The sequence below is a fragment of the Cyrtonyx montezumae genome, unplaced genomic scaffold, assembly GCF_038088225.1.
Source record: "Cyrtonyx montezumae isolate F1298 unplaced genomic scaffold, pur_monq_1.0 scaffold_3, whole genome shotgun sequence".
Classification (NCBI taxonomy): domain Eukaryota; kingdom Metazoa; phylum Chordata; class Aves; order Galliformes; family Odontophoridae; genus Cyrtonyx; species Cyrtonyx montezumae.
In genome coordinates, this window is record NW_027072034.1 from 119441511 (window position 1) to 119510387 (window position 68877).

Here is a 68877-nt window from a genome sequence, read left to right on the forward strand (position 1 = left end):
TTAGAAACCAAAAAACAACACACCTGTAATTAAGCAATTGAACGTGTCTCACTTCGAGGTTAGTCTTACTAGTCTTAACTGTGACAGATAAGGAGCACTCACTTCATCACCTGTGACAGCAGACATAGCAGGTTAACATCATTGGGTAGAGGCTTTGTGACAAGAAAACATGGATGACATGTTCACTGAGATTTCCTTTTGAGAATATATATAATATTTTACAGATGAATACTGAAAATATTTTTTTAAATCGCTCTAAATCAGCAGTTACTTTAAGAGCTGCTGTAGCTGAAATTCCATTGCACTGGGAAAAAACCTAATGTTAACAAATAGTCATGGCAAAAATGAAATTCATCGTGTTATTTGATAGTTAAGAAACATTAATGGTCTTGGTATGTCATGACAAGACATCTAGTAATCTTTATAAAATGTTTCCTACAGCTATTTCTGTTACACCGGAAAAGACTGCTGCAGACATTGAAGAAGAAAGAGCAATGAAGGAAGTGTGCTATAAATCTGGTGAGTATGACATGGGTGACCCTTTTATGAACAGCACCATTGCCAGTATAGTAAAGGTGTTTGAGGTTTTTTTTTTCACTTTTTGCTGTATGTTTAGGAGAATATTATAGGGTTCAGTACCCTCAGGTTCTCCAGTCAGGAGAAATTGCTCCTCCACCTCCAGGTTTGGGAAGTGAGAAATTAGCAATGGACACCGTTGAGCAAGATTCAGGGACAGGTAGGTATTTTTATTTTTGTAGTCAGTATATACCATGTCTTCTTTAATGTGAGTGTCATGGCACTTCCTTAGAAAATTCAGATGTTATACATGAGTGCTTAAGTTTCACAATGCACAGTTGAAATGACTAATAACAGAGAAAGAAGAATATAAAGCAAGCAGGTCAAGGAAATTGCTTGGAGCTAATTACTAATTCATAGATGTGGAGGGAAGAGGATGACATTTTCATTCATTGTGGCTATATGCAGGGAGCTAACGTGTTCCTTCTGTTGCCTTTCCAGGTGAAAATAATATGAAAAGGGAGAGAGAGACTTCAGGAATGGAAGTATCAGTGAAGCAATTTAGCAGAACAGATGACAAATCCTGTGAAAATAAAGGTAATTCATATTGGCTTCCTGATACATCTACAAGCAAAACGAGCCCACTTCCCTCATCTCATCTTCATAGTAGAGCTGTTCCAGCCTTCCTGTGATCTTAGTGGCCCTCCTCTAGTCTCATTCCAAGAGCTCTGTGTTTGTCATGTACTGAGGTCCCCAGGCCTGGATGCAGTACTGCAGATGGGTCCTCACAAGAGCTGCACACATGGGGACAATCACCTCCCCCTGCCTTCCGAGAAGGAATTCTGTAATTAAATCATACCCCTGTGTATTTAAAGCTTTTAAATGTTTATCTTATTTATTTTTTGGGTGGAAGTTGCTTAATGAATTGTCTAATTGGTTTTATTATATTTTTTTCTTTTTTGTTAATTTCACTCAGAATGTAATTATAAAATGGTTCACATTTTATTGTTCAGAATGTTCTTTAAAATTGAGGATTTCCTTCATCTTTTCTTCATATTCTCTAGGAGGTGGTTATTTTGCACCACAGAGGAACAAATATTTTAATGGGAAACAAAGTGAGCCAGTATATTTTGAAAAAGCACCAACTACATCCAAATATTCAAACGAAAAATGTACTTATTTAAGGTTTGGGGATGACCTGCTGGAGAGGTGCTCTGTGAATAGGGACTTCTATCTGATAAATAATGACAGGACGAGAGGGAATGGCCACAATTTGTGCCAAGGAAGATTTAGATTAGATTTGAGGAAACATTTTTTCTCTGAATGAGTGGTCAGGCACTGGAATGGCCTGCCTAGGGAGGTGGTTCAGGCACCATCCCTAGCGCTGTTCAAGAAGAGTTTAGATAAGGTGCTAAGGGATATGATTTAGCAGTTCAGTGTGTAGGGATGGTGTTAGGAGGATGGTTGGACTAGATGATCTTGTAGGTCCTTTCCAACCTAATGTACCTATGAACATATGAAACTATAAAGGAAATTGGTTTGAGCTAATTACTAATTTATAGATGTGGAAGGAAGAGAATGACATATTCATTCATTGTGGCTATATGCAGGGAGCTAACGTGTTCCTTCTGTTGCCTTTCCAGGTGAAAATAATATGAAAAGGGAGAGAGAGACTTCAGGAATGAAAGTACCATTGAAATGTATTAACAGAGCGGATGATAAATCCTATGAAAATAAAGGTAATTAATATTGGCTTCTCATTGCTGAACACTGTGTTGTAATGAAGTCAATATGCCTGGTACAAACTCCACCCTTTAAATATAAATTAATATCTGAAATACCTAGGTTTTTTTGTTACACATTTTGTACACTCCTTTTCATACTACACCATCAATTGCAGGGATTGAAAATATCACTTATTATTCAGCATGTTTGAAGATTTTAGTAAATATAAAAAATCTTTATGGTCATTACATTGGACTTTTTCCTGCTTATTTTGGTCAGAGTAATGGCTTGTGAAGTTAAAAAAAATTAGTGGAGGAATGCCTACAGGAGGCATTACTTTCAGACCAACCTGTGTTTGTTTGCTTATCAGTATTTGCATTTTTTCCTTAAGAAATATAAAATACTGGTAAGAATAATAAGAATTTCAGTATTATTCCTTTTTCTCCCCTTTGTTTGTCAATGCAAAATAATTCATGACCATGCTAGGGATGCTTGGTCTAGCTGTCAGCAAAGTGCTGTGCATCTTCTAGCTTCAGATGGGTATGAAACAGCATACAGGTCTCTTTCATATTATCACAGAACCATAGAGTGGCTTGGGTTGAAAAGGACCTCAAAGATCATCTAGTTGGTCTCTACAGCTCCAAGTATTTTCATTCTGTGAGATTATCTAATGTTATGGGTGACTTATTCTTTGCAAATTTAGGAGTTACTTCTTTTTATGGGAAACAGATTTCTGAACAGGAATTGATGCTTTTCACCATCATTACTGAAGGTTTGTCTACCAAAGACACTTGTGTATCTTCAGCTCAAATGATTTGTTCGACCTGATTAATTAAACTGACTGACATTCAGTTGGCAGTCTCATTTTATAACAAACACAGTTATTCTTAAATCTGGTCAAGAGAGCTTATGCAGTATGCTTCACTGGTTTACACGTATGAATATATTTCAAAACAAAATAATAGAGAAAGAAGAATATAAAGCAAGCAGGTCAAGGAAATTGCTTGGAGCTAATTACTAATTCATAGATGTGGAAGGAAGAGAATGACATTTTCATTCATTGTGGCTATATGCAGGGAGCTAACGTGTTCCTTCTGTTGCCTTTCCAGGTGACAGTAATATGAAAAGAGAGAGAGAGACTTCAGGAATGAAAGTACCATTGAAATGTGTTAACAGAGAGGATGATAAATCCTATGAAAATAAAGGTAATTAATTTTGGCTTCCTGATACATCTACAAGCTAAACAAGCCCAATTCCCTCATCTCATCTTCATAGGAGAGGTGTTCCAGCCTTCCTGTGATCTTAGTGGCCCTCCTCTAGTCTCATTCCAAGAGCTCTGTGTTTGTCATGTACTGGGGTCCCCAGGCCTGGATGCAGTACTGCAGATGGGTCCTCACAAGAGCTGCACACATGGGGACAATCACCTCCCCCTGCCTGCCGAGAAGGAATTCTGTAATTAAATCATTCCCCTGCGTATTTAAAGCTTTTAAATGTTTATCTTATTATTATTTTTTTTTTGGGTGGGGGTTGCTTAATGAATTGTCTATTTGGTTTTATTATATTTTTTTCTTTTTTATTAATTTCATTCAGAATGTAATTATAAAATGGTTCACATTTTATTGTTCAGAATGTTCTTTAAAATTGAGGATTTCCTTCATCTTTTCTTCATTTTCTCTAGGACGTGATTATTTTGCACCACGGAGGAACAAATATTTTAATGAGAAACAAAGTGAGCCAGTATATTTTGAAAAGACACCAACTGCATCAAAGCATTCAAACGAAAAATGTACTTATTTAAGGTTTGGGGATGACCTGCTGGAGAGCTACTCTGTGAATAGGGACTTCTTCTCCCTGATAAATAATGACAGGACGAGAGGGAATGGCCACAAGTTGTGCCGGGGAAGATTTACATTAGATTTGAGGAAACATTTTTTCTCTGAAAGAGTGGTCAGGCACTGGAATGGCCTGCCTAGGGAGGTGGTTGAGGCACCATCCCTAGCACTGTTCAAGAACCGTTGAGATGAGGTGCTAAGGGATTTGATTTAGCAGTTCAGTGGGTAGGGATGGTGTTAGGAGGATGGTTGGACTAGATGATCTTGTAGGTCTTTTCCAAATATTTGGGTTTTTTTTTTTTTGAGGTTTGCATAGAAATACCAGAGAGAAGTTCTCAATGCAAAACCTATAAAGCTATGAACCTATGAACTTGGGGTTTCCTGATGATGACAGGCTGGCCCTGAGGCAGCAGTGTGCGCTGGTGGCCAAGAAGGCCAATAGGATCCTGGGCTGCATTAAAAAGAGCATGGCCAGCAGGTCAAGGGATCTGATCCTCCCCCTCTACTCTGCCCTGGTGAGGCCTCACCTGGACTCCTGTGTCCAGTTCTGGGCTCTTCGGTACAAAATAGACAGGGATCTCCTTGAAAGACTTCAGTGGAGGGCTACAAAGATATTAATGGGCATGGAACACCTCTCTTATGAGGAAAGGCTGAGAGACCAGGGTCTGTTCAGCCTTGAGAAAAGGAGATGCAGAGGGAATTTAATCCATGTCCATAAATACCTAAGGAGTGGGAGGCAAAAGGACGAGGCTGGACTCTGTGCGGTGCGTGGTGATAGAACAAGGGAAAATGGCCACAAACTGAAGCGCAGGAAGTTCAGCACAAATGTGTGTGGGAACTTCTTCCCAGTGCAGTGCCGGAGCAGTGGCACAGCTGCACAGAGAGGTGGTGGAGTCTCCTTCTCTGGAGACGTTGCAGACCCGCCTGGACGCCTACCTGTGCAACCTGGGCTAGGGAGCTGCTTTGGCAGGGGGCATACAGTTCTGTGATTCTTTGCTTTTCAGTGAGATTCTATTTCTTACAGTATTATTGAAGTTTTTCTGATTCCTAATGGGAAACGTTCAGAGACAGAATCAAAGTAATTGTTTGTTTCAAACTTGTTCAAAGTACTGTTGGACTGTTATTGTTAAATTTTGAGTTTGTCCTCAAGATTTTGAGACCTTGAGCTGTGCTAATGGAAATGTAGCAACTTTTTTTTCATTTTGTGAGATGATTCTTTCAAAATATTTAAAGAGGAAGATAGTGTTCCTTACCTAAGGAGACCTGTGTATGAAGTGGAAGATGAGTTTTTCAATTCATCATAGCATTTCTTGATAAGAAAATGTGTGCTTTTTGAAAGGTAAATCTGTGCAATTAAATCCTTCAGCAACAGACAGCGCTGAATGTGTGAGGAAATACCACTTCAAGGGGGTAAAGAAGAATAACTGTATTTCTGAGGAGCAAAGAAACTCACCTAATGCAGGAACAGGCAAAGGTATTTTTATAAAACAGTTGGCTTACTCATTTCTAAAAACTAAACTATTAGATGATTTAGCACTACCTTGTTCCGTTCTATGTGTCGCATATGGACAATCTCTATTTTGAGTGGACTGTCTGTACAGAACATTCTTTTAAATTTTGTCTTCTTTGAGTGATATCACAACATTACTTTATACATTTGTTTTTCCAATTTTAGGAACTCCCACTTCATACTCAAAAGTTAAACCAAATTACCAACAAAATTATCGTAGAAGGGATGATGGAACTACTTCTTCTATTGGTTCTGTGAGACAAACTGAAAGAAACATTTATTTCAACTCTCCAGAACCTAAAAGATCAGCATATGTGTCCTACCGTGGTGGCAGAGTCATACAGGAACCAATGTACAATGGATATACACTTGAGTTCCTGCTTACATGGAATTCTTAAAATGACTCTTAAAATACCTGACTGTATTCTGCTGCTTTCACGTTTGTCACTGGAAGTGAATATGTAGGTTTTTATATCTAAATATGAATACCTATTTAGGTACTTACACCTAAGTGTGGGCAAGAGGCCATTTAATCCAGCTTGATTTTCATCATTACACTACAGTAATTTCCATAGAGATGTAAACGCATTTAAACTTTGTGCTGATTCCCACTTCTGAATCTTCTTGTAGGTAATTTTCTTCTTTTGAAAGATAACGTTTGACCATTTTAATTTATCATTCTACTCTGAATATCAATAGTAATAGCAGTAGAAGTAGTCTTCCAGTATCATTTTAGTTTGCTCTCAAGAAATATTTATTGTTCCACTTTTTTTCTGGAAGGGGATGAAGGAATGACCTTTTTTTTTTTTTTTTTTGGTCTATGTCTTTGCAAATAGTATTTCACTGAAATTCTACTTAGGGTTTTTGATTGTTTTCATTATTGATGATTATTTTTTTTTCTTAAGTAAACAAACTCTTGGAGTGTATTCAAACTTCAGAACAAGTTTAAATTGGTAACAGAACTTTTGCGACATGCATTATTGTGTTCTCACATTGTCATTGCTGAATGGAGGACAAAATTCATTCTTCCTACCATTCTTTCAGGGTGATGTACCTTCCGTGTCATGAATTCAACAAGAAACTTAGAGTGGGATTTGTAATCTATTTTACTTTTTGTCTCTTTCAGATGTAATTATGTATCTTCTAGTTACATTTAACTTTATAATACAGTTTTGCAATGTTCTACTTACAGAATAGTACCATATTTTGGCTTTTATTTCCAGCCTTAATCAGTATTTTGGACAACTGTGTTTTGACACTTCAGTGACAAATAGAATGACAAATAATTCAAATAATTCTCAAATGATAAATTGCCAGTTTTATTTATCTTTGTTAAGATGGATCTCCATTTTGAGGTGCCTTCTTGTCTTCATTTACAATAAAAGTAGTATGTCTGACGGGTTATTGTTTTTAGATGAGAAAGTGTAAATGAAATCAATCTCAGCATTATTGTTTAGTCCTTGGGACTAACAGTTTTGGTTGTTTTTTTCCTTTAAATATTTGGGTTTTTTTTTTTTGAGGTTTGCATAGAAATACCAGAGAGAAGTTCTCAATGCAAAAGATATATTTTACCAAATCTCCAGTCTAAAAATGGGATAGAGCATTTCAAAGAAAATTTGTCCAGAGCGTTTTGTCCTACAAAGAGCTAACATCATTTTCAGCACCTTTTCTTTGAAGAGTACCTGAGCCGCTGGGTGTGAAATTCTTCTGGACACAAATGAAAAACATTGGACCAAAACTAAAAACTGTGTTACTTAGATGCTGCATATAAACTGAAAAACAGAATTATTGTGGAATTACTTGTTGGAATTGATCTGGAATTAAAAGAAAACAGGGATATCAGTATAATAATGCTTTTTGCATTTCTAACCAAATTGTATACAAAACGATTATTTATTAACATCGTATTGCTTTGTATCTGGTGCTTTCACAAACAGGTAAATCTGTTGTAGAAATATTTGTAATTCAGTTTTTTATCAAAACTGTGTCTCCTTGTTGAGAAAATGTATCTCTTGAAACCTCTTAAAACCTCACCAGAGACTGTAAGATCCTAAGCAACGTTGAATAATCTGAAAGAATTGTTAGTAGTTTTACATGTGGACGTGTAATTTTCTCTGTATAATTAACACATTATTTCTGATCGTCTAAAATGTTCTGACATGACAACAAAATATGTCCCTGCTTTTTAAGTGAGGAGATTTCATGAAGTGGGTTTTGGCTTCTAGCACTGGAGAAAGCAAGAGAGAACGTGTATGTGGACAATCTCTCTCTCTCTCTCTAATTGAGTGCACATTAAGTATCTGTAATAGCTGCCGTGCCTGGTTGCTTCATGCGAGTACTACATTGTTCTTAAACATGTGCACTGAAGGGTTTTGGTGGAAAAAGGATGCAACATTTTCAAAATAGATTAATTTTATTAGTGTGGAATATTTTTATTTCCATTGCCCCTACGATTGTTGAAGGTTTAATTCTTAAAATCTCTCTGAAGGATCATACAGTTTTACTCGAATTGTACACAAAATGTTCACTGTATCTCTTTTGACCACAGAGCCAAGATATGGAGATGAAGAGAAAAGAAAAGGACTTAGAGGCAGCAAAAAGATATGAAGCCAATATTTCAACTTTGAATAAAAATTCCAGTTAAACAACAAAATAAGATATTGCACATCTGGTCATCAAAACCACAAAACAAGATGCAGAAAATACATTCTAACCATTCAAAAACCATAAAAATGTACACTAAAGTATGTTCTGTGTGAGCACCTATAGAGGTTTTCAGTCTGCTCACAAAATTTCATCTGCTGTGAAAATTTGCAGTATACAGACAAAATGATGTTTTACAGGCTTTGTCCGTATACTGCAAAGCTGACAATAAAAGATCCTTGAAAGATCTTCCCCCTTTTTGTCTGACAGATGCTTTAATGCATAATTCTTAATCTGAATAGGTATTATTAGCTGTACTTAGCAGTTTCATAGGATTTTGAACGTAAGCAGCAGTACCGATGCCTTCCAGAAAATGTCTGTGTTGATGTGGAAGCCAGATTCATCCATGATGTAATTGTAATCTTTAGAAGATAAAGAGCTGTTTGAGCTGAGATGCAGAAAAATGTGAAAGACACAAAACATCTTTTTAAAATCAATTACTAAGCATACTGAATGTCTCTCTCTCTCTAATTAAACATTGGATTTTCAAACTGGAGCACAGAGTGCCTTGCAGCAGCATTCTGTATGTTGTCTGCCTTTTATTTAATTCTTTTATTCTCATTTTGCCATGTTATCTAAATCTTACCTTTAGTGTTTGTTTAGTGTTAGTCTGTACTTTACGGTATTATACTGAGCAGGACAATAAATTGAGCGGAGCTCCATTATCATTATGGTCTGTTCTTACTCCTGCATCTATTTAAAAAGGATTTCAATATTTAACTTTTGCAGCTTTGCATTTTTATTTTCCGTTTGGTTTTGAGAGTTCTAGGAGTATAGTTAATATTGTTTGTTTGTTCAGGTGTTAAGACTATTGATTTTCCTTATTGATGTACCTGCACAAAAAGCTGAATTTTGGGGAGTTATTGCAATTAGCAACAATCTGTTTGCCAGAGACTTACTTAAGGAAATGAGTCTTAGCCCTGTTTTCCTTTTCCCGGGCGTAGAAACAATGAGTGACCAAATGGCAAACAGGTTAGAGTCTAACGGCGAGCCACTTGGAGCAGAGACTGTGCTTGGATGCATAGCATTGTTACTGTAGTATGTCTAAAATACGATGTTTGCATATTCATAAGTGTCAAATAAATGCACCTAATAAAAATGAATTGGGTATGGAATTTTTAACATCTACAATATTTACTTTGCTAATAACAGCGCTGTAATTAATTAGAGTCAAATGAATTGCACTGAGGTTTGACTGCAGCGAGTTGACAAGCACAAAGGTGTGCCTCTATGTTCCCTTGTGGTCACTCTTTGCCCAGCGTGGTGTCACTCTGGTGAGATGCCATCCTTCCTGAACTGATCCCACGTGGCCTTCCAAGCGCTGCCCCAACACAGCTCGGTACCACAGGGCCCACCCTTCAGGTGGTGCCCCACACTCATACTCTAATGCTCAGCCTCTGCCAGACAGAGCTGCTGTAAACTCAATTACACTTTTGGTTATGGTGTGAACTCGAGAAGATGCCCAACAGACATTCTTTCTAGGAGTAATGCCCGAAACTCAGAACTAGGAAACGGCCCCAAACTGTTTCATTTTACTGGCATGCCTGTAACTCCACAGTCTGGGTGCTCACCATAACATTGCACATGCTGTAATTATTTATTTATTTCCAGGCTTAAAACTCGTGTTGAAGTTTGATTTGGCTTAGTGCTTAACAGTGCTAAATTCTTCCAAATTGATGCCCTGTGGAGCAACCCAGGCCTGCCTGCTACTCAGCATGCTTACTCTATTTCCACAAGCAGAGTCCTGGAAGCGATGCACTTCAGCCAAGATGTTATTAATCCTTTATTTCCCTGTGTTGTAAACTACCTACAAAGAGATTGGAAGAAAGAAAGTTACTTAGTTTGTCTGTCTACTAGCAGGAAGAGATATACAGCCTATATATATTATCATATAATAGTATATAATATATTATGTATTGTACAAGTTCTCAATTTGAGGATGATCTGAATAGTTGGCCTTTTCTCATGTAGAAAGACATTTTTATTATCTTCCTGGTCTCACCAATATTCTTAATATTTAATACTATGTGTTCACTGAGGACTTGCTAAAGAAAATTCATGCAATATGCTTCACTGGTTTACAAACACATACATACATCAAAAAACATATCTGAAAAAGAAAACAAAAATCAACAACCAGCACACCTGTAGTTAAGCAACTGAACGTGTCTCACTTAGACATTAGTCTTACTAGTCTTAACTGGGACAGATAAGGAGCACTCACTTCACCAGCTGTGCCAGCAGACACAGCAGGTTAACAACATTGGACAGAGGCTTTGTGACAACAAATCCCGGATGACATGTTCACTGAGATTACTTTCTGAGTGTATTTACATTATATACACCAGTCAAAATGAAAAACAGTTATACCTCCCCCATCTACTATGCAATATTGCTCAAAACAGTAATTGCAGTTATAGACATTCTTAAGAAAAAGTCCAAGTTTTCAACTCTGACAAGTCCAGAAACTCTGAAAGCACCTTATGGATGGTGAACTCCCGATCACTGATACTGTAATGTATTGTTGCAGTCGTGCATCTCAACAGCATACAGTGCTGTGCTCGTCTCTGCTCTTACACGTTAGTTATTTGTACCTCAGCTGTAGAAAATTCAAGAAGAAAGAATGGAAAACATACCTGCAGTACACCAGCCAGGCTAGAAGTATTTTTGGAGATAAATGTACAGCTACTAGGTGAAATTTTTCAGTATGTATACTTTATATCAGTGGATGTACACTTTCACAGCACAAATAAAATAAAGCCCACACAAATCACCATCCGTTCTTACTTTAATATTTATACCGTCTTTTTTCCAATACCTAAGATGCTATTGATAAATTCAGATGCAGTCTTACAAAGGCTACTACAAAGCCAAGTCAAATCTCTTTCTACTCACAAAGAATCATCACAAACAGAATATTTCCTATTGCTTCCTCTGACCTTTGCCCAAAAATAGTGGAAGTAGAGGTAGGATGTAGCTTCATTAGTTTTTTCAGGTACTTCAGAGAAAGAAGCCATACTGTGATCTGAAATAATATCCAGCCACGGTTAGTTAACGTTTCTACGAGGCACCATTCGTGGTACTTCTGTAACAGTTTTAGTGAAAGCGTGCTAACGTCGGTGCTTCTCTGGGCAGCCTATGCCAGTGCCTCACAGCCCTCTGAGTAAACATTTTCCACCTTACATCTGTCATAAACGCTCAGAGTCCAATCTGAGTTTTTAGAATATTTTATTATAATCAAAAGGTGAAAAGCAATAAGCAAGCAGCGCTGGGTGTGCCGGGGAGTCTCGCTCCACCAACGACACACCGCAAAGAAAGTAAGAATACCTATTTAAAAGTATAGTTCATACATATTCATCACATTCCAAACTCTGATTTATAGAGAGGATTACACTTAAGGGTTGATTTTGACGTAAATCTTCAAACCTTGAAGGGGAAGAGCCCCTCACTGGTATTTTGTTAGGAGGGGTAGCGATAAGCTTAACACAGCTGGTCCAACAGATAAATCAGTAAGGGAGTAGCACCTTTGGCGCCATGTGGTCCTTTTCCAGGGATTAGCTTCCCCAAGCTAAGTACCCCGAAAAGGGCCACTGGCCCCATCTCTGGGTGCATTCCAGGCTAATCTTCCAAGGTCTGTGTTAGTTTCACCCCTTGGTGTGAGGAATACGCTTTTTGTTACACAAGACTGGTGTTTGAAATGTAGATAAAGTTCTATCCTTCCATGTCTCACAAGGACATTTTACTCCTTTAAGTAACTTTGTATACCAATTGGAATTAATGCCAGTCTGAAGGTATTGTGTCAGCAGCTTTGACTTTTTATCTTTGACACGAATCACCTTTACATGTTTCACAATCCCCCATTTCCTTTTTGATCGCCATCAGTGATTCGTGTCCGGTATTCTAAATTCAATCCTGCTTTCCTAGCAGCTTGCAAAAATGGAGCCGCTTCAGTTTTTACTATCATCAATTTGTGGGTCCTTCCAGACTTTGCTTCTTCTGGATCTATTGGCATTGCAGAAATCTGCATTCCTTGTATCATGGAAGGTATTATCCGAATGAGGCATGGAATTACACAAGATATAAATATTAGTCCAATCATCCCACACAATATCATGAAACCCAGTCGTTTCCACCACGCGCCCCCAAATAACTGATTCCACCAATCATCGTTTAGAATTGAATTCCACCTCTGGACCGGAACATGGGCAATTCTTTTTATCTCTTCTGCAATATTTGTTATGGCTTGTCCGCTATCGTCTATTTCGAGACAGCATTCGGAGGTGTTGAACCTTCCACAGACCCCTCCTTCCTCCGCCAGTAAGTAATCTAGAGCTAACCAATTTTGATATACTGCTGCCCTGGTTTGTGAGAGTTGTCGGGCTATTAATTTTAAGGCCTCTGCTGTTTGGTTTGTTACTAATTCTACCACGGCTTGTAACCTAATAATTTGATTCAGCATATAGATGGGAGTTCTATATCCCCAACTAACATCTTGGGCCCACAGAGCTGGGTCGTAGTATTCTATTATTCTCTGTGGAAGCCATTCATCATCCTTCCAGGTTTGAGTCCCTCCTATTCTTAATTCTCGTATTTGTCTAGCCAGAGTTTCGTATAGTGGCACTCCCAGAGTTTTCCCCCGTTGTCTAGGTAATAGGAAAAAGGCTGGTTGTATTATCCCAATAGTACAAGTGCCTTTCCAGTCTTTTGGCAATTTATTAAATGCCCGTCTTCCACAGATCCAAAATAGTCCGTCAGGAGATCTCCAATCTGAGACATTCCTTCCCGGCTCTTCCCAAAATTCCTTTAAGGCTTCTATTTCCCTGAAGGGATTTTCATTGCTCTCATTCTTCCAACATAGGGAGTGCTTAGTAAGAGATGTACAATTATTTGTCCAATATCCCTGGGGAGAGCCGGGCCACCAATGTCCCGGTCCCTCCGTGGAGTTTGTGGTTAATACCATTTTGCAGGGGGTAACTCCCAAATATCGTTTAAATTGCCTTCCTTCCCTTGATATACAGATTTGTCCAATAACTTCATGACTAAGTATCCATCCCTCTGGTCTCATTTCAGTTGACCTGTGAGTATGATTCCAATTTAGTAATTGCCATGGTTCTAGTCCCTCCCCTCTCCAGGGCCATTGTTCTGTCATCTGAGACCCCCCGCATATCCAACATGAGGATATATTTAATTCAGTGGCAATTTCTTGCGTAAGGTTAATGAACGGGTTAACCCCCTTGGTAGGTCCAGATTCCCCTAGGATTTTTCTCACCTCATCATAGAGGGGTGACTGTTTGTTTTCCTGCATTTTGTTCTTCTGTATTTTGTTTTCCTGCATTTTTTGCTTGACCTGCAGTTGCTTGGTAACATTTCTCACTAGCTCTTCCTTGTATTGATCTTGGACCCCCCCCGCCATCAGAATATCCCCACATCCCTGATTTAGTGAAACAGATGTTCTCCTCTCCCTTTGGACAAGCACGGCCATTTACAAATCCACTTTTTCCTTTGTTAGCTGCCACCCAGAGGTCATGCCTAGCAATTATAATGCGTTCCTATCATAACAGGCCGCGTTTATGTGGGTATGGAATGATAATGCCCATTCCGTGGTTCGACCGTATTTAACATATTGGTAGCACTTTGAGCATGGGTTTGCAGTTCCACTGCCAGGATAGCTCAGTATGGTTAAGAGCATCACTATACCCCACCGTTCTCTCATCCCTCTGCCTCCTCCGCCTACCGGGTTGCATCCGGCAGCGGGGTAAACCATCTTCTCGGCAGCAAGGATAGTCTTCAGGGGCTCCATATGAGCAGTCATATCCTGCGCACCCCTGCCCAAAATTTCCCAATTTGTATTCTCACAAGTCGAACACTACAGGGCACCCGGTTTTGTTGGTAGTCTTCTATTCTTTATATTTTCTGCTCCCTGTTCCTTGGTCCTGTGAATGAAGAACTCTCACCCTCTCTGTCAGGAGCCTGAGTTCCCTGAGCAGTTAACTCCCTCCCTATATATATATAATCGTCCTACCTTCAATTACTCATTGCAAATTTTCCCCTTTTGCAGACACCCCCCCCCTGCGGTGGTATTACCACTTCTCCTTACAATAATAACACATACAAGTCATGCAAGAAGGTAACATCCACACTTATCCTTAAAGGGGGCAATTTAGTCTCTTGCATGAACGTTATCGTTGAATTCGTATTTTCAGTTCTCCTGGAGACGATGTAACCTTCCAGTCCTTAGTGTCGATGGGGCCTTTTACACGGGAGGCGTGAGTCCAGCCCTTCTCTGCCGTGCGCACACTGTTTCTGTAGTTAAGAGAACGAGAAAAGGTCCCTCCCAACATGGGGTTAACGAAGTTTCTTTCCAGGTTTTTATTAACGCTTTATCTCCTGGCTTTATCTTGTGTGTTGTAAATTCTAAGGGGGTACTTTGAGCTAACAGGCCCTTTTCCCTTAGTTCTTCCAAGTTCTTAGTCAGAGTTATTATATACTGCTGTACAGAACTCTCTCCAAATCTGGGATAATCAATGGGTATTCCCTGAATATAAGGCATTCCATATAGCATCTCATAGGGGGATATCCCATGTTCTGAATTGGGCATACTCCTAATATTAAGTAAGGCTAAAGGTAAGCATTTTATCCAAGACATCTTAGTTTCTAACATTAACTTAGTTAACTGGGCCTTTAAGGTACCATTCATCCTTTCTACCCGCCCCGAACTTTATGGATGCCATGGGGTGTGATATTCCCACCTTACCCCCAGGGCTTCTGCCAGGCCTTTCAAAATTCGGGAGGTAAAATGAGTTCCTTGATCTGAGTCAATAACCCCTATTAAACCATACCTGGGGATAATATCTTCCAAGAGATGTTTGGCCACTGTTTGAGCAGTGGCCCTAGTTGTGGGAAATGCCTCTACCCAATGAGTTAATTGGTCTACTATTACTAGTAAATACTTATACTTTCCTGCCTTTGGTAATTCAATAAAATCTATCTGTACTCGTTCAAAAGGTCTGTGTGCCAATGGCCTTCCCCCTGAAGGTGTTTGTCGTAGATTTCGTTTGTTAACCTTTTGGCAAATTAAGCAACCTCTTGTTTCTTGCTTTGCTACTTCAAATATCCCTATGCACCCATATAATTTTAAGAAACAATCTGCCAATGCCCTACTTCCCCAGTGGGTTCTCTGCTGCATTTGCTGCACAATTCTTTGGGCAAAGTTCTTGGGTAATAATTCCCGGCCATCGGGCAAAATCCACTTATTATCAATCCATTTTACTCCTAATTTCTCAAAGCTCTCTCTTTCTTTTTGAGAATAGATTTTTGGTGTTACCTTTTTGTCATCTTGGGTTCTTATTTCCTCTAATTAGCCTGCCCCTTTTGCCTCCTCATCTGCCCAATTAACTCAGTTTCTATTAAAGGATGCAATTGAGCTGGGGGGGCTTCTAATTTTTCTAGCCTTGCTTTTATTCCTTCCAGTCCTTCTAGAGGATACCTTTTTTTTTTTTTTCTTTCTTTTGGTACTCTATGTATAAAAGTATCACTGGTATCCATACAATTTCCCTTCAGAGCCTCTAGTAAGAGATCTGCATTATGTTTTTCATTTTCTAATTGTCCTTTGAGTTCATCTATCTATTTCTGCAGAGTTTTAACCAATTCCTGAAGTGACCCTGTAGTTTGGCTTTCTGATTTCAACTGCTGGTCACGGAATTCTATGGCTGCAACCGGAGCCGAATCTAATACTGCATAAATAATTACCTTCCCTTTTCCGGCTCGGGTACGACCGTTTTTCTGCAGGATACCGTCTGAAACACTGCAAATTATGCCAGTTCTGCCGTGCCCAGTCTACCTCGGTTAATGAGGGTCTGGCACCACGCCTTTCTAAGAGGTCGAATAATACCTCTTCACTTTTCATTGTGACTGCACTGTCGCTCATTTCTCTGTACTCAGAAAAGGTCTACACTGAGGGAGAGGACATACTCAAAAGCTCAATTAACACCTCATCACCCCCCATCCAGGAAGGCATAACACAGCTATTAAGCAAATGTAAATACTGTTCCAATCACTCCTCCCTCTTGCTGAGGGGAGCACACAAAAAGACGAAAGCTAAAGACAACACTTTCATAAGCTACAGTAAATAAACTTCTTGGAGAGCTACACAGTTCCTCACTTCCCCAAGCTTAACGCTTATGGGTGGAATTCCCAGTTTTCCTGTGGTTCCTTTCGGATGCCACCGCTGGGGATTGATTTCTTCCTCATCTTTTTGCGTGAGAACACACAGTCTTGAAACTATCTCTCCTTCATTTATGGCAAGGTTTATTCCTAATACCACTATTAAATCCCTCCCCAGTAAGTTATGTTCTGCCTCGGGGACCACTAATAAATTCCCTAAACAAGTTTTTGTTTCAGCTTCAATCGTTACACCTTTTTATTTTCATTTTTATTATTTTTTTTTTTCCTTTTTTCCAATTGGGACCCATAAGGGTTCATGTTTCGCCCTGACTACCAGGCTTTTATCCTTGCTCACTATACACCCTTTAGGTAGTTTCTGTATTGTGGACCTTTCAGCTCCTGTATCTATTAAGAATATAATTTCTTCCACCTGGGGACCTACTTTTAACCTTATCATGGTGTTATAGATAGATTCAACGGACTAGGAATCAAAAATTCAACTATTGAATTTTATTAATCAAATTGAGCAAAGAGCAAAAAGGCAATGCAGCGCTGGGCGACAGGGGACTCTGCGTTCCACCAACTGTCGCAACACTTGAACCGATACTCGATCCTTTTATACAGTCCATCTTTCGTATACGTGTCCTTTTTACTTCCTCATTGTGGTGTACTCTGCGCATGATCCTGGTGGTCGCATGAGTTGAAGTAAGTAGTCTTTCTCCATATCTCCTTCTTGACCCCTTCTGGTGGTTTTTCCTTTCATGGTACGTTGTTCATATGAACAAATCTCATTAGTTACTTACACAGTCACTAACCCTTAACCACGTTTGAGCGAGTTCCCGGTTTGCACAAGCTTTCAGCAAGGTAGGTTTGCACAAGCTTTTGCATGCTAAGCTTATTCACTCTGGACAAACATTCCTATCTCTTTGACAATTTCCCCCCTTTTTCTTTTACCGTTGAATGTTTGTCCTTACAATTCTCCTTCCCTGATTGTGCTCATAGGTCGGAATATCACACTTTCTCCATTTATAATTGCTCCATCTCTCTCTGTGAAGTTATTTGCGTTAAGATTAACAATTTTGCGGTGTCAAATCGCTTCTTTACCAGTTGCAATAACCATTTAATTATGCATGGTCCAAATATTAATCCCAGGATGATTGTAATCAAGGGTCCAGCCAGAGCAGACAGCAAAGAGGTAAGCCATGGTGATACGTTAAACCAACCCTCATACCAGGACCTTCCAATTTCTCTATCCCTTTTCCGTTGTTCCAATCTCTTACGAAGTTCAGCCATGGTGTCCTTAACTATCCCGGTGTGATCAACAAATGAGCAACATTCTTCTTGGAGTGCTACGCATAGTCCCCCTTCCTTTAGGAATAGGAGGTCTAATCCTCTTCGATTCTGTAATACCACCTCTGATAACGATTTGACTGAAGTTGCCAATTCATCAATTGATTGTTCTATTCTGTCTAGATCTGCATCCACAGCTTGTTGTAAACTTTGTACCTCGTTACTTTTGACAAGTGAGGCTATGCCAGTTCCGGCACCCACACCTCCGGCAATCAAGAGGGTTGCTAAAGTAATTGCTGTTATAGGCTCTCTTTTCTGTCTGCTGAGGCTCCCTTCAAGTTGATACACAACCTCTTCATCAGAGTGATACATTAATCGTGGGATAATTACTACTTGTACACAAAATTCAGATCTATCAAATACCTCTAATGATATACATGGTGTCATTCCGACATCTGAGCATACCCATTTTGCACCTGCTGTGGGGATTAGCCATTTAAATTTTGCATTTGTCTTGTTCATTATTCTATCTTTAGATATTGTGCTATTACAAAGACTCTTATATTGTTTTGGTATGGTTCCAACACACGTTCCTTTCCTGGTTACATGCTGGATTGTCAACCCCTGGGTGTGATTATTACCCCATGGGCATTCAACGGGATTCATTCCATTATTCCATATGGCTTTGCTTGGCTCTCCTACTGCCTCGTAATAAGGTGGTCGAACACTATAGCACAACCAGCACTCGTTAGTTAAGTTTGGTTGTGTTTTATTCAGGGCGGCATATGCAGCTTGCATAATTCCCCATAGGGGATCGCTGAGGGTAGGTGGTGGTGTCCTATACATTTGACCTGTACGGTTTGGGGTAACTGTCGGTGTGGGGGCAACAGATGGCGGGGTTCTTTTGTCAGGAGAGGGCAGTGCCAAAACTATATTTGGGCCTATAGGCAATGGGGGATCATGTGGCATACTTCTCTTTTTTATTTTAAATATACCACCCCTGTCTGTGCCTGGTTCCCAAAATCTGATTCCCCACATTCTTCCAATTAACCAACTATCGTTCGTAGGCTTCTGGACCTTTATATTAATCCCCATGCAATTATAACGCCAATTAGCCTCACAATGTCCCCAAACATGTCCATCTGTTCCTATGGCGGGTCGTGTGCAGCCAGAAGGGACCCATTCTATCTGTATATCTGGGTCCTTAATAGATGGGGACCAGTCGGATGCCCATGTCTCACATCCCCAATAACCACAGTAGTAGTGATATGGTAAATTACAATAATTTCTCCCCCTATTTGAAGCGGGACAAATGTAAAATCCCATACAATCATCTGCCCTATCTCCTCGGTGTCCCGTAATTGACTCCCTTAAAGAAACAGTAAAATTTACATGGGTTTGATTTCTACAGCTTTTCAAGGGTTGGTCAGGTTGTTGCATGTTGAATAATTCCCATATCACGGGCTCGTGTGGATTATTAGCCCGTACCCCCGGGAGTAAAATAGATGCACAGACAAAAATGATTGTCTTCGGGGTCAGGTACCTCACCTCCACCCGAGATCCTTCTCTGCCTCGCCTGTCAACTGGGTTGCAGCCAGCTACAGGGGTTTTTATCTTCTCGGCAGCAGAAGATCCACTCGAAGGTGAACTTTTCCCCATCATGGTCTGTTATAATCCCTGGGGGTAAAACTGGGCACTTATCCACAGAGTGTCTCACGAGTTTTGTTTTTTGGAGCTTTCTCAACAATCGGCCAACCCTTACAGCCGTATACCAGTTGTATTCAGGGCAGACTTGGCAGGCTGACCTCACCTAATGTTCTATTGGAGCATTTGACCAGTTCATTCTTCAAGGTCTTAATAAATGATTCTCATTCTCCTCTATACATAAACACAAATTCCTTTCCCACACTTAACGACTTTCCATAAGAAATATACAATTAGTGACAAGATTAATGCTGTCACAAACCCTATTAAACACTGTACAGCAAAGGGTAGGTGTTCAAACCATGCCCCAATCATTTGGCTTCTTCAGGTAGGTTGAGATTTCTTTACGCACGGGATTATATTGGTTTTCTCCGGTTGTTCACAGAAGTCCCTGTGGTGAAACACATTTCCCCAAATTAAGTTCTTTTTATCGCGATTTTCTGGACAACCTCATCTTCAGATCCCCCGCTGGGCTAGTGACTTCCCACTCATTGTTGTCTACTGGACCTTTAATACGGCTGGCGTGTGTCCATCCTTTTTCTGCAGTTCGAACTGCCGTATTAGTGGTTAAGAGTACTAAATAGGGTCCCTCCCAACGGGGTTGTAGAGTGGCTTCTTTCCATGATTTTATAAGAACCCAATCTCCTGGCTTAATCTGATGTAGTCTAATATCAAGAGGAGGTCTTTGGGTTATTTGACCTCTTTCCCACAACTCCTGTCTATATTTCATTAATTCACTGATATAGGTATTAATGGTTTTATCTGTGATATTTGGATGATCAATGGGAACTCCTGCATCGTAGGGCATTCCATATAACATTTCGAAAGGAGATATTCCAATATCGGCCCTGGGTTGTGCCCTAATATTTAACAATGCTAAAGGGATACATTTTATCCATGAAAGTTTAGTTTCTAGTGTTAGTTTCGCCAATTGCTTTTTCAGCTCTCCATTCATTCGTTCCACACGTCCCGAGCTTTGGGGATGCCAAGGAGTGTGTTCTTCCCACTTTATTCCCAAGGCTTCCGTCAAGTTCTTTATAATTTTAGATGTAAAGTGGGGACCTTGATCAGAGTCAATGACCTCAGCGACCCCGTATCTAGGGATTATCTGCTCTAAAAGGATCTTCGCCACAGTTTGAGCAGTCGCTCTAGAGGTAGGGAAGGCCTCAATAAAATGAGTGAGGTGGTCTATAATAACTAAAACATATTTGTAGCGTCCTACTTTGGGAAGTTCTGTAAAGTCAATTTGGACTCGAGAAAATGGTCTTACTGCTAGGGGTCTTCCTCCCATAGGTACCCGTCTTTGTACAGCTCTATTGATCTTCAGGCATGTAGGGCATCCTTGGGTAATTTTCTTTGCTAAGTCGTGGAGACCTATAGCCATATATTTGGTGGCGAAGTGGTCTACCAGACCCTGGCTTCCCCAGTGAGTTTGTTTATGTAAGTTAGTTAAGATATTAAAGGCTATCGATTTTGGTAGAACTTCTCTTCCATCTGACAGATACCATTTCCCTTCCTCACTCTTAGTTACTTCCATTTGAGTAAGTTTCTGTTCTTCCTTAGGAGTGAACACAGGAGGTGCTATTCTCGATTCTGTATGTTGCGGTTTATCTTTTGTCAGTACTAATGCAGCTTGTTTAGCCTCTTGGTCTGCCATGTTATTTCCCCGCGTCTTATAGTCAATTCCTTTTTGATGCCCCCTTAAATGTACTACAGCTATTTTAAGCGGTCCTCTTAACGCTTGCAAAACTTCCCTTATTAGTTCCTGGTGTACTAAGTCCTTTCCCTGGGAGTTAATTAGTCCCCTTTCTTCCCAGATTTTTCCAAAAGTATGTATTACTCCATAACTATATTTAGAATCAGTGTATACTGTTCCTGATCTTCCCTCCAATCTTCTCAAGGCCTGTAGGACTGCATATAGCTCACAAGCTTGTGCTGACCAAGAGGGGCTCAACGGTCCAGATTCTAGTACCCTTAACGTTTTTCCGTCTATTAGTGCATATCCTGATTTCCTCTTCCCGTCAATCACCCTAGAAGACCCATCTACAAAGATTCTTTCTCCCTCATCTAATTCTTCCTCCTCTAAGTCCAGCCTAATTTTTGTCTGGTTCTCAATAGTTTGAAGGCAATTGTGTAATAATTGCGATTCCTCGGGTTCACCATATAGAAATTGTGCAGGATTTTGCAGACTAGTAGTTTCTAAGGTTAATTTTGGTGCTTCTAGTAAAATACCCTCATATTTCAGCAATCAAGAATCTGAGATCCACTTTTCAGCTTTCTGTTGTAAAACACTTTGGATATTATGGGGAGACAACACCCTTATGTCGCTGTTAAAGGTAATTTTTCTGGCCTCTTCTACCAATAAGGCACATCCTACTATTGCCTGCAGACAAGTGGGCCATCCTCTGCTCACTGGATCCAGTAATTTTGAAAAGTACCCTATAGGCTTTTTCTTTCCAGCCCACTCCTGAGTCAAGACTCCATATGCTGTACCGTCGTCTATGTTGACAAACAAATAGAAAGGTCTCTTAAGGTCAGGGAGGCTTAAAACCGGGGCATTGACTAAATCTTCTTGTAATGCCTGCCACTTTCTTTCATCATCTTTACCCCAAGTTATCCGTCCCTCGGGGGTTAATTTTTGATATAAAAATTTTACTTTCTTACTATAATTCTCAGTCCATTGCCTACAATATCCTACTAGCCCTAAAATTTGCCTTATTTGTCTTTTACTCTGGGGGGGTGGCAGGGACAACATCCCCCCCACTCTGTCTGGATCTACCTTCTTTTCCCCTTTAGTAATATAGTGGCCTAAGTACCTGACTTCTTCTTCCACAAACTGTAACTTTGTCTTTGAGACTTTGAGACCTTTTAACCCTAGAAAATTAAGGAGTTTAATGCTCTCTTCCCTAACCTGTTCCTCCTCTTTTCCCGCGATCAACAGATCATCAACATACTGGATAAGGGTGATTTCTGGAGCTGGTTGATATTCTTGCAAAATCTGTTCTAGGGCCTGCCCGAACAGATTTGGGGATTCGGTAAAGCCCTGTGGTAGTACTGTCCACCTCAGCTGTTGTTTTCTCCCTGTGTCCGGGTCTTCCCATTCAAAGGCGAAATAATCTTGGCAAGACTCATCTAGAGGGCAAGCCCAAAACGCATCTTTCAAATCAATTACACTATACCATAGGTTTTCAGGGCCTAATTTACTCAATAAGGTGTAAGGATTAGCAACTACAGGAAAGCGAGATATTGTCCTCTTATTTATTTCCCGTAAATCATGTACCAAACGATAGGTACCATTAGGTTTCCTTACCGGCAATATGGGAGTGTTGAATGGGGACATGCAAGGTTCCAGTAACCCCTGCTTTATAAGTCTCTCTATTTCTGGCTTTAGGCCTCTCCTTCCCTCCAATGAAATGGGGTACTGTTTTATTTTTATAGGAATTTCAGGGTCTTTAAGTTTAACTGAAAAAGGAGGTATTTCCAGACGTCCTACACTTTCGATTGTATACCATACTTCAGGGTCAATCCTTTCTTCATCCTCCACCCTTAAAGGGCAAAGTTTAATCTTTATTTCCCTGTTCTCTACTTCCAAGCTTATCCCCAGTTCTATAATTAAGTCTCGTCCTAACAAATTGAATTCAGCTTCTGGTACAATTAGAAAATCTCCCAATCCTAGTTTAGATTCTGTTTCTATTTTTACATTTTTAATGACCTCTACCTTAAAGGGTTCTCCCTTAGCTCCTACTACTAGGGCTGTTTCCCTGGACAATTTACATCCAGAAGGTAGTTGTTGCATGGTGGATCTCTCAGCCCCCGAGTCCACTAAAAATTCTATTTCTTCTTGTTGGGGACCTATCTTTAATTTTATCAAGGACTCACGGTGTTTCTGGGTCCCCAAAAGGTAAAGCCCCTGACCTCCCTAATCTTCTTTAAACACCTTTTCATCTTGCATCCTACTTCTACAGTTTTTCTTTAGGTGGCCTTTCTTCCCACAGTAGAAACAAGTCCGTTCTTCCTTTCTTTCTCTTGCTCCCTTGCTCTTCCCCTGATTAGAGGGAGGCTTTTGTAATGTTCGCCTTTCCTGCTTGTCTAGTTCCCGGCTCTCTCTAACCGCGGCCACCATCATCCTAACTTGCCTCTTCTGGCTCTCATCGTCCCTGCGAACATACACCTTCTGAGCTTCCCTTAATAATTCATCCATTCCTCTGTCCTGCCAATTCTCAATTTTTTCGAGTTTCTTTCGTATATCGTCCCAGGCCTTGGCCACAAACTGTGTTTTCAACAAAGCTTGTCCTAACGGGGTTTCAGTATCTAACCCGGAGTACATTTGTAAATTCTTTCGTAACCGCTCCAGCCAGTCATTAGGGGATTCCTCTTTCTTCTGTCTTTCATTGAATGCCTTATTGATATTCTGGCCTCTAGGGACTGCTTCCCTAATTCCTTGGATAACTATACTCCGTAAATCTTGCATATGTATCCGATGATTTGGGTCTTGGTGGTCCCATTGTGGCCTTTGTAAGGGCCATTTTACATCTGCCTGGGGTCCCTGGGCATGCTGGGCGTCCCAAACCCTCATTCCTGCAGTCCTAATCATATGTTTTTCTTCAGTTGTAAATAAGATGCCTAGGATGGACTGTAACTCATCCCACGTATATGTACTGGGGCCTAGAAATTGGTCTACCCTTTCCGCAACCCCTAATGGATCTTCCAAAAGTTTACCCATCTCTTTCTTAAATTCCCTAACATCTCCCGAATTTAAAGGTACTGAGATGAACCCCATTTGTGGATTGGGACCCCCCATGGGTACCTCTCGTAATGGATATAGATTCTGTTGACGTGTCCGACTCCTAGTTTGAGGGCCCAAATTAGGGTCCATTTCCTGATTATCTAAATTGTCCTGATTGTTTATTTCAGGCTGTGGAGAAGGAGGAGCTATCGGCTGTGGTGGGACATATGGTGGAGGTCCCATGGGGATATCCTCCTCTTTCCGAGGCTTCTGTTTTTCAGTCCTTTTATCTACTTCAGACAATTTGAAGATCGGGATTCCTGGTCCCCCTGGGTGTGTAACCCAAACAGCCGCATATTCGCTCTCTTCCTGACTAAAGGGAGTCTTAGAGTTAACCCAAAAATTTAACCGTTGTTGTACCCAATCTTCACTAGATCCAAATTTTGGCCAGCAAACAGCAGGGCCAATCTTTTGATCTCCTCACACTTCTACACAATAATGGATCATCTTGGTTTTACTCTTATTTCCTGTCCCGGGATAGTACCTCCACATTTCTAACATGAATGCTAGAGGAGAATCCTTTGGGACTGGAGGACGTTTCATGGCTACAGGGGCCTTGCTTTTTCCCTGTCCCATCTTCCAGAGTGCCTTCACTCAGTGTGTATGCGTTCCACTCACTTCCCCTCGTTCGTGGCTCACACCTTCGCAGGCAATGAGAACCGCACTACTAGAGGGTCCACACTCGCTTGGGTTAGTCCGAGCTACCGGCCCCCTCTCACACACACACCACTCGTCGCACTCCGGGAAACCCGACCCCGACCGAACGGAAAACCCCTGCCAAAACAGCAGTCACTTACGCATCCCGCGTCTTCGTCCGGACTTCTGTGCACAAAATTTAAGGGGTCGACCGGTCCTTTATTGCCTTTTTGCTCTTAAATTTCGGATCGTCGGTAGGAGTGAGGCAGGGAATCAAGAGTGGGGCCACCAGTTCTGGCGGGGCACCTCCTCAACCCTCAGAACACGGCCACTACTCCTATCCGAGTCACGGCACCAATTGTTATAGATAGATTCAACGGACTAGGAATCAAAAATTCAACTATTGAATTTTATTAATCAAATTGAGCAAAGAGCAAAAAGGCAATGCAGCGCTGGGAGACAGGGGACTCTGCGTTCCACCAACTGTCGCAACACTTGAACCGATACTCGATCCTTTTATACAGTCCATCTTTCGTATACGTGTCCTTTTTACTTCCTCATTGTGGTGTACTCTGCGCATGATCCTGGTGGTCGCATGAGTTGAAGTAAGTAGTCTTTCTCCATATCTCCTTCTTGACCCCTTCTGGTGGTTTTTCCTTTCATGGTACGTTGTTCATATGAGCAAATCTCATTAGTTACTTACACAGTCACTAACCCTTAACCACGTTTGAGCGAGTTCCCGGTTTGCACAAGCTTTCAGCAAGGTAGGTTTGCACAAGCTTTTGCATGCTAAGCTTATTCACTCTGGACAAACATTCCTATCTCTTTGACAATGGGCTCTTTAGTTGGTCTCGTCCCCCGGATGTATATAGCCCCAACACCCCTATTCTTTAAATGCATCCATCCTGTTGTGTTTATCTACTCATTTATTTATTTTAAATTTCGATTCAGTGTCCTTTCTTCCCACAATAATAACATTCTATTCCTCGTTCGGATCCCTTTTGCAGAGGCTTTCCAATGCTCTTAGTATTCCTAAGGTTTTCTCTTTTCTTAGGAATTTCCTCCTTTTTTCACCTCTCACAGCCGCGACAAATATTCGGGCCTTTGCTTTTTGTTTCTCCTCATCCCACCTTACGTATACTTTCTGTGCTTCTCTCAGTAATTCATCTAGTCCCTGTTTCCTGCCAGTCTTCTAACTTTTCCAATTTCTTTCTAATGTCCGTCCAAGACCTGGCCACAAAATGGGTTATTGCCTGCCCACTGGAGTATCAGGGTCTCCTTAACCCTTTTGCCCACAATCCATACCCTCAATTACACTTTCGTATACCGTTAACAATTGCACTTCTATATGCTACCTTATCCCGTTTCCCTTCTCGCCTAAGAAACAATGTTAGTTGATTGCACTCTACCACTTCCTGAAGGGGGGTTGTGGTGAGGAGGGGGTAGGCTTCTTCTCCCTGATAAGTAATGACAGGACGAGAGGGAATGGCCACAAGTTGCGCCAGGGAAGATTTAGATTAGACCTCAGGAAGCATTTCTTTTCTGAAAGAGTGGTCAGGCACTGGAATGGCCTGCCTACGGAGGTGGTTGAGGCACCATCCCTAGCGCTGTTCAAGAAGCGTTTAGATGAGGTGCTAAAGGACTTAATTTAGTAGTTGGGTAGAGATAGTGATAGGAGGATGGTTGGACTAGATGATCTTATAGGTCCTTTCCAACCTTATGAACTTATGAACTTATGAACTTATGAACTTATGAACTTATGAACTTATGAACTTATGATCTTATAGCTTAAAGTCCCATTTAGGGCTATGGACACCTTTCCTCTATTGGTCTGCCCTCCTCATTTAAAAGACAGAAACTCCCATCCTTTACACCTATGACATACATATAGACAAAAGACAAGTGGTGTACACACAAAGAGAACAATGACAGTTGTTGTCGCTCGCTTCGTCCGTCTCCGGCCGCTTCCCTCTCTGGAGGACGGAACCGCGGATCGGGACTCCGCACTCGCTCCGCAGCGATTCTGCGTCTCACGTATCCAGCACACTCATTCACGACTCACAAACATTGGCCAATGCACCCGATCAGGTCTTCTTTGTTTTCCACCCGACATTTCAACAATTTCAACAGATTCACAATAATGGACCATCAATTTTTGTTTTGTTTTTCCCTTTCTGGGATGGCCCATTTCCCCAGTATTTTACCATTAACCCCAGCGGACTGTCTGGGGGTATTTCAAGCAATTTGCTCCCTTTCTTATCCTTGGGGCCTCTCTGTGGGTCCCTCCTGGGGTCAGCAGATTTCAACTTTCTCTGCCCCATGTCCCCAGTATTTTATCATTAACCCCAGCAGACTGTCTGGGGGCATTTCGAGTAATTTGCTCCCTTCCTTATCCTTGGGGCCTTTCTGTGGGTCCCTCCTGGGGTCAGCAGACTTAGACTTTCTCTGCCCCATATTCTTATTCCGGGGTTTCCTTCTTTAAGCTATTTCCCCTCCTAATTCTAGGTGATCTATTCCCTTCCTCTGGGCCTCTCTGTGGGTCCCTGGGAATTTCTAACCACCCTCTCGAGAGGCTTTCCTCAACTTAATTCTCTCCACCCCGGAACTCGCCCTCCCAACCAAGCGATACTCACAGTCCGATGTTCTCGGTTGGATCTTCGTGCACAAGAATTACCGGATATTTACTGCAGTTTTTCCAAGGGAGCTCTTTTCCTTGCTTATTGCTTTTCCAAGTTCGTGTGATGCGAAAGGTCGGGCAAGGACTTTTCTCCCGAAGACAGAGAACCTTTCCAACCTTCCCAAGAACCTTTTCTCCCGAGGCTACCAAAAAGGTAGGGCGCCTCCCCGGGAGTCAGGATGTCCCGCTCGAGTCCAGTCGCATCACGTCGGGGTCACCAATTTGTCATAAACGCTCAGAGTCCAATCTGAGTTTTTAGAATATTTTATTATAATCAAAAGGTGAAAAGTAATAAGCAAGCAGCGCTGGGTGTGCCGGGAAGTCTCGCTCCACCAACAAAGACACAACGCAAAGAAAGTAAGAATACCTATTTAAAAGTATAGTTCATACATATTCATCACATTCCAACCTCTGATTTATAGAGAGGATTACACTTAAGGGTTGATTTTGATGTAAATCTTCAAACCTTGAAGGGGAAGAGCCCCTCACTGGTATTTTGTTAGGAGGGGTAGCGATAAGCTTAACACAGCTGTGTTATAAATAGACTCAATGGACTAGGAATCAAAAATTCAACTATTGAATTTTATTAATCAAATTAAGCAAGGAGCAAAGAGGCAATGCAGCGCTGGGCGACAGGGGACTCTGCGTTCCACCAACTGTCGCAACAGTTGAACCGATACTCGATCCTTTTATACAGTCCATCTTTTGTATACGTGTCCTTTTTACTTCCTCATTGTGGTGTACTCTGCGCATGATCCAGTTGTTGCTAGGGGGTCTTCTTCTGCCTCCCGGTGGTCGTATGGGTTGAAGTAAGTAGTCTTCCTCCATATCTTCCTCTTGACCCTTTCTGGTGGTTTTTCCTTTTATGGTATGTTATTCATATGAACAAATCTCATTGGTTAATTGCATAATCACTAGTCCTTGAGTGTGTTTAGGCTAGCTCGCGGTTTTGCGCAAGTTTTGTGTTTTCGCAAGCTAAGCTTTCTTATAGTAGTGTCTATCCTTTGTGGCAAGTGTTTTCGCAAGCTAAGCTTCCTTATATTAGTGTCTATCCTTTGCGGCCTTTTTGATTGTTTAAGCGGAATGTTCATCTACGTTACATGCTAAATCACAAACTACAGTTACTTATTTACAGGTTCCTTCCCTCTTACCGCGAACAAAAAGATTACTTTCTCACAATTCCCTCCTTTTTCTTTTATTACTATTTTTGTTCGTGGTATCCCTGTACCTCTCTTTCATTAAGCTCCAGATAATCCCTTGTCCCTGTTTCATGGAGGGGCTCATATTTGGCCCTCAAGAGCATCAAATGGAAAGCCTCCAATCTCCCTTTCACTATAGAGATTAGTTTATTGAAAATACAAGGCCCAAAGGTTAACACTAGGATCAGTAGTATTAAAGGACCCACTATAGTGGACAAAAGGGTTGTCATCCATGGGGAGCTATTGAACCAAGATTCATACCAACTTTGTTGCTCTTCTCGTTCCCTTCTCCTCTGTTCTAGTTGTTTTCGTAACTCTGTCATGGTGTCAATTACTACCCCAGTATGATCTGCATAAGTGCAACACTCTTCCCTTAGAGCTACACACAGTCCTCCTTGTTGTAAGAACTGAAGATCCAGTCCTCTACGATTTTGGAGTACTACCTCTGATAAGGACCTGACTGATTTCACTAATCCATCTATTGCCTTCTCAATTCGGCTTAGATCATCTACTGTGTGTCTCAAGTCCTTGAATCCCTGTTGTTGGGTTACTAGAGACGCTACCCCAGTTCCCATCCCTGCTTCCCCAACACCTAATAGCACCGCTATTGTCAGTGCGGTGAATGGTTCTCTTTTTATTAGATGGTATTCCAGGGTAATCTGATGCTCATATACATAATCCTTAGGATGATATGATATTCGGGGAAGAATTAAAACTTGTATGCAATATTCTGATGTCTCGTTAAAATTATCAATCGACAGGCATGGAGTAACTCCCAGGTTATTACAAATTCATCTTGTGTTAACTGTAGGAATGAGCCATTTGGCTGGCTTTTTCGGGTCTGAGATGGACACCTTTACTTGGCAGAGGTGTTTTCTTTTTTCGGGTATACTTCCTACACACATTCCTTTGCCTTTCACCTGCGCCATTGATAATCCAGGAGTGTTTTCTTTTCCCTTTCTCCAAACACATTCCCTGGGGTTTGTTCCATTACTTCATCCTGGCTTAGCAGGGGATCCTACGGCTTCATAAAAGGGCGGTCTCGCTATATAGCATAACCAGCATCCCTCAGTTAGATTTAGGTGAGTCTCATTTAGGACTTTAAATGTGGCCTGCATTATTTTCCATAGTGCGTTATATTCTTGAGTGGACTGATCATCTGGCCAATTAGTGGATTCGTTTTCACTCTGGGTCTCTTTTACTCCTGGGGTTATATTATTAGGACGCTTTGTTGTGCTTGTCTGACTTTCAACGTTAGCAACTGGATTGGGTCCTATAGGTACTGGGTCATGTGAGACTGGTTCCTTTTTTATGAGGAAGTATCCTCCCCGGTCTTTTCCAGATTCCCATAACCTGGCGCCCCAAAGTTTTCCCGTTAACCATACTGGATCATTAAGTTGATCCCTGATAACATCGATTTGTATTGCCTGGCAATTACCAATGCTTACTGAAACAATGAAACACAATGAAACACAATGAGTACAAGAACTTTGCTTAAAAATGCAGGCATCCGTTTTGTATCAGAGGTTTGGTTAGAAGACCCTAACTTCTACAGTGAGAAATAGGGACTATGTTCAAGCGTGGAAGGTTAGATGATGTCACCTGATGATGTCACAATGTCTGCAGGAGCAGTGGACCTATAACTGCCAGGTAACATTCTGTTTACCCCAGAAACCAACTTTGGCCTTTAGCAGGCAGGCCACCTCCTCAGCTCAGCTGTACTGAGCTTTAGCTAGGCCATCAGTTGGAGATTTGTTCCAAAACAGATGCAGACCTGAAGTTCTGAAAACACCTTCTTGTAAAGAAAACTACTGGTTTTGGGACAAATTTAAGATTTGCTTGTACACTGGTTTCTTTTAATGTGTGCTCTGCTGGAATAAAAGGAGTAGAATAAGTACAAAATAAGTGACAATGGATCAAGATGGGAATGACCACAGTTATTCTCCTCCACATGCACAGGTAAATGCTATAGATTCTAGAGTGGTCAGCATCCTTGATGATACGTGCATAGTTAGAGGGAGATTTATTATCGAACGTTAGAAGTTGGTATGCGTCTATCATGGCATACATAAATCAATGATTTAATTTTCTGAAGTGAGAGGAGCTAATTGTCCTAATTTCTCCTGGGGCTAAGGCTCAGATACTCAGGGAGCACAGACATTAAAAATCCCTCATAATTCATCTCTCTTATTCTGTCAAAGTTATAGTAAATCTGAATTAATAGACCGTGTTTACAAGTTCTGCTTACACTGACTACCTGAGTTTCTTCAAGACCTGTTCCAGAAAAGGAAGCCATTCAGAACTTCCAAGAAATGTTTCTGTTGTAGTTGGTAAAAATCCAGGGGTGGATTGGTTCTTGGTTATTGCATCTGTTTGAGCATCGGTGGTTTAGGCATTGGTGCTTCAGAGACAGGCTTCGACTCCTAATGCCAGCTGAGTAAGACTCGTCTCTCCAGAACCAATGGGAACATTCCCACTTACTTCAGGGAGAATTCAGACGTTTTTCAAGTGTGACTTTGTTTTCCTTAAAGAAAAATAAGGGAGAGAATTTTGAGTGAAGAAAGGGGCTTTCACTGGAAATGTGCTGGTTGTGCACTTTTGTGGACAGATGTAATCTGGAAAAATCTCGATCAGTATTATCCCAGCACTGGGACTGTATGTAGAAGTGAAGCAGCAATAATTGGATGACCAACTTGTTTTTCCCCATTAAGCTTCTGTGTGTCATGTGAAAAAACAGCTGGCAGGTGGCCTAAGCAGTGTAATGGTAGTAGTTTCTGAACATCAAATCCTGCATAATTTTGGTGATTTGTAAATATTTTTCATCACATTTTTATACTTGGCTGCTGCATGGTCTCTCACATTAATGACAAGGAGTTTTATTGGAGGACATTCACAGTTTAAAGCAGCCACTTGTACGCTGTGTATGGGGATTTAGTCTGTCAACCTCAGAATCATTCTGTGCATTAGTGTTTCAAGTGAAGAGTCTGTCACTGCGAGAAACTTCTGAGCTCTGATATCTTGTGAACGTGATGGAGACAAGGGAAGCGTTCACATAAAGGTAGAAAGGAGTGGGTTTCTTCAAGCACAATTTTAATTCTAACATCAAAAGTGACTTCCTCCTGCCAACGTGGTTTTGAAAGAGAAATGAAACAAATTTCTTTTGTAATCCACGTCTGACAAGTCTGTACAAGTTCCTAAATTTGTATGATTTCAGGGGGTTTTTTAGGCATCTTCAGCAAATTTTGTTTGAGATGGGTCTGGTAAACTTATTCTGTAGAAGAGGAAACCCAGGCACACATAAATTAAATGAATACTGTGTAAAAAAGAAAGATTTTTTTCTTCCCAACATCTGTAAAATGTCTGCAGTGGAGAATGTATCTCCCTTACGTAGGTGTAGTTACCTTTAAACATTCTGACAGAGCACTGTGTGGTCCTGCAAAGTGTTAGTCCTCCGTTCATCACAGTACACTGTAACCATGTCTGAAAATGTTTTGTCTCCCAGCAAAAGTACAGCAACACCTTGTGTTTCTGGGAAACAAAGCCGTTAGGCTGTGTGAGGATCAATTGCAGCTTCCAGCATAGCAAACCTCGTCGTATAAACAGACTGTTTCTGCCGCCTACTGTCAGTAAGTAGAAGTGTTTTCTCAACCATTTGTCCACTAAGTAACTAAACACTGAAACATATCCTTAAACTTCCACTGCTTGCATAGTGCACGTTAACATCAAAAAAGTGCACCGCTGCAAATGAATCAGGAGTGACCAGCTATCACATCAAGTTCAGAGTGAACCAAGGAGTTGTACTGATCAGTGGGTGGGTTGCTATGTTAATTTATACATGTACGTGCAGTGTTGCAAGTCTTCATAGTTGCTAGTTATATATAAGATGAATTAGTAGATGCCACTTTAGATTTCTGAGATCCACGGAGCACAAACTTTATATTAGCTTTTCATCTGTGCTATATTATTGGAGTAGGAAGGCATTTATCTATGTAAATATTTTGTCCCGGCTTAGAACATACGAGTCAGATTTAGTCTGAAGATTTTGTTTCATAGGAAATCATTAATCTCTTAGCTTCTGAACTGATAGGGTCTTTTCTGGCCTCACTCGAAAGCATCACTCAGGGACTTTTTTTATTCCCGTTTTCTAAAAAGTATCTGAAATTGTCCATTTTCTCCAAGGAAATGATTAATGTAGTTTATTGCCAGCTACTAACAGACTGGAGAAGTGAGAAACTAAAAGCAAACTAAAACCACCTTCCCCTAATCCACTCCTACCTCCTCCCCTAGGGAGGGAATGGGGGGAATGCATTGAGGGGAATGGGGTGACTGCAGTCAGTCCTTAACGATTCATCTCTGCTGTTCCCTTGTGGTCACTCTTTGCCCAGCGTGGTGTCACTCTGGTGAGATGCCATCCTTCCTGAACTGATCCCACGTGGCCTTCCAAGCGCTGCCCCAACACAGCTCGGTACCACAGGGCCCACCCTTCAGGTGGTGCCCCACACTCATACTCTAATGCTCAGCCTCTGCCAGACAGAGCTGCTGTAAACTCAATTACACTTTTGGTTATGGTGTGAACTAGGGAAGATGCCCAACAGACATTCTTTCTAGGAGTAATGCCCGAAACTCAGAACTAGGAAACGGCCCCAAACTGTTTCATTTTACTGGCATGCCTGTAACTCCACAGTCTGGGTGCTCACCATAACATTGCACATGCTGTAATTATTTATTTATTTCCAGGCTTAAAACTCGTGTTGAAGTTTGATTTGGCTTAGTGCTTAACAGTGCTAAATTCTTCCAAACTGATGCCCTGTGGAGCAACCCAGGCCTGCCTGCTACTCAGCATGCTTACTCTATTTCCACAAGCAGAGTCCTGGAAGCAATGCACTTCAGCCAAGATGTTATTAATCCCTTATTTCCCTGTGTTGTAAACTACCTACAAAGAGATTGGAAGAAAGAAAGTTACTTAGTTTGTCTGTCTACTAGCAGGAAGAGATATACAGCCTTTTTTGAACAGTATAGAAGCTTCTCTTTTCTGCAGGCTATAGTCAGCAGTGTGTTGTCTTTCCCATCAGAGGGGCTACTACACATGCATTCTATTTCTTCATGTGTTTGGAGTGTGTTCATTTGCCTGCCTCTCTAGAAGATACTTGAAATAAGGCTCAGTTCATCTATTTGCAGACAGTTTATGTATGATAATTACTTTGAAAGTTTACCTGTTGGTCTGAACCTGAACTTCAGATTGCAGTTCCCTCTTGAAAAAAAATCGGTCTCTGGTTCTTTTCTGCAGATACTGTAGTTCAACAGCAAGGCCAAGAAGGGATTCTGATTTCAGCCAATAGTCAAGAACTCTACAAAATTCAGGGGAATATTTTAATACCAATTCACCCTCCAGTGATTGTAGACCTCAGCAATGAAGACGATGAAGACGAGGATGAAGAGGAGGACGAAGACAATAGTAATAGTAAATAAGTTTTCCATTTCCTCTTAGAAGGAACTAGAATAAAGGTTTTTCACCTGATGCAATGTGGTTCACAACTGATGTATTCCCATGACTGTTAACATTTTTAGGAAAGAGCTGTTGTCAAGTTTTTGAAACTGTTTCCCAGCAAAGCTGTTAGACAGCAGACGCATGAGTAAACCATAGTTTCTAACTCCTGCAAAGCATCTAGTTTTGTATTTTGATGCTGGCGTAATTCCCATATTCCATTTTTCATCAAATAGAGTTTAAAATATTCAGATGACTGTCAAATACTATCATATAACAAGCATTTGGCATTTTCTCATGTAGAATGACATTTTTATTATCTTCCTGTTCTCACCAATCTTAATCATCTTAACAATTAATATTTAATACTATGTGTTGACTGAGGACTTGCTAAAGAAAATGCATGCAATATGCTTCACTGGTTTACTAACACATATATATATGAAAAAAAAAATGTGAAAAAGAAAACAAAAATCAACAACCAGCACACCTGTAGTTAAGCAATGGAACGTGTCTCACTTAGAGATTAGTCTTACTAATCTTAACTGGAACAGATAAGGAGCACTCACAAAAGAGTGTTACTTAAGAGTTGCAGGCACTGCAAGTTAACAACATTGGGAAGAGGCTTTGTGACAAGAAAACATGGATGACATGTTCACTGAGATTTCCTTTTGAGAATATATATAATAATTTACAGATGAATACTGAAAATATTTTTTTAAATCACTCTAAATCAGCAGTTATTTTAAGAGCTGCTGTAGCTGAAATTCCATTGCACTGGGAAAAAACCTAATGTTAACAAATAGTCATGGCAAAAATGAAATTCATCGTGTTATTTGATAGTTAAGAAACATTAATGGTCTTGGTATGGCATGACAAGACATCTAGTAATCTTTATAAAATGTTTCCTACAGCTATTTCTGTTACACGGGAAAAGACTGCTGAAGACATTGAAGAAGAAAGAGCAATAATGGAAGTGTGCTATAAATCTGGTAAGTATGACATGGGTGACCCTTTTATGAACAGCACCATTGCCAGTATAGTAAAGGTGTTTGAGGTTTTTTTTTTCACTTTTTGCTGTTTGTTTAGGAGAATATTATAGGATTCAGAACCCTCAGGTTCTCCAGTCAGGAGAAATTGCTCCTCCACCTCCAGGTTTGGGAAGTGAGAAATTAGCAATGGACACCGTTGAGCAAGATTCAGGGACAGGTAGGTATTTTTATTTTTGTAGTCAGTATATACCATGTCTTCTTTAATGTGAGTGTCATGGCACTTCCTTAGAAAATTCAGATGTTATACATGAGTGCTTAAGTTTCACAATGCACAGTTGAAATGACTAATAACAGAGAAAGAAGAATATAAAGCAAGCAGGTCAAGGAAATTGCTTGGAGCTAATTACTAATTCATAGATGTGGAGGGAAGAGAATGACATTTTCATTCATTGTGGCTATATGCAGGGAGCTAACGTGTTCCTTCTGTTGCCTTTCCAGGTGACAGTAATATGAAAAGAGAGAGAGAGACTTCAGGAATGGAAGTATCAGTGAAGCAATTTAGCAGAACAGATGACAAATCCTGTGAAAATAAAGGTAATTCATATTGGCTTCTCAATGCTGAACATTGTGTTGTAAAGAAAACTGCCTAAAGTCAATATGCCTGGTACAAACTCCACCCTTTAAATATAAATTAATATCTGAAATACCTAGGTTTTTTTGTTACACATTTTGTACACTCCTTTTCATACTACACCATCAATTGTAGGGATTGAAAATATCACTTATTATTCAGCATGTTTGACGATTTTAGTAAATATAAAAAACCTTTATGGTCATTACATTGGACTTTTTCCTGCTTATTTTGGTCAGAGAAATGGCTTGTGAAGTTAAAAAAAATTAGTGGAGGAATGCCTACAGGAGGCATTACTTTCAGACCAATCTATGTTTGTTTGCTTAACAGCATTTGCTTTTTTTTCCTTCAGAAATATAAAATACTGGTAAGAATAATAAGAATTTCAGTATTATTCCTTTTTCTCCCCTTTGTTTGTCAATGCAAAATAATTCATGACCATGCTAGGGATGCTTGGTCTAGCTGTCAGCAAAGTGCTGTGCATCTTCTAGCTTCAGATGGGTATGAAACAGCATACAGGTCTCTTTCATATTATCACAGAACCATAGAGTGGCTTGGGTTGAAAAGGACCTCAAAGATCATCTAGTTGGTCTCTACAGCTCCAAGTATTTTCATTCTGTGAGATTATCTAATGTTATGGGTGACTTATTCTTTGCAAATTTAGGAGTTACTTCTTTGTATGGGAAACAGATTTCTGAACAGGAATTGATGCTTTTCACCATCATTACTGAAGGTTTGTCTACCAAAGACACTTGTGTGTCTTCAGCTCAAATGATTTGTTCAGTCTGATTAATTAAACTGACTGACATTCAGTTGGCAGTCTCATTTTATAACAAACACAGTTATTCTTAAATCTGGTCAAGAGAGCTTATGCAGTATGCTTCACTGGTTTACACGTATGGATATATTTCAAAACACATATTTTAGAAACCAAAAAACAACACACCTGTAATTAAGCAATTGAACGTGTCTCACTTCGAGGTTAGTCTTACTAGTCTTAACTGTGACAGATAAGGAGCACTCACTTCATCACCTGTGACAGCAGACATAGCAGGTTAACATCATTGGGTAGAGGCTTTGTGACAAGAAAACATGGATGACATGTTCACTGAGATTTCCTTTTGAGAATATATATAATATTTTACAGATGAATACTGAAAATATTTTTTTAAATCGCTCTAAATCAGCAGTTACTTTAAGAGCTGCTGTAGCTGAAATTCCATTGCACTGGGAAAAAACCTAATGTTAACAAATAGTCATGGCAAAAATGAAATTCATCGTGTTATTTGATAGTTAAGAAACATTAATGGTCTTGGTATGGCATGACAAGACATCTAGTAATCTTTATAAAATGTTTCCTACAGCTATTTCTGTTACACCGGAAAAGACTGCTGCAGACATTGAAGAAGAAAGAGCAATGAAGGAAGTGTGCTATAAATCTGGTGAGTATGACATGGGTGACCCTTTTATGAACAGCACCATTGCCAGTATAGTAAAGGTGTTTGAGGTTTTTTTTTTCACTTTTTGCTGTATGTTTAGGAGAATATTATAGGGTTCAGAACCCTCAGGTTCTCCAGTCAGGAGAAATTGCTCCTCCATCTCCAGGTTTGGGAAGTGAGAAATTAGCAATGGACACCGCTGAGCAAGATTCAGGGACAGGTAGGTATTTTTATTTTTGTAGTCAGTATATACCATGTCTTCTTTAATGTGAGTGTCATGGCACTTCCTTAGAAAATTCAGATGTTATACATGAGTGCTTAAGTTTCACAATGCACAGTTGAAATGACTAATAACAGAGAAAGAAGAATATAAAGCAAGCAGGTCAAGGAAATTGCTTGGAGCTAATTACTAATTCATAGATGTGGAGGGAAGAGAATGACATTTTCATTCATTGTGGCTATATGCAGGGAGCTAACGTGTTCCTTCTGTTGCCTTTCCAGGTGACAGTAATATGAAAAGAGAGAGAGAGACTTCAGGAATGGAAGTATCAGTGAAGCAATTTAGCAGAACAGATGACAAATCCTGTGAAAATAAAGGTAATTCATATTGGCTTCCTGATACATCTACAAGCAAAAAGAGCCCAATTCCCTCATCTCATCTTCATAGTAGAGCTGTTCCAGCCTTCCTGTGATCTTAGTGGCCCTCCTCTAGTCTCATTCCAAGAGCTCTGTGTTTGTCATGTACTGGGGTCCCCAGGCCTGGATGCAGTACTGCAGATGGGTCCTCACAAGAGCTGCACACATGGGGACAATCACCTCCCCCTGCCTGCCGAGAAGGAATTCTGTAATTAAATCATACCCCTGCGTATTTAAAGCTTTTAAATGTTTATCTTATTTTTTTTTTTGGGTGGAATTTTCTTAATGAATTGTCTATTTGGTTTTATTATATTTTTTTTTATTGATTTCACTCAGAATGTAATTATAAAATGGTTCACATTTTATTGTTCAGAATGTTCTTTAAAATTGAGAATTTCCTTCATCTTTTCTTCATGTTCTCTAGGAGGTGGTTATTTTGCACCACAGAGGAACAAATATTTTAATGGGAAACAAAGTGAGCCAGTATATTTTGAAAAAGCACCAACTACATCCAAATATTCAAACGAAAAATATACTTATTTAAGGTTTGGGGATGACCTGCTGGAGAGGTGCTCTGTGAATAGGGACTTCTATCTGATAAATAATGACAGGACGAGAGGGAATGGCCACAATTTGTGCCAAGGAAGATTTAGATTAGATTTGAGGAAACATTTTTTCTCTGAAAGGGTGGTCAGGCACTGGAATGGCCTGCCTAGGGAGGTGGTTGAGGCACCATCCCTAGCGCTGTTCAAGAAGAGTTTAGATAAGGTGCTAAGGGATTTGATTTAGCAGTTCAGTGGGTAGGGATGGTGTTAGGAGGATGGTTGGACTAGATGATCTTGTAGGTCCTTTCCAACCTAATGTACCTTTGAACATATGAAACTATAAAGGAAATTGGTTTGAGCTAATTACTAATTTACAGATGTGGAAGGAAGAGAATGACATTTTCATTCATTGTGGCTATATGCAGGGAGCTAACGTGTTCCTTCTGTTGCCTTTCCAGGTGAAAATAATATGAAAAGGGAGAGAGAGACTTCAGGAATGAAAGTACCATTGAAATGTATTAACAGAGCGGATGATAAATCCTATGAAAATAAAGGTAATTAATATTGGCTTCTCATTGCTGAACACTGTGTTGTAATGAAGTCAATATGCCTGGTACAAACTCCACCCTTTAATTATAAATTAATATATGAAATACCTAGTTTTTTTGTTACACATTTTGTACACTCCTTTTCATACTACACCATCAATTGTAGGGATTGAAAATATCAGTTATTATTCAGCATGTTTGAAGATTTTAGTAAATATAAGAAACCTTTATGGTCATTACATTGGACTTTTTCCTGCTTATTTTGGTCAGAGAAATGGCTTGTGCCGTTAAAAATATAAGTAGGGGAATGCCTACTGGAGGCATTACTTTCAGACCAACCTGTGTTTGTTTGCTTATCAGTATTTGCATTTTTTCCTTCAGAAATATAAAATACTGGTAAGAATAATAAGAATTTCAGTATTATTCCTTTTTCTCCCCTTCGTTTGTCAATGCAAAATAATTCATGACCGTGCTAGGGATGCTTGGTCTAGCTGTCAGCAAAGTGCTGTGCATCTTCTAGCTTCAGATGGGTATGAAACAGCATACAGGTCTCTTTCATATTATCACAGAACCATAGAGTGGCTTGGGTTGAAAAGGACCTCAAAGATCATCTAGTTGGTCTCTACAGCTCCAAGTATTTTCATTCTGTGAGATTATCTAATGTTATGGGTGACTTATTCTTTGCAAATTTAGGAGTTACTTCTTTTTATGGGAAACAGATTTCTGAACAGGAATTGATGCTTTTCACCATCATTACTGAAGGTTTGTCTACCAAAGACACTTGTGTATCTTCAGCTCAAATGATTTGTTCAGTCTGATTAATTAAACTGACTGACATTCAGTTGGCAGTCTCATTTTATAACAAACACAGTTATTCTTAAATCTGGTCAAGAGAGCTTATGCAGTATGCTTCACTGGTTTACACGTATGGATATATTTCAAAACAAAATAATAGAGAAAGAAGAATATAAAGCAAGCAGGTCAAGGAAATTGCTTGGAGCTAATTTCTAATTCATCGATGTGGAGGGAAGAGAATGACATTTTCATTCATTGTGGCTATATGCAGGGAGCTAACGTGTTCCTTCTGTTGCCTTTCCAGGTGACAATAATATGAAAAGAGAGAGAGAGACTTCAGGAATGAAAGTACCATTGAAATGTATTAACAGAGCGGATGATAAATCCTATGAAAATAAAGGTAATTAATTTTGGCTTCCTGATACATCTACAAGCTAAACAAGCCCAATTCCCTCATCTCATCTTCATAGTAGAGCTGTTCCAGCCTTCCTGTGATCTTAGTGGCCCTCCTCTAGTCTCATTCCAAGTGCTCTGTGTTTGTCATGTACTGGGGTCCCCAGGCCTGGATGCAGTACTGCAGATGGGTCCTCACAAGAGCTGCACACATGGGGACAATCACCTCCCCCTGCCTGCCGAGAAGGAATTCTGTAATTAAATCATACCCCTGCGTATTTAAAGCTTTTAAATGTTTATCATATTATTATTTTTTTTTTGGGTGGAGGTTGCTTAATGAATTGTCTATTTGGTTTTATTATATTTTTTCTTTTTTATTAATTTCATTCAGAATGTAATTATAAAATTGTTCACATTTTATTGTTCAGAATGTTCTTTAAAATTGAGGATTTCCTTCATCTTTTCTTCATTTTCTCTAGGACGTGATTATTTTGCACCACAGAGGAACAAATATTTTAATGAGAAAGAAAGTGTGCCAGTATATTTTGAAAAAACACCAACTGCATCAAAGCATTCAAACGAAAAAGGTACTTATTTAAGGTTTGAGGATGACCTGCTGGAGAGCTACTCTGTGAATAGGGACTTCTTCTCCCTGATAAATAATGACAGGACGAGAGGGAATGGCCACAAGTTGTGCCGGGGAAGATTTATATTAGATTTGAGGAAACAATTTTTCTCTGAAAGAGTGGTCAGGCACTGGAATGGCCTGCCTAGGGAGGTGGTTGAGGCACCATTTCTAGCACTGTTCAAGAACCGTTGAGATGAGGTGCTAAGGGATTTGATTTAGCAGTTCAGTGTGTAGGGATGGTGTTAGGAGGATGGTTGGACTAGATGATCTTGTAGGTCCTTTCCAACCTATAAAGCTATGAACCTATGAACTTGGGGTTCCTGATGATGATAGGCTGGCCCTGAGGCAGCAGTGTGCGCTGGTGGCCAAGAAGGCCAATGGGATCCTGGGCTGCATTAAAAAGAGCATGGCCAGCAGGTCAAGGGGCCTTGATCCTCCCCCTCTACTCTTCCCTGGTGAGGCCTCACCTGGACTCCTGTGTCCAGTTCTGGGCTCTTCGGTACAAAATAGACAGGGATCTCCTTGAAAGACTTCAGTGGAGGGCTACAAAGATATTAATGGGCATGGAACACCTCTCTTATGAGGAAAGGCTGAGAGACCAGGGTCTGTTCAGCCTTGAGAAAAGGAGATGCAGAGGGAATTTAATCCATGTCCATAAATACCTAAGGAGTGGGAGGCAAAAGGACGAGGCTGGACTCTGTGCGGTGCATGGTGATAGAACCAAGGGAAAATGGCCACAAACTGAAGCGCAGGAAGTTCAGCACAAATGTGTGTGGGAACTTCTTCCCAGTGCAGTGCCGGAGCAGTGGCACAGCTGCACAGAGAGGTGGTGGAGTCTCCTTCTCTGGAGACGTTGCAGACCCGCCTGGACGCCTACCTGTGCAACCTGGGCTAGGGAGCTGCTTTGGCAGGGGGCATACAGTTCTGTGATTCTTTGCTTTTCAGTGAGATTCTATTTCTTACAGTATTATTGAAGTTTTTCTGATTCCTAATGGGAAACGTTCAGAGACAGAATCAAAGTAATTGTTTGTTTCAAACTTGTTCAAAGTACTGTTGGACTGTTATTGTTAAATTTTGAGTTTGTCCTCAAGATTTTGAGACCTTGAGCTGTGCTAATGGAAATGTAGCAACTTTTTTTTCATTTTGTGAGATGATTCTTTCAAAATATTTAAAGAGGAAGATAGTGTTCCTTACCTAAGGAGACCTGTGTATGAAGTGGAAGATGAGTTTTTCAATTCATCATAGCATTTCTTGATAAGAAAATGTGTGCTTTTTGAAAGGTAAATCTGTGCAATTAAATCCTTCAGCAACAGACAGCGCTGAATGTGTGAGGAAATACCACTTCAAGGGGGTAAAGAAGAATAACTGTATTTCTGAGGAGCAAAGAAACTCACCTAATGCAGGAACAGGCAAAGGTATTTTTATAAAACAGTTGGCTTACTCATTCCTAAAAACTAAACTATTAGATGATTTAGCACTACCTTGTTCCGTTCTATGTGTCGCATATGGACAATCTCTATTTTGAGTGGACTGTCTGTACAGAACATTCTTTTAAATTTTGTCTTCTTTGAGTGATATCACAACATTACTTTATACATTTGTTTTTCCAATTTTAGGAACTCCCACTTCATACTCAAAAGTTAAACCAAATTACCAACAAAATTATCGTAGAAGGGATGATGGAACTACTTCTTCTATTGGTTCTGTGAGACAAACTGAAAGAAACATTTATTTCAACTCTCCAGAACCTAAAAGATCAGCATATGTGTCCTACCGTGGTGGCAGAGTCATACAGGAACCAATGTACAATGGATATACACTTGAGTTCCTGCTTACATGGAATTCTTAAAATGACTCTTAAAATACCTGACTGTATTCTGCTGCTTTCACGTTTGTCACTGGAAGTGAATATGTAGGTTTTTATATCTAAATATGAATACCTATTTAGGTACTTACACCTAAGTGTGGGCAAGAGGCCATTTAATCCAGCTTGATTTTCATCATTACACTACAGTAATTTCCATAGAGATGTAAACGCATTTAAACTTTGTGCTGATTCCCACTTCTGAATCTTCTTGTAGGTAATTTTCTTCTTTTGAAAGATAACGTTTGACCATTTTAATTTATCATTCTACTCTGAATATCAATAGTAATAGCAGTAGAAGTAGTCTTCCAGTATCATTTTAGTTTGCTCTCAAGAAATATTTATTGTTCCACTTTTTTTCTGGAAGGGGATGAAGGAATGACCTTTTTTTTTTTTTTTTTTGGTCTATGTCTTTGCAAATAGTATTTCACTGAAATTCTACTTAGGGTTTTTGATTGTTTTCATTATTGATGATTATTTTTTTTTCTTAAGTAAACAAACTCTTGGAGTGTATTCAAACTTCAGAACAAGTTTAAATTGGTAACAGAACTTTTGCGACATGCATTATTGTGTTCTCACATTGTCATTGCTGAATGGAGGACAAAATTCATTCTTCCTACCATTCTTTCAGGGTGATGTACCTTCCGTGTCATGAATTCAACAAGAAACTTAGAGTGGGATTTGTAATCTATTTTACTTTTTGTCTCTTTCAGATGTAATTATGTATCTTCTAGTTACATTTAACTTTATAATACAGTTTTGCAATGTTCTACTTACAGAATAGTACCATATTTTGGCTTTTATTTCCAGCCTTAATCAGTATTTTGGACAACTGTGTTTTGACACTTCAGTGACAAATAGAATGACAAATAATTCAAATAATTCTCAAATGATAAATTGCCAGTTTTATTTATCTTTGTTAAGATGGATCTCCATTTTGAGGTGCCTTCTTGTCTTCATTTACAATAAAAGTAGTATGTCTGACGGGTAATTGTTTTTAGATGAGAAAGTGTAAATGAAATCAATCTCAGCATTATTGTTTAGTCCTTGGGACTAACAGTTTTGGTTGTTTTTTTCCTTTAAATATTTGGGTTTTTTTTTTTGAGGTTTGCATAGAAATACCAGAGAGAAGTTCTCAATGCAAAAGATATATTTTACCAAATCTCCAGTCTAAAAATGGGATAGAGCATTTCAAAGAAAATTTGTCCAGAGCGTTTTGTCCTACAAAGAGCTAACATCATTTTCAGCACCTTTTCTTTGAAGAGTACCTGAGCCGCTGGGTGTGAAATTCTTCTGGACACAAATGAAAAACATTGGACCAAAACTAAAAACTGTGTTACTTAGATGCTGCATATAAACTGAAAAACAGAATTATTGTGGAATTACTTGTTGGAATTGATCTGGAATTAAAAGAAAACAGGGATATCAGTATAATAATGCTTTTTGCATTTCTAACCAAATTGTATACAAAACGATTATTTATTAACATCGTATTGCTTTGTATCTGGTGCTTTCACAAACAGGTAAATCTGTTGTAGAAATATTTGTAATTCAGTTTTTTATCAAAACTGTGTCTCCTTGTTGAGAAAATGTATCTCTTGAAACCTCTTAAAACCTCACCAGAGACTGTAAGATCCTAAGCAACGTTGAATAATCTGAAAGAATTGTTAGTAGTTTTACATGTGGACGTGTAATTTTCTCTGTATAATTAACACATTATTTCTGATCGTCTAAAATGTTCTGACATGACAACAAAATATGTCCCTGCTTTTTAAGTGAGGAGATTTCATGAAGTGGGTTTTGGCTTCTAGCACTGGAGAAAGCAAGAGAGAACGTGTATGTGGACAATCTCTCTCTCTCTCTAATTGAGTGCACATTAAGTATCTGTAATAGCTGCCGTGCCTGGTTGCTTCATGCGAGTACTACATTGTTCTTAAACATGTGCACTGAAGGGTTTTGGTGGAAAAAGGATGCAACATTTTCAAAATAGATTAATTTTATTAGTGTGGAATATTTTTATTTCCATTGCCCCTACGATTGTTGAAGGTTTAATTCTTAAAATCTCTCTGAAGGATCATACAGTTTTACTCGAATTGTACACAAAATGTTCACTGTATCTCTTTTGACCACAGAGCCAAGATATGGAGATGAAGAGAAAAGAAAAGGACTTAGAGGCAGCAAAAAGATATGAAGCCAATATTTCAACTTTGAATAAAAATTCCAGTTAAACAACAAAATAAGATATTGCACATCTGGTCATCAAAACCACAAAACAAGATGCAGAAAATACATTCTAACCATTCAAAAACCATAAAAATGTACACTAAAGTATGTTCTGTGTGAGCACCTATAGAGGTTTTCAGTCTGCTCACAAAATTTCATCTGCTGTGAAAATTTGCAGTATACAGACAAAATGATGTTTTACAGGCTTTGTCCGTATACTGCAAAGCTGACAATAAAAGATCCTTGAAAGATCTTCCCCCTTTTTGTCTGACAGATGCTTTAATGCATAATTCTTAATCTGAATAGGTATTATTAGCTGTACTTGGCAGTTTCATAGGATTTTGAACGTAAGCAGCAGTACCGATGCCTTCCAGAAAATGTCTGTGTTGATGTGGAAGCCAGATTCATCCATGATGTAATTGTAATCTTTAGAAGATAAAGAGCTGTTTGAGCTGAGATGCAGAAAAATGTGAAAGACACAAAACATCTTTTTAAAATCAATTACTAAGCATACTGAATGTCTCTCTCTCTCTAATTAAACATTGGATTTTCAAACTGGAGCACAGAGTGCCTTGCAGCAGCATTCTGTATGTTGTCTGCCTTTTAGTTAATTCTTTTATTCTCATTTTGCCATGTTATCTAAATCTTACCTTTAGTGTTTGTTTAGTGTTAGTCTGTACTTTACGGTATTATACTGAGCAGGACAATAAATTGAGCGGAGCTCCATTATCATTATGGTCTGTTCTTACTCCTGCATCTATTTAAAAAGGATTTCAATATTTAACTTTTGCAGCTTTGCATTTTTATTTTCCGTTTGGTTTTGAGAGTTCTAGGAGTATAGTTAATACTGTTTGTTTGTTCAGGTGTTAAGACTATTGATTTTCCTTATTGATGTACCTGCACAAAAAGCTGAATTTTGGGGAGTTATTGCAATTAGCAACAATCTGTTTGCCAGAGACTTACTTAAGGAAATGAGTCTTAGCCCTGTTTTCCTTTTCCCGGGCGTACAAACAATGAGTGACCAAATGGCAAACAGGTTAGAGTCTAACGGCGAGCCACTTGGAGCAGAGACTGTGCTTGGATGCATAGCATTGTTACTGTAGTATGTCTAAAACACGATGTTTGCATATTCATAAGTGTCAAATAAATGCACCTAATAAAAATGAATTGGGTATGGAATTTCTAATATCTACAATATTTACTTTGCTAATAACAGCGCTGTAATTAATTAGAGTCAAATGAATTGCACTGAGGTTTGACTGCAGTGAGTTGACAAGCACAAAGGTGTGCCTCTATGAACTAGTATTTCACATCTGAAGTTACTAGCAGAAATCTTTGTAGCTGAAATCAATAAAGCACCTTCCTCTCTTCAGTTTGTCCCCCCCACTCCATAAGCAGCAGACCCTCGTTCACAGAGAACTGAGTGATTCGCAGTGCAGCAGAGCTGAGTGGGTGCATGCCTTTGCTTTAAGGAAATGGAGGGCATTCAACACTTTGTGCAGCGAGGCCTGAATAGTGAATTTCTGTTTTTTCTCATGTATGTCAAAACTGACTCAAACTGATAATCCTTGAAAATACGATCTTATATAACATGCCACAGATCGGAGGCATGGGGTACGGAAGGAGAATTGAACTTGCCATGGATCATATCCTTAAACCTAACCTACTGCTGAGTTGAAGGACTCAGGGAAAAGAAATGATCTGTTGTTGTTGCTTTATACATGTAAAAATGTGCTATGCTAAGTTTTTTCCAGATGGTACTTCTAAAAGCACATCAGATAAGTAGTGTAGGTACAGCATATTAGATTGTAAACAGATGAATGGGGATGCCATCTGTATTTTATAAAAAAAACTTTGCAAGGCTTCCAGTGTGAGACTCTGCATTCCTGAACATACTTACACAGATAAATTAAAACCACCAACTCCCAGGATCTTGGCAGCGGTGGTATTTTAAATAAGCTGTTCTTTTATTAATATATCAATGTATGTCTCAAGTCAGCACGCAAATGAGAATAAAAATGGGTTATTGTAAAATAAAAACAGAGTGAAAATTTGCTTCCTGTAGACACTGCTAAAAAGGATTTTAATAATTTCCTCATAATGAAGACACCTTTTGATGAAAGCTTCTTGGTACAGCAGTACTTGGTGTCAAAATAATAGTGATATATTCTGTAAATTATTTAATTAGAATTGCAGTCACTAGGGGTCAGTACAGTCCCAGGAATAGACCACAAACACTCGTGGACCTTCATTGCAGTGAGTTTGATTCCAGCTCTCCACGGCAGCAAGCTCTCTACAGCGTTCTGCAGCAGCTTTAAATTACCACCAAGATGTCCTGTAGGCTTGTTATGCTTCCTAGTGGCCAACTCAGGGAGAGGTAAAACAGCCTCTATTCAAAATCACTAAATAGCTGTATATTTTTTAATCTTAATGTGATCGTGTTACTGTACTTCTGCCTTATCTTACACACTTTCCAAGAGGCGTTTCTGTCACCTCCCAAACTGGACAGCCCTCACCGCCCTTCTCATGGAAACAGTCTTTTGAAGGAACAGTTCTGAAACCAAGAGCCTACTTCAGCCTTTCTAGTCTGAAAACCTTCAGGTATTTTGTGAAGAACATTAATTCCCACTGTAAACAAAATGCAGTCTCAGATGTAGGAAAAGTAGGAGACAGAAAGTTGCATTGTTAACAGCTGCCCCAAATCTGTCCAACACAGTTCTGAACTATACACTCTCGGGGTCCACTTTCAGTCTCCAGCATCTGAAACCCTCTGCTGATTCTTCTCAGGATTCCACCTTCTCCCAGTGCTCCTAGCATTCCTTCCCAACATGATCTCACAGCAGTGCCATCAAACTTTCACAGTGCTACTTCCTTATCTTGACCTGAACACTTGAATTTAATCCACCAAGTTTTGTTGTTGTTACTACAGAGAAGAGAGAAAATCATTGCAAGGAGAAGAATTGTATCTGAGTAGCATTGTCTTTTGTTTCGAGTCAACACTGATATGGACCACACCTCTAGGTCAGCGAAGGAATTGAGGGAAAATGAAGTTTAAACTACAGCATCTCCAAGAAACAGAGGTTGGTAAAAGTGCAGATGACTGGGAAACTGGTAACAAAAATGATTCCTTCCTTCTCTCTTGAACGAATACGAAATTGAGAAACCTCAGATGGCAATGTTAAATGCCTTTGCTTTTCACATTTGGTTTTTCTGGCCAGGTGAAAATAATGATAGAAGCTTATTACTGTGGTACAGAGGTAGTAAAATAAAGCTCTTGTGCTTAAAATACAGAAGGTCTGCTGTGTCTTCCCCTAAGATAAAAAGTAATTAGGCAGAAGTAAACAGCTGAATTTGTAAAACATCGTGAGATGGTTAGGTTCCTGTAAACTTGGCTACTTTCTTTAGTCCTACCTCTTCTCCAGACCGTTATATGGGCAACAATAAAGTAATAATAATAAAAATAAATATATAAAATAGATGTTCAGATAATCTGATGGTAAACATTACTTAAAATAATATAAAAGCATGTTTGTGTGTTCATTTGTATTCCAACGTAAAATTAATTCTACAAGAACAAACAGTTCCAGATCAAGTTTTATCCAAAATGTGGCCAAGACTACAGTTCCTCTTCCTTCCTACTAAAAAAGACAAATTTCTTGTCTCAACTCATACTAAACAAAAATTAGTTCAAGAAATACGTCTAGCCTGAAACTGAAGTGTACTGCTACAGACGGTTTGCAGTGGATCAAGACCCGGGATCTCATAGCCAGTATAGATGCAGTCAGCAAGTAACATACATGCAGGTAAGACTAATAGAGTTATTCCACTCCCGTACTTGCTGGTGGGCAGGTTTTCTGAGTATCAGAATATTAATTTCGTTAATTCCAAATAATTTTGACTCTTCTTTTAAGAACACTTACATACTTCTATAGGTTTTCTTTTTGTTTCTTTGTTCATTTGTGTGGGGTTTGTTTGTTTGTTTGTTTGTTTGTTTGTTTGTTTTTTAGTGACACATTTTGCTCCCCCTGGACAAAAGCAGTGTCTTCAAAGGTCGGTACTCTTACTACTGCTGTTTTGCATTGTAAAGGTATTTTGATGAATTTTCACTGTGAGGAGAGAATGTGCTTCTTTCATCTTCACAGCTCCTCCTTCACTGCAGGAAAAACCTGAAGAGCAGATTTTGAAGATGATAATACTGTAGAGGAGTATGTGCCAGGCAAAGTATACTCTGACATGACCCACTGTAATTCTATTGAGTTCAGGAAAATTATTCATATTTTAAAATTCAAGTGTCTTTTGACTAAGCACAGCAGAGAACTCAGTGACTTCCAAGGTTTTCATTACAGTATCCGCTGTGACCTTCCGATCTTTTTTTTACTCCTGGAGGTGAATGAGGATGTAAAATCCAGCAAGACTTCTCTGAAGGCAAATTTGCAAACTGGACAAATAAGATGCAGAACTGAAAGAACAACAACAATAACAGAAACGTGACAATCATGTATAAATAGATGAAAGTGGTAAATAGAAGAAAGTGGTAAATAAAAGTGCCTTGTGCCAGCTATTTCAGTTGACTACTTTTGATCAAAAACTTTGTTCTCTTGGCACAGGAAGCACCCAGCTAACAATATAAGACAGGAGCACTGAATAACTTGTGCTCCAAAGTACCAGCCCGTGGACATTTAGAAATGAAATGTCTTATGGGGCTTGTCATTCATTCTATTCCCACTTATATTTGCATCCATAGTTCTTTCTCATTGGCCAAAGGGCATGCAGGCAGATACAGCCTGAACAGGTGGCCTGATGAAGTAGACAGTGATACAATTTCTCATGTCATGGGCAGATGTCAAGAGTGGTTTTTAGAGTGTTAAAAAAATGGAACAGTTTATGGATGCAGTTTTGTGGAATTTTAAAATATTATAAATATCATATTTTGCAAATAACTTAAAATTTTATCTTAGGAATTGTTGGGTGTTTTGTGAAGAGGAAATCTTGCGTTCCTTAGTGAAAATGGCACATGACAACAGTACTGCTGAGATTTCTGGTGCACAGAAAGCAAAATTTCCTTCAGGTAGGGTAGCTGCAATGTTTCATGTCTGGAAACTGACAGATGTTGAACATTTCTTACCTCGAGGCCACAGACACTGACTGTTTGATTTAAAGCATTAGAAGACTATCACCATGGCTGGGTCTGAAGTTGCTGCAGAATAAATAGCCACAGTAGTTGAAGTCCTCTGATTTCCCATTGTTTTATTTGCCCTTGAGTGTACTGCACCGCTTTGAACAGACACACCTCAGGGACTCACAGAAGACTCTCATCCCCTTATTAATGACTGCTCCATCATTTGGTGTGTTGGAAAAAGCTGTGTAAAGGCCATTATTTTATAATCCTGAGGACGGTACACACTAGAACTGTTTAAAACCAAGAAATAGCAGTGCAAAAGGTGTTCCACCTAGTACAAGCAGCCACTTTTAATTTGGGGGCACAATGGAAATAGGTTTTATCTCACCAGATTATATCATTAATCTCTTGAAGATTTGAGGTTTCTAGAATGTGTGGAAGATAACTTCCTGACGCATGTGGCAAGAGATCCTACCAGGAGAGGTGCCCTGCTAGACCTGATGTTCATGAACAGAGAAGAACTGGTGGAGGCTGGAAGACATCTTGGACAGAGAGACATTAAATTTCAGAAAAATGTGAAAGACACAAAACATTTTTTTAAAATCAATTACTAAGCATACTGAATGTCTCTCTCTCTCTAATTAAACATTGGATTTTCAAACTGGAGCACAGAGTGCCTTGCAGCAGCATTCTGTATGTTGTCTGCCTTTTAGTTAATTCTTTTATTCTCATTTTGCCATGTTATCTAAATCTTACCTTTAGTGTTTGTTTAGTGTTAGTCTGTACTTTACGGTATTATACTGAGCAGGACAATAAATTGAGCGGAGCTCCATTATCATTATGGTCTGTTCTTACTCCTGCATCTATTTAAAAAGGATTTCAATATTTAACTTTTGCAGCTTTGCATTTTTATTTTCCGTTTGGTTTTGAGAGTTCTAGGAGTATAGTTAATACTGTTTGTTTGTTCAGGTGTTAAGACTATTGATTTTCCTTATTGATGTACCTGCACAAAAAGCTGAATTTTGGGGAGTTATTGCAATTAGCAACAATCTGTTTGCCAGAGACTTACTTAAGGAAATGAGTCTTAGCCCTGTTTTCCTTTTCCCGGGCGTACAAACAATGAGTGACCAAATGGCAAACAGGTTAGAGTCTAACGGCGAGCCACTTGGAGCAGAGACTGTGCTTGGATGCATAGCATTGTTACTGTAGTATGTCTAAAACACGATGTTTGCATATTCATAAGTGTCAAATAAATGCACCTAATAAAAATGAATTGGGTATGGAATTTCTAACATCTACAATATTTACTTTGCTAATAACAGCGCTGTAATTAATTAGAGTCAAATGAATTGCACTGAGGTTTGACTGCAGTGAGTTGACAAGCACAAAGATGTGCCTCTATGTTCCCTTGTGGTCACTCTTTGCCCAGCGTGGTGTCACTCTGGTGAGATGCCATCCTTCCTGAACTGATCCCACGTGGCCTTCCAAGCGCTGCCCCAACACAGCTCGGTACCACAGGGCCCACCCTTCAGGTGGTTCCCACACTCATACTCTAATGCTCAGCCTCTGCCAGACAGAGCTGCTGTAAACTCAATTACACTTTTGGTTATGGTGTGAACTCGAGAAGATGCCCAACAGACATTCTTTCTAGGAGTAATGCCCGAAACTCAGAACTAGGAAACGGCCCCAAACTGTTTCATTTTACTGGCATACCTGTAACTCCACAGTCTGGGTGCTCACCATAACATTGCACATGCTGTAATTATTTATTTATTTCCAGGCTTAAAACTCGTGTTGAAGTTTGATTTGGCTTAGTGCTTAACAGTGCTAAATTCTTCCAAATTGATGCCCTGTGGAGCAACCCAGGCCTGCCTGCTACTCAGCATGCTTACTCTATTTCCACAAGCAGAGTCCTGGAAGCAATGCACTTCAGCCAAGATGTTATTAATCCTTTATTTCCCTGTGTTGTAAACTACCTACAAAGAGATTGGAAGAAAGAAAGTTACTTAGTTTGTCTGTCTACTAGCAGGAAGAGATATACAGCCTATATATATTATCATATAATAGTATATATTATGTATTGTACAAGTTCTCAATTTGAGGATGATCTGAATAGTTGGCCTTTTCTCATGTAGAAAGACATTTTTATTATCTTCCTGGTCTCACCAATATTCTTAATATTTAATACTATGTGTTCACTGAGGACTTGCTAAAGAAAATTCATGCAATATGCTTCACTGGTTTACAAACACATATATACATCAAAAAACATATCTGAAAAAGAAAACAAAAATCAACAACCAGCACACCTGTAGTTAAGCAACTGAACGTGTCTCACTTAGACATTAGTCTTACTAGTCTTAACTGGGACAGATAAGGAGCACTCACTTCACCAGCTGTGCCAGCAGACACAGCAGGTTAACAACATTGGACAGAGGCTTTGTGACAACAAATCCCGGATGACATGTTCACTGAGATTACTTTCTGAGTGTATTTACATTATATACACCAGTCAAAATGAAAAACAGTTATACCTCCCCCATCTACTATGCAATATTGCTCAAAACAGTAATTGCAGTTATAGACATTCTTAAGAAAAAGTCCAAGTTTTCAACTCTGACAAGTCCAGAAACTCTGAAAGCACCTTATGGATGGTGAACTCCCGATCACTGATACTGTAATGTATTGTTGCAGTCGTGCATCTCAACAGCATACAGTGCTGTGCTCGTCTCTGCTCTTACACGTTAGTTATTTGTACCTCAGCTGTAGAAAATTCAAGAAGAAAGAATGGAAAACATACCTGCAGTACACCAGCCAGGCTAGAAGTATTTTTGGAGATAAATGTACAGCTACTAGGTGAAATTTTTCAGTATGTATACTTTATATCAGTGGATGTACACTTTCACAGCACAAATAAAATAAAGCCCACACAAATCACCATCCGTTCTTACTTTAATATTTATACCGTCTTTTTTCCAATACCTAAGATGCTATTGATAAATTCAGATGCAGTCTTACAAAGGCTACTACAAAGCCAAGTCAAATCTCTTTCTACTCACAAAGAATCATCACAAACAGAATATTTCCTATTGCTTCCTCTGACCTTTGCCCAAAAATAGTGGAAGTAGAGGTAGGATGTAGCTTCATTAGTTTTTTCAGGTACTTCAGAGAAAGAAGCCATACTGTGATCTGAAATAATATCCAGCCACGGTTAGTTAACGTTTCTACGAGGCACCATTCGTGGTACTTCTGTAACAGTTTTAGTGAAAGCGTGCTAACGTCGGTGCTTCTCTGGGCAGCCTATGCCAGTGCCTCACAGCCCTCTGAGTAAACATTTTCCACCTTACATCTGTCATAAACGCTCAGAGTCCAATCTGAGTTTTTAGAATATTTTATTATAATCAAAAGGTGAAAAGCAATAAGCAAGCAGCGCTGGGTGTGCCGGGGAGTCTCGCTCCACCAACGACACACCGCAAAGAAAGTAAGAATACCTATTTAAAAGTATAGTTCATACATATTCATCACATTCCAAACTCTGATTTATAGAGAGGATTACACTTAAGGGTTGATTTTGACGTAAATCTTCAAACCTTGAAGGGGAAGAGCCCCTCACTGGTATTTTGTTAGGAGGGGTAGCGATAAGCTTAACACAGCTGGTCCAACAGATAAATCAGTAAGGGAGTAGCACCTTTGGCGCCATGTGGTCCTTTTCCAGGGATTAGCTTCCCCAAGCTAAGTACCCCGAAAAGGGCCACTGGCCCCATCTCTGGGTGCATTCCAGGCTAATCTTCCAAGGTCTGTGTTAGTTTCACCCCTTGGTGTGAGGAATACGCTTTTTGTTACACAAGACTGGTGTTTGAAATGTAGATAAAGTTCTATCCTTCCATGTCTCACAAGGACATTTTACTCCTTTAAGTAACTTTGTATACCAATTGGAATTAATGCCAGTCTGAAGGTATTGTGTCAGCAGCTTTGACTTTTTATCTTTGACACGAATCACCTTTACATGTTTCACAATCCCCCATTTCCTTTTTGATCGCCATCAGTGATTCGTGTCCGGTATTCTAAATTCAATCCTGCTTTCCTAGCAGCTTGCAAAAATGGAGCCGCTTCAGTTTTTACTATCATCAATTTGTGGGTCCTTCCAGACTTTGCTTCTTCTGGATCTATTGGCATTGCAGAAATCTGCATTCCTTGTATCATGGAAGGTATTATCCGAATGAGGCATGGAATTACACAAGATATAAATATTAGTCCAATCATCCCACACAATATCATGAAACCCAGTCGTTTCCACCACGCGCCCCCAAATAACTGATTCCACCAATCATCGTTTAGAATTGAATTCCACCTCTGGACCGGAACATGGGCAATTCTTTTTATCTCTTCTGCAATATTTGTTATGGCTTGTCCGCTATCGTCTATTTTGAGACAGCATTCGGAGGTGTTGAACCTTCCACAGACCCCTCCTTCCTCCGCCAGTAAGTAATCTAGAGCTAACCAATTTTGATATACTGCTGCCCTGGTTTGTGAGAGTTGTCGGGCTATTAATTTTAAGGCCTCTGCTGTTTGGTTTGTTACTAATTCTACCACGGCTTGTAACCTAATAATTTGATTCAGCATATAGATGGGAGTTCTATATCCCCAACTAACATCTTGGGCCCACAGAGCTGGGTCGTAGTATTCTATTATTCTCTGTGGAAGCCATTCATCATCCTTCCAGGTTTGAGTCCCTCCTATTCTTAATTCTCGTATTTGTCTAGCCAGAGTTTCGTATAGTGGCACTCCCAGAGTTTTCCCCCGTTGTCTAGGTAATAGGAAAAAGGCTGGTTGTATTATCCCAATAGTACAAGTGCCTTTCCAGTCTTTTGGCAATTTATTAAATGCCCGTCTTCCACAGATCCAAAATAGTCCGTCAGGAGATCTCCAATCTGAGACATTCCTTCCCGGCTCTTCCCAAAATTCCTTTAAGGCTTCTATTTCCCTGAAGGGATTTTCATTGCTCTCATTCTTCCAACATAGGGAGTGCTTAGTAAGAGATGTACAATTATTTGTCCAATATCCCTGGGGAGAGCCGGGCCACCAATGTCCCGGTCCCTCCGTGGAGTTTGTGGTTAATACCATTTTGCAGGGGGTAACTCCCAAATATCGTTTAAATTGCCTTCCTTCCCTTGATATACAGATTTGTCCAATAACTTCATGACTAAGTATCCATCCCTCTGGTCTCATTTCAGTTGACCTGTGAGTATGATTCCAATTTAGTAATTGCCATGGTTCTAGTCCCTCCCCTCTCCAGGGCCATTGTTCTGTCATCTGAGACCCCCCGCATATCCAACATGAGGATATATTTAATTCAGTGGCAATTTCTTGCGTAAGGTTAATGAACGGGTTAACCCCCTTGGTAGGTCCAGATTCCCCTAGGATTTTTCTCACCTCATCATAGAGGGGTGACTGTTTGTTTTCCTGCATTTTGTTCTTCTGTATTTTGTTTTCCTGCATTTTTTGCTTGACCTGCAGTTGCTTGGTAACATTTCTCACTAGCTCTTCCTTGTATTGATCTTGGACCCTGTCACGGTGTTGTCCGTGACAGTGACCCAAAGGAAACCGAGAAGGGAGAGGGGAGAGAAAAAGAAACTGCGTCAGTGGCCGCGCGGCCGCCCGAGCAGAGCCGCGCTCCGGGAGGGGGAGGGGGAAACGGCGGGAAGAGATGGGTCTACAAGAAAACAACGGCACGATCTGAGAAGGAACGGTAACTTTACTAAATCTAATAAAATTGAACAATTGAAAGAGAGAGAAAAATTTCCAAACCAAAAGCTATGAGCTTACGCTAAGGAGGACCCGCAGGGGAAGCACACGTGCTGAACCTCCACGGCAGCCCAGAGCAACGCGCCCCGACCGAGCGCCGCCTGCATCCGGTGCGGAGCTCCGCCCCTCCCCTCTGCTGCTCCCCCAGCATTAACTCCTTAACTGCTGCATGATGCTCTGATGTGGAATACCGGCATCAAAACCACAAAACCACAACATTCCACCCCTTATTCCACATCATCACATCATGCTTAACACACATCTATACATAACCAAACAGTAATAACATGAGTTACATAGAAACATATATATATATATACATACATACACACGTAATTACAGACTGCATTCCCCCAGCATCAAATTCCCTTGTGGGACACACTGGACATCCCCATTTTTATCCATTACCCACCAGGTGCACCCAGGTCCCTGCGCAAAAACGGTTCCACGGAGTGGTTTGCCCTTTCCAGAGGCTGGAAGGACCCACACCGCTTTTCCCAACATGCTCCTCACATGTACCACAGGGACCTTATCTCCCTCTATGGTCTGTAGGGAGCCGGACTGTGTAGGACCCTCTCGGTTGACTGATCCCCTAGTGTTGACCAGCCAGGTGGCTTCTGCCAGATGCTTCTCCCAGTGCTTGAATGTCCCACCACCCATTGCTCTCAACGTGGTTTTTAACAACCCGTTGTAGCGCTCGATCTTACCAGCAGCTGGTGCATGGTAGGGGATATGGTAGATCCATTCAATGCCGTGTTCTTTGGCCCAGATATCCACAAGAGAATTTTTGAAATGAGTCCCATTATCGGACTCAATTCTCTCTGGAGTGCCATGTCTCCATAGGACTTGTCTCTCGAGCCCTAAGATGGTGTTTCGGGCGGTAGCATGGGGTACTGCGTATGTCTCAAGCCACCCAGTGGTCGCCTCCACCATGGTGAGCACGTAACGCTTACCATCGCGAGTTCGTGGCAAGGTGATATAATCAACCTGCCACGCCTCCCCATATTTATACTTTTCCCATCGCCCTTCCTGCCAGAGGGGTTTCATCCTCTTGGCCTGTTTAATTATGGCACATGTGTCACAGTCATGGATAACCTGTGCAACGGCATCCATAGTTAAGTCCACCCCTCGGTCTCTAGCCCACTTATAGGTCGCATCCCTTCCTTGATGGCCAGAGGTCTCATGGGCCCACCGAGCTAAAAACAGCTCTCCTTTGTTCTGCCAGTCCAAATCGATCTGAGACACCTCAATTCTGGCAGCTCGATCTACCTGATGGTTATTTTTCTGCTCTTCAGTAGCTCGATTCTTGGGCACATGAGCATCTACATGGCGCACCTTTACACCCAACCTTTTTGTTCGGGCAGCAATGTCTTTCCACAGTTCAGCAGCCCAAATAGGTTTACCCTTCCGTTGCCAGTTGTCCTGTTCCCACTGCTGCAACCAACCCCATAAAGCATTTGCCACCATCCAAGAGTCAGTATAAAGATATAGCACGGGCCACCTCTCCCGTTCAGCCACATCTAAGGCCAGCTGGACAGCCTTTACCTCCGCAAATTGGCTTGACTCTCCTTCTCCTTCGGTGGCCTCTGCAACTCGTCGTGTGGGGCTCCACACAGCAGCCTTCCATCTGCGATGCTTCCCAACAATACGACACGATCCATCAGTGAAGAGGGCATACGTCTTTTCATTCTCTAGTAGTTCGTTATATGGTGGGGCCTCTTTAGCACGTGGTATCTCCTCTGATGGGGATGTTCCAAATTTCTTGCCTTCAGGCCAGTCCATGATCACCTCCAGGATTCCTGGACGGTTGAGGTTCCCCATCCGAGCTCGCTGTGTAATCAGTGCAATCCACTTACTCCAGGTGGCATCGGTAGCATGATGGGTGGGGGGAACCTTTCCTTTGAACATCCAATTCAGCACTGGCAGTCGAGGTGCCAGGAGGAGCTGTGTCTCAGTACCAATTACTTCAGAGGCAGCCCGAACCCCCTCGTATGCGGCCAAAATCTCCTTCTCAGTTGGAGTGTAGCACTCCTCTGAACCCCTGTACGCTCTGCTCCAAAATCCAAGGGGTCGGCCTCGGGTCTCCCCAGAGGCTCTTTGCCACAGACTCCAAGTGGGACCTTTCTCTCCAGCAGCAGTGTAGAGGATGTTTTTCACATCCTGTCCCAACCGAACTGGCCCCAGGGCCACAGCACGGGCTATCTCCTGCTTGATTTGCTCAAAGGCCTGCTGCTGTTCAGGACCCCATGCAAAATTATTCTTTTTCCGAGTCACTTGATAGAGGGGGCTTACTATGAGGCTGTAGTTTGGGATGTGCATCCTCCAAAAACCTACTACACCCAGAAAAGACTGTGTCTCTTTCTTGCTAGTGGGTGGTGACATACTGGTGATTTTGTCAATCACATCTCCTGGAATGTGACGACGTCCATCTTGCCATTTTACTCCTAGGAATTGAATTTCTTGGGCAGGTCCCTTCACTTTGTTCCGTTTAATAGCAAAACCAGCACCCAGAAGAATTTGGATTATTTGCTCTCCTTTTTTAAAAACTTCCTCTGCTGTATCACCCCACACAACAATGTCATCAATATACTGGAGGTGCTCAGGTGCCCCACCCTGTTCCAGTGTGGTTTGAATCAGCCCATGGCAGATGGTTGGGCTGTGTTTCCACCCCTGGGGCAAACGGTTCCAGGTGTACTGAACGCCCCTCCAGGTGAAAGCAAACTGTGGTCTGCACTCTGTGGCCAAAGGAATAGAAAAGAATGCATTGGCAATGTCTATAGTGGCATACCACTTGGCTGCTTTTGACTCCAGTTCATACTGCAGCTCCAACATATCTGGCACAGCAGCACTCAGTGGGGGTGTGACTTCATTCAGGCCACGGTAATCTACCGTCAGCCTCCATTCTCCACTGGCTTTACGCACCGGCCATATGGGGCTGTTAAAAGGTGAGTGAGTCTTGCTGATCACTCCCTGGCTCTCTAGCTGACGGATCAAGTCATGAATGGGGAGCAAGGAATCCCTGTTGGTGCGGTACTGCCGTCTGTGCACTGTTTTTGTAGCGATAGGTACCTGCTGCTCTTTCACTTTCAGTACCCCCACAACAGACGGATCTTCTGACAGGCCAGGTAAAACAGACAGCTGCTGAATGTTGTCTGCATCTACAGCAGCTATTCCAAAAGCCCATCGGTACCCCTTGGGATCCTTGAAATGTCCCCTTCTGAGATAGTCAATACCAAGTATGCATGGAGCCCCCTGTCCAGTCACTATGGGATGCTTCTGCCAGGTTTTACCGGTGAGGCTTATTTCTGCCTCCAACACAGACAGTTCCTGAGAACCCCCAGTCACTCCAGAAATATGAATCAATTCTGTCCCTTTATAACTCGAGGGCATCAGAGTGCACTGTGCACCAGTGTCCACCAGTGCCTTATATCTTTGTGGCTCTAATGTGCCAGGCCATCTAATCCACACAGTCCAATACACTCTGTTATCCCTTTCCCTCCCCTGGCTGAGGGCAGGGCCCCTCTATTGGTTACCTGCAGTGACGGGAGCAATTTCATTGGTGGCTGATCTCTGCTGTAGTTCTCTCACCCGTGCTCGCAGTACAGGAGTGGGTTTTTTATGCCACTTCCTCATGTCCTCTCCGTTTTCTCGTAAGAAGCTCCACATGGCCACACGTGACATGATGTTACTGCCGTCATTTGCTCGTGCAGAGGGGCGGTTGCCTTTAGTGGCCGAGACTTTCAACAGTTTGATAAATTGCTTCATCAGATTCTTTGCGTCATGCTCGTCTTCATCAGGTGTTTCCAATACTGACACAGGTTCATCCCTATTCATCAGTAATGACAGTTCGTCCAGTATAGTTTTCTTTATCTCACCTACTTCTTCTGCTACTATAGCTGCAATGGAAGCACGTGATGGTGGAAACTGTTGTTCAAAGTTTTGGAGAGTAATAGTCAATTCATAAACTGGGAGTCTTCTGTCTTGACCCTCGAATCTATGGAACATTGCTACCAGTGTACTTGCGTACCTCTCTGGTGCTGTTTTTGAGAGCTTGCGATATACATCAGGTGTGCACCTTACTCTATCAGGATCACGGTCCTGGTGTGGATTGTTAGGGACGAAATTGGGATCATACAGCATCTCTACTACGGCTGTTTCTCTCAAAAATTGGATGCCTTTCTCCACGGTGTTCCATCTTTCCACCTTAGGCTCCAGATCATCTTTGTAAGGGTATCTATCCTTTACAGCCACTAGGACTCGTTCCCAGAGGGTAGCGACTCCATTCAGACATCTGCCAATTCCTCTGTCGATAGCTGGGTCTCGGGCAATGCTTGCCAGTTGGCGGGCTTCGCTGCCATCTAGGGACACGCTGCTGGCACCGCTGTCCCAACACCGCAGCAACCAGGTGACAATAGATTCACCCGAGCGCCGTACAAACTCCTTTCTTGAACCTTGTATTTCAGTCATCTTTAGGGGCCGACGAGTAGTGGTAACAGTGACTCCATCATCATCGCTGTCTTCTCCATGTCTCTCACTTTTCTTAGTGGCCTTTTTAGGTGGTGGTGGTGGTGGTGGTGCTGAGGAGGGCCCCTCGCCTGGATCTTCCTTTTTTTTCTCTGCTTCTTCTTTCCGTTCTAGGCGCGAGGACGGCCGTGTCCATTTCTGGCCTTCCACAGGGGCAACCGACACTGATACCGGTGCTTCCTGTGATTGGTCAGGTCTAACTTGGAGGTTTTCATTTTTGCTTTGGACCTTGGTTTGGAAACCATTTCTCTCCAGAATATCAATTATGGCTCGATAAGCACAAGCCAGACCCCAAACAATACATTCCTTCTCAGACCGTCCTGAGTCACATGACTCCTTACCTAAACACTCACTGAATTTCTCAGGGTCCCACAGGTGCTCAAGATCAAAATTGCATAACACCGGGGGTCCCCACGCTTCTAATTTCTTTCCTAATTTTTTCCACCTTCCCTGCCATTCAACACTCTCTGGTTTTGAGGAAGGCTTCCTCCATATGATATAAATTGCCAAGAGAGCATTCAGGAAAATAGATAACACAGTTGTCAGGTTGACATCCTGAATATAGGTAAAGACCTGAAAAGAGTAACTGGAAACCATTCCAAATGCCGCATAATCTGTCACATTAGCCAGGGTGTTTAGGTAGGAGGCATGTAACCCCCTCAGCACACTAAAGTAGCTGTATATCCACACTACTCCGGTGCTGAACGCGAGGAGCTTAAAAAGACGCCAGCATGCTATAAGGTACATGAAAAACCTTAGTCCACTCTGCACTAGATTTACAATGGAGTGCCAATACTGCACTGCCCGCATTCTCCACCAATAATTGTCACGGTGTTGTCCGTGACAGTGACCCAAAGGAAACCGAGAAGGGAGAGGGGAGAGAAAAAGAAACTGCGTCAGTGGCCGCGCGGCCGCCCGAGCAGAGCCGCGCTCCGGGAGGGGGAGGGGGAAACGGCGGGAAGAGATGGGTCTACAAGAAAACAACGGCACGATCTGAGAAGGAACGGTAACTTTACTAAATCTAATAAAATTGAACAATTGAAAGAGAGAGAAAAATTTCCAAACCAAAAGCTATGAGCTTACGCTAAGGAGGACCCGCAGGGGAAGCACACGTGCTGAACCTCCACGGCAGCCCAGAGCAACGCGCCCCGACCGAGCGCCGCCTGCATCCGGTGCGGAGCTCCGCCCCTCCCCTCTGCTGCTCCCCCAGCATTAACTCCTTAACTGCTGCATGATGCTCTGATGTGGAATACCGGCATCAAAACCACAAAACCACAACAGACCCCCCCCGCCATCAGAATATCCCCACATCCCTGATTTAGTGAAACAGATGTTCTCCTCTCCCTTTGGACAAGCACGGCCATTTACAAATCCACTTTTTCCTTTGTTAGCTGCCACCCAGAGGTCATGCCTAGCAATTATAATGCGTTCCTATCATAACAGGCCGCGTTTATGTGGGTATGGAATGATAATGCCCATTCCGTGGTTCGACCGTATTTAACATATTGGTAGCACTTTGAGCATGGGTTTGCAGTTCCACTGCCAGGATAGCTCAGTATGGTTAAGAGCATCACTATACCCCACCGTTCTCTCATCCCTCTGCCTCCTCCGCCTACCGGGTTGCATCCGGCAGCGGGGTAAACCATCTTCTCGGCAGCAAGGATAGTCTTCAGGGGCTCCATATGAGCAGTCATATCCTGCGCACCCCTGCCCAAAATTTCCCAATTTGTATTCTCACAAGTCGAACACTACAGGGCACCCGGTTTTGTTGGTAGTCTTCTATTCTTTATATTTTCTGCTCCCTGTTCCTTGGTCCTGTGAATGAAGAACTCTCACCCTCTCTGTCAGGAGCCTGAGTTCCCTGAGCAGTTAACTCCCTCCCTATATATATATAATCGTCCTACCTTCAATTACTCATTGCAAATTTTCCCCTTTTGCAGACACCCCCCCCCTGCGGTGGTATTACCACTTCTCCTTACAATAATAACACATACAAGTCATGCAAGAAGGTAACATCCACACTTATCCTTAAAGGGGGCAATTTAGTCTCTTGCATGAACGTTATCGTTGAATTCGTATTTTCAGTTCTCCTGGAGACGATGTAACCTTCCAGTCCTTAGTGTCGATGGGGCCTTTTACACGGGAGGCGTGAGTCCAGCCCTTCTCTGCCGTGCGCACACTGTTTCTGTAGTTAAGAGAACGAGAAAAGGTCCCTCCCAACATGGGGTTAACGAAGTTTCTTTCCAGGTTTTTATTAACGCTTTATCTCCTGGCTTTATCTTGTGTGTTGTAAATTCTAAGGGGGTACTTTGAGCTAACAGGCCCTTTTCCCTTAGTTCTTCCAAGTTCTTAGTCAGAGTTATTATATACTGCTGTACAGAACTCTCTCCAAATCTGGGATAATCAATGGGTATTCCCTGAATATAAGGCATTCCATATAGCATCTCATAGGGGGATATCCCATGTTCTGAATTGGGCATACTCCTAATATTAAGTAAGGCTAAAGGTAAGCATTTTATCCAAGACATCTTAGTTTCTAACATTAACTTAGTTAACTGGGCCTTTAAGGTACCATTCATCCTTTCTACCCGCCCCGAACTTTGTGGATGCCATGGGGTGTGATATTCCCACCTTACCCCCAGGGCTTCTGCCAGGCCTTTCAAAATTCGGGAGGTAAAATGAGTTCCTTGATCTGAGTCAATAACCCCTATTAAACCATACCTGGGGATAATATCTTCCAAGAGATGTTTGGCCACTGTTTGAGCAGTGGCCCTAGTTGTGGGAAATGCCTCTACCCAATGAGTTAATTGGTCTACTATTACTAGTAAATACTTATACTTTCCTGCCTTTGGTAATTCAATAAAATCTATCTGTACTCGTTCAAAAGGTCTGTGTGCCAATGGCCTTCCCCCTGAAGGTGTTTGTCGTAGATTTCGTTTGTTAACCTTTTGGCAAATTAAGCAACCTCTTGTTTCTTGCTTTGCTACTTCAAATATCCCTATGCACCCATATAATTTTAAGAAACAATCTGCCAATGCCCTACTTCCCCAGTGGGTTCTCTGCTGCATTTGCTGCACAATTCTTTGGGCAAAGTTCTTGGGTAATAATTCCCGGCCATCGGGCAAAATCCACTTATTATCAATCCATTTTACTCCTAATTTCTCAAAGCTCTCTCTTTCTTTTTGAGAATAGATTTTTGGTGTTACCTTTTTGTCATCTTGGGTTCTTATTTCCTCTAATTAGCCTGCCCCTTTTGCCTCCTCATCTGCCCAATTAACTCAGTTTCTATTAAAGGATGCAATTGAGCTGGGGGGGCTTCTAATTTTTCTAGCCTTGCTTTTATTCCTTCCAGTCCTTCTAGAGGATACCTTTTTTTTTTTTTTCTTTCTTTTGGTACTCTATGTATAAAAGTATCACTGGTATCCATACAATTTCCCTTCAGAGCCTCTAGTAAGAGATCTGCATTATGTTTTTCATTTTCTAATTGTCCTTTGAGTTCATCTATCTATTTCTGCAGAGTTTTAACCAATTCCTGAAGTGACCCTGTAGTTTGGCTTTCTGATTTCAACTGCTGGTCACGGAATTCTATGGCTGCAACCGGAGCCGAATCTAATACTGCATAAATAATTACCTTCCCTTTTCCGGCTCGGGTACGACCGTTTTTCTGCAGGATACCGTCTGAAACACTGCAAATTATGCCAGTTCTGCCGTGCCCAGTCTACCTCGGTTAATGAGGGTCTGGCACCACGCCTTTCTAAGAGGTCGAATAATACCTCTTCACTTTTCATTGTGACTGCACTGTCGCTCATTTCTCTGTACTCAGAAAAGGTCTACACTGAGGGAGAGGACATACTCAAAAGCTCAATTAACACCTCATCACCCCCCATCCAGGAAGGCATAACACAGCTATTAAGCAAATGTAAATACTGTTCCAATCACTCCTCCCTCTTGCTGAGGGGAGCACACAAAAAGACGAAAGCTAAAGACAACACTTTCATAAGCTACAGTAAATAAACTTCTTGGAGAGCTACACAGTTCCTCACTTCCCCAAGCTTAACGCTTATGGGTGGAATTCCCAGTTTTCCTGTGGTTCCTTTCGGATGCCACCGCTGGGGATTGATTTCTTCCTCATCTTTTTGCGTGAGAACACACAGTCTTGAAACTATCTCTCCTTCATTTATGGCAAGGTTTATTCCTAATACCACTATTAAATCCCTCCCCAGTAAGTTATGTTCTGCCTCGGGGACCACTAATAAATTCCCTAAACAAGTTTTTGTTTCAGCTTCAATCGTTACACCTTTTTATTTTCATTTTTATTATTTTTTTTTTTCCTTTTTTCCAATTGGGACCCATAAGGGTTCATGTTTCGCCCTGACTACCAGGCTTTTATCCTTGCTCACTATACACCCTTTAGGTAGTTTCTGTATTGTGGACCTTTCAGCTCCTGTATCTATTAAGAATATAATTTCTTCCACCTGGGGACCTACTTTTAACCTTATCATGGTGTTATAGATAGATTCAACGGACTAGGAATCAAAAATTCAACTATTGAATTTTATTAATCAAATTGAGCAAAGAGCAAAAAGGCAATGCAGCGCTTGGAGACAGGGGACTCTGCGTTCCACCAACTGTCGCAACACTTGAACCGATACTCGATCCTTTTATACAGTCCATCTTTCATATACGTGTCCTTTTTACTTCCTCATTGTGGTGTACTCTGCGCATGATCCTGGTGGTCGCATGAGTTGAAGTAAGTAGTCTTTCTCCATATCTCCTTCTTGACCCCTTCTGGTGGTTTTTCCTTTCATGGTACGTTATTCATATGAACAAATCTCATTAGTTACTTACACAGTCACTAACCCTTAACCACGTTTGAGCGAGTTCCCGGTTTGCACAAGCTTTCAGCAAGGTAGGTTTGCACAAGCTTTTGCATGCTAAGCTTATTCACTCTGGACAAACATTCCTATCTCTTTGACAATGGGCTCTTTAGTTGGTCTCGTCCCCCGGATGTATATAGCCCCAACACCCCTGTTCTTTAAATGCATCCATCCTGTCGTGTTTATCCATTTATTTATTTTAAATTTCGATTCAGTGTCCTTTCTTCCCACAATAATAACATTCTATTCCTCGTTCGGATCCCTTTTGCAGAGGCTTTCCAATGCTCTTAGTATTCCTAAGGTTTTCTCTTTTCTTAGGAATTTCCTCCTTTTTTCACCTCTCACAGCCGCGACAAATATTCGGGCCTTTGCTTTTTGTTTCTCCTCATCCCACCTTACGTATACTTTCTGTGCTTCTCTCAGTAATTCATCTAGTCCCTGTTTCCTGCCAGTCTTCTAACTTTTCCAATTTCTTTCTAATGTCCGTCCAAGACCTGGCCACAAAATGGGTTATTGCCTGCCCACTGGAGTATCAGGGTCTCCTTAACCCTTTTGCCCACAATCCATACCCTCAATTACACTTTCGTATACCGTTAACAATTGCACTTCTATATGCTACCTTATCCCGTTTCCCTTCTCGCCTAAGAAACAATGTTAGTTGATCTTATAGCTTAAAGTCCCATTTAGGGCTATGGACACCTTTCCTCTATTGGTCTGCCCTCCTCATTTAAAAGACAGAAACTCCCATCCTTTACACCTATGACATACATATAGACAAAAGACAAGTGGTGTACACACAAAGAGAACAATGACAGTTGTTGTCGCTCGCTTCGTCCGTCTCCGGCCGCTTCCCTCTCTGGAGGACGGAACCGCGGATCGGGACTCCGCACTCGCTCCGCAGCGATTCTGCGTCTCACGTATCCAGCACACTCATTCACGACTCACAAACATTGGCCAATGCACCCGATCAGGTCTTCTTTGTTTTCCACCCGACATTTCAACAATTTCAACAGATTCACAATAATGGACCATCAATTTTTGTTTTGTTTTTCCCTTTCTGGGATGGCCCATTTCCCCAGTATTTTACCATTAACCCCAGCGGACTGTCTGGGGGTATTTCAAGCAATTTGCTCCCTTTCTTATCCTTGGGGCCTCTCTGTGGGTCCCTCCTGGGGTCAGCAGATTTCAACTTTCTCTGCCCCATGTCCCCAGTATTTTATCATTAACCCCAGCAGACTGTCTGGGGGCATTTCGAGTAATTTGCTCCCTTCCTTATCCTTGGGGCCTTTCTGTGGGTCCCTCCTGGGGTCAGCAGACTTAGACTTTCTCTGCCCCATATTCTTATTCCGGGGTTTCCTTCTTTAAGCTATTTCCCCTCCTAATTCTAGGTGATCTATTCCCTTCCTCTGGGCCTCTCTGTGGGTCCCTGGGAATTTCTAACCACCCTCTCGAGAGGCTTTCCTCAACTTAATTCTCTCCACCCCGGAACTCGCCCTCCCAACCAAGCGATACTCACAGTCCGATGTTCTCGGTTGGATCTTCGTGCACAAGAATTACCGGATATTTACTGCAGTTTTTCCAAGGGAGCTCTTTTCCTTGCTTATTGCTTTTCCAAGTTCGTGTGATGCGAAAGGTCGGGCAAGGACTTTTCTCCCGAAGACAGAGAACCTTTCCAACCTTCCCAAGAACCTTTTCTCCCGAGGCTACCAAAAAGGTAGGGCGCCTCCCCGGGAGTCAGGATGTCCCGCTCGAGTCCAGTCGCATCACGTCGGGGTCACCAATTTGTCATAAACGCTCAGAGTCCAATCTGAGTTTTTAGAATATTTTATTATAATCAAAAGGTGAAAAGTAATAAGCAAGCAGCGCTGGGTGTGCCGGGAAGTCTCGCTCCACCAACAAAGACACAACGCAAAGAAAGTAAGAATACCTATTTAAAAGTATAGTTCATACATATTCATCACATTCCAACCTCTGATTTATAGAGAGGATTACACTTAAGGGTTGATTTTGATGTAAATCTTCAAACCTTGAAGGGGAAGAGCCCCTCACTGGTATTTTGTTAGGAGGGGTAGCGATAAGCTTAACACAGCTGTGTTATAAATAGATTCAATGGACTAGGAATCAAAAATTCAACTATTGAATTTTATTAATCAAATTGAGCAAGGAGCAAAGAGGCAATGCAGCGCTGGGCGACAGGGGACTCTGCGTTCCACCAACTGTCGCAACAGTTGAACCGATACTCGATCCTTTTATACAGTCCATCTTTTGTATACGTGTCCTTTTTACTTCCTCATTGTGGTGTACTCTGCGCATGATCCAGTTGTTGCTAGGGGGTCTTCTTCTGCCTCCCGGTGGTCGTATGGGTTGAAGTAAGTAGTCTTCCTCCATATCTTCCTCTTGACCCTTTCTGGTGGTTTTTCCTTTTATGGTATGTTATTCATATGAACAAATCTCATTGGTTAATTGCATAATCACTAGTCCTTGAGTGTGTTTAGGCTAGCTCGCGGTTTTGCGCAAGTTTTGTGTTTTCGCAAGCTAAGCTTTCTTATAGTAGTGTCTATCCTTTGTGGCAAGTGTTTTCGCAAGCTAAGCTTCCTTATATTAGTGTCTATCCTTTGCGGCCTTTTTGATTGTTTAAGCGGAATGTTCATCTACGTTACATGCTAAATCACAAACTACAGTTACTTATTTACAGGTTCCTTCCCTCTTACCGCGAACAAAAAGATTACTTTCTCACAATTCCCTCCTTTTTCTTTTATTACTATTTTTGTTCGTGGTATCCCTGTACCTCTCTTTCATTAAGCTCCAGATAATCCCTTGTCCCTGTTTCATGGAGGGGCTCATATTTGGCCCTCAAGAGCATCAAATGGAAAGCCTCCAATCTCCCTTTCACTATAGAGATTAGTTTATTGAAAATACAAGGCCCAAAGGTTAACACTAGGATCAGTAGTATTAAAGGACCCACTATAGTGGACAAAAGGGTTGTCATCCATGGGGAGCTATTGAACCAAGATTCATACCAACTTTGTTGCTCTTCTCGTTCCCTTCTCCTCTGTTCTAGTTGTTTTCGTAACTCTGTCATGGTGTCAATTACTACCCCAGTATGATCTGCATAAGTGCAACACTCTTCCCTTAGAGCTACACACAGTCCTCCTTGTTGTAAGAACTGAAGATCCAGTCCTCTACGATTTTGGAGTACTACCTCTGATAAGGACCTGACTGATTTCACTAATCCATCTATTGCCTTCTCAATTCGGCTTAGATCATCTACTGTGTGTCTCAAGTCCTTGAATCCCTGTTGTTGGGTTACTAGAGACGCTACCCCAGTTCCCATCCCTGCTTCCCCAACACCTAATAGCACCGCTATTGTCAGTGCGGTGAATGGTTCTCTTTTTATTAGATGGTATTCCAGGGTAATCTGATGCTCATATACATAATCCTTAGGATGATATGATATTCGGGGAAGAATTAAAACTTGTATGCAATATTCTGATGTCTCGTTAAAATTATCAATCGACAGGCATGGAGTAACTCCCAGGTTATTACAAATTCATCTTGTGTTAACTGTAGGAATGAGCCATTTGGCTGGCTTTTTCGGGTCTGAGATGGACACCTTTACTTGGCAGAGGTGT

The 68877-nt window shown here is 41.0% G+C and overlaps 2 protein-coding genes across 2 annotated transcripts in view; both read left to right on the forward strand.

Moving 5' to 3' along the window:
* LOC136051456 (uncharacterized protein C12orf50 homolog) overlaps window positions 1–5981 on the forward strand; it is a 12150-nt gene extending 6169 nt beyond the window's left edge. The window contains exons 5-9 of the mRNA XM_065740895.1: window positions 617–772; window positions 1018–1113; window positions 1581–1688; window positions 5440–5547; window positions 5749–5981. Coding sequence (XP_065596967.1) covers window positions 617–772; window positions 1018–1113; window positions 1581–1688; window positions 5440–5547; window positions 5749–5981 — 701 coding nt within the window. The remainder of the gene's footprint in view (window positions 1–616; window positions 773–1017; window positions 1114–1580; window positions 1689–5439; window positions 5548–5748) is intronic.
* A 24671-nt stretch (window positions 5982–30652) lies between these two features.
* On the forward strand, window positions 30653–42682 carry LOC136051457 (uncharacterized protein C12orf50 homolog). Its single transcript, XM_065740896.1, has 9 exons — window positions 30653–30700; window positions 32244–32367; window positions 34029–34202; window positions 35141–35218; window positions 35316–35435; window positions 35717–35812; window positions 40685–40792; window positions 42141–42248; window positions 42450–42682. Exons 1-9 carry the CDS (start codon window positions 30653–30655, stop codon window positions 42680–42682), a joined length of 1089 nt encoding a protein of 362 aa, XP_065596968.1.
* The last annotated feature ends 26195 nt before the right edge of the window (window positions 42683–68877 follow it).

Coding starts and splice junctions, on each gene's coding strand:
- LOC136051457 (XM_065740896.1), top strand. CDS start 30,653: ATGGATCAAGATGGGAATGACCACAGTTATTCTCCTCCACATGCACAG. Junction 35,219..35,315: donor GGAAGTGTGCTATAAATCTG/GTAAGTATGACA, acceptor CTGTTTGTTTAG/GAGAATATTATAGGATTCAG. Junction 35,813..40,684: donor CAAATCCTGTGAAAATAAAG/GTAATTCATATT, acceptor CATTTTCTCTAG/GACGTGATTATTTTGCACCA.